The sequence below is a fragment of the Oncorhynchus nerka genome, linkage group LG11 (genome assembly GCF_034236695.1).
Source record: "Oncorhynchus nerka isolate Pitt River linkage group LG11, Oner_Uvic_2.0, whole genome shotgun sequence".
Taxonomy (NCBI): Eukaryota; Metazoa; Chordata; class Actinopteri; order Salmoniformes; family Salmonidae; genus Oncorhynchus; species Oncorhynchus nerka.
In genome coordinates this window covers 24742837-24814925 of record NC_088406.1, presented here as the reverse complement: position 1 = coordinate 24814925, position 72089 = coordinate 24742837, and positions in this window count along the sequence as shown.

The following is a 72089-nucleotide window of genomic DNA, read 5'->3' as shown; positions in this document are numbered from 1 at the left end:
TCCTTCTAACAGCCATTACAAGCCCTCCATACATGCAGGCCTCTGTCCCAGGGGTAAGCTCAGCTTAGCCTTTGTCCCAGGGGTAAGCTCAGCTCAGCCTTTGTCCCAGAGGTAAGCTCAGCTCAGCCTTTGTCCCAGGGGTAAGCCCAGCTCAGCTCAGCCTTTGTCCCAGGGGTAAGCCCAGCCCAGTTCAGCCTTTGTCCCATGGGTAAGCTCAGTTCAGCTCAGCCTTTGTCCCAGGGGTAAGCCCAGCCCAGTTCAGCCTTTGTCCCAGGGGTAAGCTCAGCTTAGCCTTTGTCCCAGGGGTAAGCTCAGCTCAGCCTTTGTCCCAGAGGTAAGCTCAGCTCAGCCTTTGTCCCAGGGGTAAGCCCAGCTTAGCTCAGCCTTTGTCCCAGGGGTAAGCCCAGCCCAGTCAGTTCAGCCTTTGTCCCATGGGTAAGCTCAGCTCAGCTAAGCCTTGGTCCCAGGGGTAAGCTCAGTTCAGCTCAGCCTTTGTCCCAGGGGTAAGCCCAGCCCAGTTCAGCCTTTGTCCCAGGGGTAAGCTCAGCTCAGCCTTTGTAGTTAAGCCTTAAAAGGCCTGGTATTACGACTGACCTCAGGTCTGCAGGGTCAGATAACTCTCTTACAATAAGATAGGCCTTTACATCAGAGCAGAAGATCTGGAGTCCGTTCAGATCACAGTTCACTGCTCTCCTTAGTGTATAGGTCTAGAATCCATTGAACGCAGTGCTGTGTTCCCTGCGGTGGGAACATCCACAGGTCCAGAGTCAGCTGCAATGCATTCTTTGAAGTGGTCATTATGTATTTCTTGACCTCAATGTACAGAGTCTGCTTTGTTGTTTTTTTGTCAGGACGGTGTTCACTGCTTTCCTGTGTCTATAAGTACAACAGGTCAACTAAGAACAGGCCCAGAATCAGTATATAGCCAGTGCTTCTCACAGAGGAGTCTGTATCTCTCTAACACACCAGTAAGTCTGGGACACACACACCAACAGGACACACACACCAACCCCAATTCTTGTAATGAAGCTCTTGGAGAAGATATTCAACAATTCATTCCAATTAGATTTTCAATGTCAAAGTTTGGGCCTTTGAAGTTTGGGCTGAGAGTGCATGACAGGGATAGTTTAATTTCAATTTATTTTCAAAGCATGCCTTGGTTAAAAAAGAAAAGATGTCTGCAGACTCACATAATAAACGCGTATTGATAGAATGAGAAAGAGAGGAACAACTGGACCGAGCCAGAGGGGGAAAGAGTTCACATCCACTGAGCTTCATGAACACAGATGAAAGAGAAGACGATCAAAACGATGGTCAATGTCCTCTAACCCTCTCTAAATGTTAAGTTAAATTATCTCAACCATTTTATAAGGAGCCGCTGAGTGTGGTGAGAATAGACAGGTACTGTATAGCATTACAATACATTCATCAAACGGAGCAGAAACGTTTGTCGAAAGGTTCCTGTGTAAAGCTGATAGCATGGTGTTGTGTGTACAATTGATGACAGGGACATTCTGTACTGCACCAAATGGAACTTCAAAATTGTGAAAATGACAAGAAACACAGTATACACTCAGTCATAAAATATTGGTATGTGTCCCCAGTCTATTGCCTGGTGCACTTTGTAATAGTATCTTTGAATATAGAATTGCCTATGTCCTCCTCTTGCACTTTGTCATCAAGATGTAACAGATGAGAGGCATAAGGAATGGAGAGACTTGTGGGAAGAGAAACAGATAGAGGTAGCAATTAGGAGAGAGAGAGAGACAGAGAGAGAGAGAGAGAGAGAGAAACAACCCCTCCATTCCTCCATCAGTCTTCAGTACATTAATTGAGTTTGGATGGATTGAGATCGATGGCGGGAAGGCCCAGATTGCATTGCAGCAAGAGGGATTAAAATTTGAAATCAATTAGTTTTGTGTCTGCAAACTCCTTACCTATATGGAAAAGAAAATCAATTAAGGAAATGAAAAGTTAAAGCAATGACAAGAAAGTCCTTTTCGACAGGACTTTCTTCTCTTTTATCTGGGTCAGACTTTGGGTGCAGAGGGACATGGAGGCTCAGAATGTCTTTATCTTTCTCTTAGAATTCTCTAGAAGGTCTTAACTATCAAACTTCTCCAGAGATCTCACCTCTGACCTTAGTGTATAGGGATCTGGGATACACCTGGCCCACCAGCATATGGACCCCCCCCCCCCCACACACACACACATACACACGACATCCAAACACATACACGCACAACACACAACACAGACACGCAAACAGACACAAAGTCTGACGCACATTACAATATATTTAAACCCCATAGCTACAATACACACACACACACACACACACACACACACACACACACACACACACATTGTTGTACCATGATTGACACATCCAGCTATAACCTCCAAACACACACAAAGACAAACTCCATAACACCTTAAAACTGTGAGCTACATTATAAAACAAATCCCACATACACTTGGCAGTCAAATTCCATCTGAATCTGGGGGATTGTAATAAATGTTTATTATGAATCCACACATGCATTATAGTAAGTCCAGGGCTCTTTGTAATGGAAAGCACGTAGATAAGGTAAAAAAAAAAGTCAAGTGGAAGGAAGGTCATTTTAAATGGTCACACGGGACTACTGCCCTGTCTATCATCAGACCACACAGCTGGACCAATCAATACCCATGCTCTCTGCAGGCACACATCACACAGGCCACAGGTCAGGCTGATCAAAAAGCTGCAACAGAACAGGCTTTTGGCTTGGGTGAGAAACGCAATGTTTCCTAAACCATACGCACTGAGAAATACAATGACCCATAGAAGAGCTCTCACACATAGACACAGAACATAGACACAGAGAAAGACAGACAAAAACACACACACTCCTTCCCCCACTGCAGGCAGGGAACATAAAGGAGCTCTTATGCCAGAGAGAGACAGAGCTCTCGTCCACTTATTCCCATAAAAGAAGCAAAGAGGCTTTGATATCCCCGCACAAGTTCTCCAAGCCCAGTTGGAAGTAATCTTATATATATATACATATATATATATATATATATATATAAATAAAATAGACATTTTCCACTTCTAGTGTTCTCACAGTGGACTGTCTTTTGGAATGGAGGGTGGGAGGGAAGAGAGGGTGCATGGGTGAGGAGAGAGAAGGTGAGGGGTGGTGTAGAGTGAGGAAAGAGGAGAGGGGGAGAGAATGGAAAGGGGATGGAGGGAGAGAGGGAGAGAGGTTGAAGGCGTGGGGTGAGAGAGAGAGAGAGATAGGCGAGAAGAAAGAGAGAGAAGAAAGAGGAGAGAAGAACGAGAGAAGGCAAGAAGAAAGAGAGAGAGAGAAAGAGAGAAAGAAAGAGAGAGAGAGAAAGAAAGAGAGAGGAGAGAGAGAAAGAGAGGCGAGAAGAGAACAGTGAGGAAAATCATCATATCTGAAAGCATCTGCACCTGAGAGCAATTTGTCCCCAATTTCAGCAGCGGAATCACACATAGAAACACACACACACACACACACACACACACACACACACACACACACACACACACACACACATAGTCTGCGTCTGGAGGGAGTTAGACACGCAGATGATGTCTTCTGGGAAAGCCACATGGGTCTTTGAAGACATACCCAGCTCTGCTCTCAGACAGTGGGGCCAGGCATTTCTGGCCTGGAGGAGAGAGAGGGATTGAGAGAGAGAGTTCCCTAACCCTCCATCATCTCTGAAATACTGGTTTTATTCTCCACAGGTTCCCTTTCATGGTCTGGGCAGTACGTGTCTCCCTCCTCCCCTCCTTCCCCCTTCTTTCCCCCCTTCTCTCCATTCCTGGAGGGGTGAAGTAGCTAGAGTGGGGTTCCATGAGTGGGCAAGGAGGGTAAGGATGAGGTCTGGAGGGGATGGGGGATTTTGGTTCCTGTCATGCCGCTTAACTTGTTGCTTATGTCTCCCCCACCTCCTCCCTCCTCTCCCTCCTCTCCCTCTTATCTGAGCGTCAGAAACAAGGCATTAGCCCCTGGATCTGGGCCAGTGCTTTTTCTATTATTGGGTTATAATAAAAACTGCTCTGAGATCAGATGAGATGGAGGGATGGAGGGAGGGCGGGCGGGATGGAGGGCCTTCTTGCGGTGGTGTGTTTGCTTAAAGCGCTGAGCTATTATTGCAGCGGGCAGCCTAGAAATGCTCTGCCTGCAACTAAGGAGGGAAGTAGAAAGAGAGAGAGAGAGAGAGAGAGAGAGAGAGAGAGAGAGAGAGAGAGAGAGAGAGAGAGAGAGAGAAGACAGCCAAGCCACGGTAAACCAGAACCCGACCACACCAACCACATTATGTCATTCAGCTTTATGATCTGCTAATAACCAAATCACATTTAAGAAAAACACTCTGCATTCAATTAGGTCCATGAGCGCTGCTTTGATTTCAGATAAGTGTTCCATATCTGACACAGGGATGGGGGGTGATGTCTGTAGCATGTGGAAAGAAGCTGAAGCTATGTAGATTACAACCCAGGAACGTATATTACATTCGTCTATACATGACATGATGTGTGCATTTAATTCAAACGAAATTCAAGACACGGTTATGTTCACATAGCTGAGAATTCAAGCGTGCAATCCTTTAACTACTACCAGTTGTATGCATGACATTTTATTGTAAATAGAAGAGAAGGAATATAATATAATATTTAAATAATGCCCAAGTCTGTGTAAACACATTATAGCACTAATGCATGGTATCGTAGAAACACGCAAACCAACCAGGAAAACATTTTAGTAACAGGAGTCACAAGACATGGTGGACAGGATCACCTTGACAGGAACACCTTGACAGGAACACCTTGACAGGAACACCTTGACAGGATCACCTTGACAGGAATACCAAGCTGTTTCACAATGACGAATACACATGACAATGACATGTTTCCCCCTGAAACTCAGGGTTACGGGTACACTGTTGGTGGATCCCCAGTAATATCTCAAATGGAATAGAATAGAACTTTACCATCCATATTGAAATGTACATGTGTCATTCTGTTTCTTTCCTAAACCCTGGGAGACCAGACAGACAGAGCTACTCTACGTAGTATCGTTCAGCCTACGGAGGGAGGGAGGGAGAGGCAGGACTTTTAAAATGGTGGCTTACACAATGAGTGAACCACTTGAATCAAATGGCTCAGAGGCCAGTGGGCAGTTGAGGAGGGTTGAACGGAGAGTTGAGGAGGATTGAGGGGAGGTAGGGGCGGAACCAACTGATCCATCACCCTGTCCAAGGGGTCTCTAATTAACTCTGACCTATCAACAGAGGCCATCCATCAGTCTCTATTTTCAGGAACCAATCACAATGCTCTATCAGTCACCCGTTTAGTGTGTTGGGCCAATGGCATGTCTGGATGATGGAGGGTGTTGAGGGAGGCTGCCAGGCCCAGAGTAGGTAGGCAGAATGTGCAGTGACAGCTTTATTCATCCAGTGCTTAAGCAGCCCCTGAGGAGAAGCAGAAAAATGTCAACGCAGAGAGGACGATTAAGAGTGATATCGATCCTGTCTTTTCCCTGAAAAAACATCCCTGGCAATCCCCCAGCTCTTTTAGACTAGGAGATGGAGGAGTGGAAGACAAGGGGAGGGATGGAGGAAGGACGCTGCTATGTCTCCCTCTTTCTCTCCTTCGCTCACTGTCTTTCTTTTTGTTGGCGGTGCATCTGCTTTATATTAATACAGATAGTGCTTAGCGAAGGCCCTTCCACCTTACCACCACCACCACCACCACCACGGTATAGGAACTAGTAGTAGTTGTAAAACTCAACCCAAGCTAGACCAAAACATAGAGACTTGGAAAGATGGGTGTCGAAAAATTGACAAAAAGCCCCTTCAAACCCAAGAGCCATTTAAAAACTGTGAAGTCATAAAACCCAAGAGCCATTTAAAAACTGTGAAGTCATAAAACCCAAGAGCCATTTAAAAACTGTGAAGTCATAAAACCCAAGAGCCATTTAAAAACTGTGAAGTCATAAAACCCAAGAGCCATTTCAAAACTGTGAAGTCATAAAACCCAAGAGTCATTTAAAAACTGTGAAGTCATAAAACCCAAGAGCCATTTAAAAACAGTGAAGTCATAAAACCCAAGAGCCATTTAAAAACTGTGAAGTCATAAAACCCAAGAGCCATTTAAAAACTGTGAAGTCATAAAACCCAAGAGCCATTTAAAAACTGAAGTCATGAAACCCAAGAGCCATTTAAAAACTGTGAAGTCATAAAACCCAAGAGCCATTTAAAAACTGTGAAGTCATAAAACCCAAGAGCCATTTAAAAACTTTGAAGTCATAAAACCCAAGAGCAATTTAAAAACTGTGAAGTCATACAACCCAAGAGCCATTTAAAAACTGTGAAGTCATAAAACCCAAGAGCCATTTAAAAACTGTGAAGTCATAAAACCCAAGAGCCATTTAAAAACTGTGAAGTCATAAAACCCAAGAGCCATTTAAAAACTGAAGTCATGAAACCCAAGAGCCATTTAAAAACTGTGAAGTCATAAAACCCAAGAGCCATTTAAAAACTTTGAAGTCATAAAACCCAAGAGCCATTTAAAAACTGTGAAGTCATAAAACCCAAGAGCCATTTAAAAACTGTGAAGTCATAAAACCCAAGAGCCATTTAAAAACTGTGAAGTCATAAAACCCAAGAGCCATTTAAAAACTGTGAAGTCATAAAACCCAAGAGCCATTTAAAAACTGTGAAGTCATAAAACCCAAGAGTCATTTAAAAACTGTGAAGTCATAAAACCCAAGAGCCATTTAAAAACAGTGTAGTCATAAAACCCAAGAGCCATTTAAAAACTGTGAAGTCATAAAACCCAAGAGCCATTTAAAAACTGTGAAGTCATAAAACCCAAGAGCCATTTAAAAACTGAAGTCATGAAACCCAAGAGCCATTTAAAAACTGTGAAGTCATAAAACCCAAGAGCCATTTAAAAACTGTGAAGTCATAAAACCCCTAGAGAGCCATTTAAAAACTTTGAAGTCATAAAACCCAAGAGCCATTTAAAAACTGTGAAGTCATAAAACCCAAGAGCCATTTAAAAACTGTGAAGTCATAAAACCCAAGAGCCATTTAAAAACTGTGAAGTCATAAAACCCAAGAGCCATTTAAAAACTGTGAAGTCATAAAACCCAAGAGCCATTTAAAAACTGAAGTCATGAAACCCAAGAGCCATTTAAAAACTGTGAAGTCATAAAACCCAAGAGCCATTTAAAAACTGTGAAGTCATAAAACCCAAGAGCCATTTAAAAACTGTGAAGTCATAAAACCCAAGAGCCATTTAAAAACTGTGAAGTCATAAAACCCAAGAGCCATTTAAAAACTGAAGTCATGAAACCCAAGAGCCATTTAAAAACTGTGAAGTCATAAAACCCAAGAGCCATTTAAAAACTGAAGTCATGAAACCCAAGAGCCATTTAAAAACTGAAGTCATAAAACCCAAGAGCCATTTAAAAACTGTGAAGTCATAAAACCCAAGAGCCATTTAATACTGTGAAGTCATAAAACCCAAGAGCCATTTAAAAACTGTGAAGTCATAAAACCCAAGAGCCATTTAATAACTGTGAAGTCATAAAACCCAAGAGCCATTTAAAAACTGTGAAGTCATGAAACCCAAGAGCCATTTAAAAACTGTGAAGTCATTAAACCCAAGAGCCATTTAAAAACAATGAAGTCATGAAACCCAAGAGCCATTTAATAACTGTGAAGTCATAAAACCCAAGAGCCATTTAATAACTGTGAAGTCATAAAACCCAAGAGCCATTTAATAACTGTGAAGTCAAATGAAGCCATAGACCATTATGATATTTTGTTCTTGGTAATTACTCTCATATTCCCTTTTAAATGATTCGTTCCGACTGTAAAAACCAGACAGGTTTAGGGGAACAAAATGTCGAGGCAGGGTGGGGCCAGTCAAATGACAACCTTGGACACAGTCATACTCAGTAACACACTGAAATGCACTGAACAGTAGAACATTAACACACTGAAATGCACTGAACAGTAGAACATTAACACACTGAAATACACTGAACAGTAGAACATTAACACACTGAAATACACTGAACAGTAGAACATTAACACTGAAATACACTGAACAGTAGAACATTAACACACTGAAATACACTGAACAGTAGAACATTAACACACTGAAATACAATGAACAGTAGAACATTAACACACTGAAATACACTGAACAGTAGAACATTAACACACTGAAATACACTGAACAGTAGAACATTAACACACTGAAATACACTGAACAGTAGAACATTAACACTGAAATACACTGAACAGTAGAACATTAACACACTGAAATACACTGAACAGTAGAACATTAACACACTGAAATACACTGAACAGTAGAACATTAACACACTCACATACACTGAACAGTAGAACATTAACACACTGAAATACACTGAACAGTAGAACATTAACACACTGAAATACACTGAACAGTAGAACATTAACACACTGAAATACACTGAACAGTAGAACATTAACACACTGAAATACACTGAACAGTAGAACATTAACACTGAAATACACTGAACAGTAGAACATTAACACACTGAAATACACTGAACAGTAGAACATTAACACACTGAAATACACTGAACAGTAGAACATTAACGCACTGCAGTGCACTGAGTGTGACATGTGTTCGACACACTAACCACACACACACTACACACTCTTTCTATTTCACACACGCACGCACTCGCACACATGCACACACAAACACACACAATCTGGTCTGGGCAGTGTTCCTGATGTTATTTAACTTGCTAGAGTTCTCCAGAACCAGGCCAACGCATTAATCAGTAGTTGCCAAGCATTTGGACCTCCTTCCAACAAATCCATTCAAACCCAGTCTTTACCGGCCAGGGCCAGCTTGGTCCTCTAATGCAAATCAGACTGCTCATATCGTGATCCCTATTCAGCTCCTCATCAACTCAAATATGTATACTGACAATGTTTGTTCATATGATGAATTGACAATAAATGCATGTAGGTATGTGCTAGCCAATACAGAGCTCGACATGGATTCTCTGATGATGTTGCTTTCCAGAAGTGCAGGTTACAGTGAAAGTCTTTGCTTTTCCATCAAGAAACTCCAGCTTGATTTAATTAGAACTGTCCCCAGTTAATCAGTGGACCAATCCAACCACACCATCCAATAACAACGGCTCACTGAAACCACCACCATCCAATAACGGCTCATGGATTTTCCACTTTGGTTCTGTCACTTTTACAGCCTGTTGACCCCTGACCTACGACTCAATCAAAGTCCCATAAGTCTCCTTCTCCACAGTAATGTACTCTATAGTCTCCTTCTCCACAGTAATGTACTCTATAGTCTCCTTCTCCACAGTAATGTACTCTATAGTCTCCTGCTCCACAGTAATGTACTACATAGTCTCCTTCTCCACAGTAATGTACTCTATAGTCTCCTTCTCCACAGTAATGTACACTCTAGTCTCCTGCTCCTCAGTAATGTACTCTATAGTCTCCTGCTCCACAGTAATGTACTCTATAGTCTCCTTCTCCACAGTAATGTACTCTATAGTCTCCTTCTCCACAGTAACTCATGTCTATATTCTCTGTAGTCACTAGCTGTCTGTGCCAACACGATATCAGAGCATTCAGACAGATAACATGTAATTGAACTCCAGAGAGAGTCCAATGTGGAAAGGGGGGTTTTAAAGGAACACATCTTGAGAAAGTCTGTGTAGTGACCAAACTAGCAAAGGATAACTGTCTATGATAACAACCAGGTTTGGGTTCAATTAACTTATGTATCCCCAAACTGACTGAAATATATTCAAATTGACCTCAACCCTAACAACTATTCAGAGGTTTCCGAGATTCTGATGAGGTCATATCTGATCTGGAGCTCAAGAAGGAATGTAAAGCTAACTCACTATAAAGGAAATGTCTGTTCCCTATGTCGGCCTGATAGCATGTTTATACGAAAACAAAAACATGTGTTTGGGACAACTCTCATAAAATAGAGGTGTTTAATCAACATCTGTCTAGAACTGAGGTAGGGGATAGAGTGAAACAATAAGAGATATTGTGAGTGTGTGTGTGTGTGTGTGTGTGTGTGTGTGTGTGTGTGTGTGTGTGTGTGTGTGGCCACAAAACACTCTCCTGTAGTAAGGTTAGCCCATAGGAATAAGAAGACCAGACTGTAGCAGTTAGCGAAAACTGAACAAAAGAAGAAAAACTGACATTTGAGAATTAACAATGGTCTCAAGTTTACAGCCTCGGAGCAAGAAGCATCCTACTACCGATTCCAGCCCAGGTGTCTCATACCATGGGCAAAGATAATACAGTACACTGACTGTAAGGAAACTAATAAAAAAGAAAAAGGAAGACAGAAAAGAGAAGAAAAATAAAGAGAGACAGAGAAGAGAGACGGAGAAGAGAGACAGAGAAGAGAGACAGAGGAGAGAGACAGAGGAGAGAGACAGAGGAGAGAGACAGAGGAGAGAGACCGAGGAGAGAGACAGGAGAGAGAGACAGAGAAGAGGAAGAGAGACAGAGAAGAGAGACAGAGAAGAGAGACAGAGGAGAGAGACAGAGGAGAGAGACAGAGGAGAGAGACGGAGAAGAGAGACAGAGAAGAGAGACAGAGAAGAGAGACAGTGAAGAGAAGAGAGACAGTGAAGAGAGACGGAGAAGAGAGACGGAGAAGAGAGACGGTGAAGAGAGACGGTGAAGAGAGACAAAGAAGAGAGACAGTGAAGAGAGACGGAGACGAGAGACAGAGAAGAGAGACAGAGAAGAGAGACAGAGGAGAGAGACAGAGGAGAGAGATAGAGGAGAGAGGCAGAGGAGAGAGACAGGAGAGAGAGACAGAGAAGCGGAAGAGAGACAGAGAAGAGAGACAGAAGAGAGCCGGCGAAGAGAGACAGAGGAGAGAGACAGAGGAGAGAGACAGAGAAGAGAGACAGTGAAGAGAAGAGAGACGGTGAAGAGAGACAGAGAAGAGAGACGGAGAAGAGAGACGGAGAAGAGAGACAGAGAAGAGAGACAGAGAAGAGAGACAGAGAAGAGAGAGAGAGAAGAGAAGAGAGACAGAGAAGAGAAGAGAGAGAAGAGAAGAGAGAGAAGAGAGACAGAGAAGAGAGACAGAGAAGAGAGACAGAGAAGAGAGACAGAGAAGAGAGACAGAGAAGAGAGACGGTCAAGAGAGACGGTGAAGAGAGACGGTGAAGAGAGACAGAGAAGAGAGACAGTGAAGAGAGACAGTGACAAGAGACAGAGAAGAGAGAGAGAAGAGAGACGGTGAAGAGAGACAGAGAAGAGAGACAGAAGAGAGACGGTGAAGAGAGACAGAGAAGAGAGACAGAAGAGAGACGGTGAAGAGAGACAGAGAAGAGAGACGGTGAAGAGAGACAGAAGAGAGACGGTGAAGAGAGACAGAGAAGAAAGACGGTGAAGAGAGACAGAGAAGAGAGACGGTGAAGAGAGACGGAGAGAGACGGAGAAGAGAGACAGAGAAGAGAGACGGTGAAGAGAGACAGAAAGAGAGACAGAGAAGAGAGACGGTGAAGAGACACAGAGAAGAGAGACGGTGAAGAGAGACAGAGAAGAGAGACGGTGAAGAGAGACGGTGAAGAGAGACAGAGAAGAGAGACAGTGAAGAGAGACAGAGAAGAGAGACAGACAGAAGAGAGACGAGAAGAGAGACGGTGAAGAGAGACAGAGAAGAGAGACAGAAGAGAGACGAGAGACAGAGAAGAGAGAGAGAAGAGAGAAGAGAGACAGAGAAGAGAGAGAAGAGAGACGGTGAAGAGAGACAGAGAAGAGAGACAGAGAAGAGAGACGGTGAAGAGAGACAGAAGAGAGACGGTGAAGAGACAGAGAAGAAAGAAGAAGAGAGACAGAGAAGAGAGACGGTGAAGAGAGACGGTGAAGAGAGACGGTGAAGAGAGACGGTGAAGAGAGACGGTGAAGAGAGACAGAGAAGAGAGACGGTGAAGAGAGACAGAGAAGAGAGACAGTGAAGAGAGACGGTGAAGAGAGACAGAGAAGAGAGACGGTGAAGAGAGAGAGAAGAGAGACGGTGAAGAGAGACAGAGAAGAGAGACGGTGAAGAGAGACAGAGAAGAGAGACAGAGAAGAGAGACAGAAGAAGAAAGAGACGGTGAAGAGAGACAGAGTAGAGAGACGGTGAAGAGAGACAGAGAAGAGAAGAGAAACAGTGAAGAGAGCCGGTGAAGAGAGACAGAGAAGAGAGACGGTGAAGAGAGACGGTGAAGAGAGATAGAGAAGAGAGACAGAGAAGAGAGACGGTGAAGAGAGACAGAGAAGAGAGACAGTGAAGAGAGACAGAAGAGAGACGGTGAAGAGAGACAGAGAAGAGAGACAGTGAAGAGAACAGAGACAGAGAAGAGAGACAGTGAAGAGAAGAGAGACAGAAGAGTCAGAGACAGAGAAGAGAGACGGTGAAGAGAGACGGTAAAGAGAGACAGAGAAGAGAGACAGAGAAGAGAGACGGTGAAGAGAGACGGTGAAGAGAGACAGAGAAGAGAGACGGTGAAGAGAGACAGAGAAGAGAGACGGTGAAGAGAGACAGAGAAGAGAGACGGTGAAGAGAGACAGAGAAGAGAGACAGAGAAGAGAGACGGTGAAGAGAGACAGAGAAGAGAGACAGAGAAGAGAGACAGAGAAAAGAGACGGTGAAGAGAGACAGAGAAGAGAGACAGAAGAGAGACGGTGAAGAGAGACAGAGAAGAGAGACGGTGAAGAGAGACAGAGAAGAGAGACAGAGAAGAGAGACGGTGAAGAGAGACAGTGAAGAGAGACAGAGAAGAGAGACAGAGAAGAGAGACAGAGAAGAGAGACGGTGAAGAGAGACGGTGAAGAGAGACAGAGAAGAGAGACAGAGAAGAGAGACAGAGAAGAGAGACAGAGAAGAGAGAGACAGAGAAGAGAGACGGTGAAGAGAGACAGAGAAGAGAGACAGAGAAGAGAGACGGTGAAGAGAGACAGAGAAGAAGAGATATGTGAAGAGAGACAGAGAAGAGAGACGGTGAAGAGAGACAGAGAACAGAGACAGAGAAGAGAGACAGAGAAGAGAGACGGTCAAGAGAGACGGTGAAGAGAGACGGTGAAGAGAGACAGAGAAGAGAGACAGTGAAGAGAGACAGTGAAAGAGACAGAGAAGAGAGACAGAGAAGAGAGACGGTGAAGAGAGACAGAGAAGAGAGACAGAAGAGAGACGGTGAAGAGAGACAGAGAAGAGAGACAGAAGAGAGACGGTGAAGAGAGACAGAGAAGAAAGACGGTGAAGAGAGACAGAGAAGAGAGAGACGGTGAAGAGAGACAGTGAAGAGAGACGGTGAAGAGAGACAGAGAAGAGAGACGGTGAAGAGAGACGGTGAAGAGAGACAGAGAAGAGAGACGGTGAAGAGACACAGAGAAGAGAGACAAGAGAGACGGTGAAGAGAGACAGAGAAGAGAGACAGGTGAAGAGAGACAGAGAAGAGAGACGAGTGAAGAGAGACGGTGAAGAGAGACAGAGAAGAGAGACAGTGAAGAGAGACAGAGTGAAGAGAGACAGTGAAGAGAGACAGAGAAGAGAGACAGAGAAGAGAGACAGAGAAGAGAGACAGAGAAGAGAGACAGAGAAGAGAGACAGAGGAGAGAGAAGAGAGACAGAGAAGAGAGACAGAGAAGAGAGACAGTGAAGAGAGACAGAGAGAGAGAGACAGAGAAGAGAGAGAGAAGAGAGACGGTGAAGAGAGACAGAGAAGAGAGACGGAAGAGAGACAGAGAAGAGAGACAGAGAAGAGAGAAAGAGAGACAGAGAAGAGAGACGGTGAAGAGAGACAGAGAAGAGAGACAGAGAAGAGAGAGACGGTGAAGAGAGACGGTGAAGAGAGACAGAGAAGAGAGACAGAGAAGAGAGACGGTGAAGAGAGACAGAGAAGAGAGACGGTGAAGAGAGACAGAAGAGAGACAGAGAAGAGAGGTGAAGAGAGACAGAGAAGAGAGACAGAGAAGAGAGACAGAGAAGAGAGGTGAAGAGAGACAGAGAAGAGAGACAGAGAAGAGAGACAGTGAAGAGAGACAAGAGAGAGAGAGAAAGAGAGACAGACAGTGAAGAGAGACAGAGAAGAGAGACAGTGAAGAGAGACGAAGAGAGACAGAGAAGAGAGACAGTGAAGAGAGACAGAGAAGAGAGACAGTGAAGAGAGACAGAGAAGAGAGACAGAAGAGAGAGACAGAGAAGAGAGACAGAGAAGAGAGACAGAGAAGAGAGACAGAGAAGAGAGACAGAGAAGAGAGACAGAGAAGAGAGACGGTGAAGAGAGACAGAGAAGAGACAGAGAAGAGAGACAGAGAAGAGAGACGGTGAAGAGAGACAGAGAAGAGAGACAGAGAAGAGAGACAGAGACGGTGAAGAGAGACAGAGAAGAGAGACAGTGAAGAGAGACAGAGAAGAGAGACGGTGAAGAGACAGAGAAGAGAGACAGAGAAGAGAGACAGAGAAGAGAGACAGAGAAGAGAGACGGTGAAGAGAGAGAGAGAACAGAGAGAGAGAGAAGAGAGACGGTGAAGAGAGACAGAGAAGAGAGACGGTGAAGAGAGACAGAGAAGAGAGACAGAGAAGAGAGACGGTGAAGAGAGACGGTGAAGAGAGACAGAGAAGAGAGACAGAGAAGAGAGACAGAGAAGAGAGACGGTGAAGAGAGACAGAGAAGAGAGACAGAGAAGAGAGACTGAGAAGAGAGACAGAGAAGAGAGACAGAGAAGAGAGACGGTGAAGAGAGACAGAGAAGAGAGACAGAGAAGAGAGACTGTGAAGAGAGACAGAGAAGAGAGACGGTGAAGAGCGACGGTGAAGAGATATGGTGAAGAGAGACAGAGAAGAGAGACGGTGAAGAGAGACAGAGAACAGAGACAGAGAAGAGAGACAGAGAAGAGAGACGGTGAAGAGAGACAGAGAAGAGAGACAGAGAAGAGAGACGGTGAAGAGAGACGGTGAAGAAAGACGGTGAAGAGATATGGTGAAGAGAGACAGAGAAGAGAGACGGTGAAGAGAGACAGAGAACAGAGACAGAGAAGAGAGACAGAGAAGAGAGACGGTCAAGAGAGACGGTGAAGAGAGACGGTGAAGAGAGACAGAGAAGAGAGACAGTGAAGAGAGACAGTGACAAGAGACAGAGAAGAGAGAGAGAAGAGAGACGGTGAAGAGAGACAGAGAAGAGAGACAGAAGAGAGACGGTGAAGAGAGACAGAGAAGAGAGACAGAAGAGAGACGGTGAAGAGAGACAGAGAAGAAAGACGGTGAAGAGAGACAGAGAAGAGAGACGGTGAAGAGAGACGGTGAAGAGAGACGGTGAAGAGAGACAGAGAAGAGAGACGGTGAAGAGAGACGGTGAAGAGAGACAGAGAAGAGAGACGGTGAAGAGACACAGAGAAGAGAGACGGTGAAGAGAGACGGTGAAGAGAGACAGAGAAGAGAGACGGTGAAGAGAGACAGAGAAGAGAGACGGTGAAGAGAGACGGTGAAGAGAGACAGAGTAGAGAGACAGTGAAGAGAGACAGAGTAGAGAGACAGTGAAGAGAGACAGAGAAGAGAGACAGAGAAGAGAGACAGAGAAGAGAGACGGTGAAGAGAGACAGAGAAGAGAGACGGTGAAGAGAGACGGTGAAGAGAGACAGAGAAGAGAGACAGTGAAGAGAGACAGTGACGAGAGACAGAGAAGAGAGAGAGAAGAGAGACGGTGAAGAGAGACAGAGAAGAGAGACAGAAGAGAGACGGTGAAGAGAGACAGAGAAGAGAGACAGAGAAGAGAGACGGTGAAGAGAGACAGAAGAGAGACGGTGAAGAGAGACAGAGAAGAAAGACGGTGAAGAGAGACAGAGAAGAGAGACGGTGAAGAGAGACGGTGAAGAGAGACGGTGAAGAGAGACGGTGAAGAGAGACGGTGAAGAGAGACAGAGAAGAGAGACGGTGAAGAGACACAGAGAAGAGAGACGGTGAAGAGAGATGGTGAAGAGAGACAGAGAAGAGAGACGGTGAAGAGAGACAGAGAAGAGAGACGGTGAAGAGAGACAGAGAAGAGAGACGGTGAAGAGAGACAGAGAAGAGAGACAGAGAAGAGAGACGGTGAAGAGAGACGGTGAAGAGAGACGGTGAAGAGAGACAGAGTAGAGAGACGGTGAAGAGAGACAGAGAAGAGAAGAGAAACAGTGAAGAGAGCCGGTGAAGAGAGACAGAGAAGAGAGACGGTGAAGAGAGACGGTGAAGAGAGATAGAGAAGAGAGACAGAGAAGAGAGACGGTGAAGAGAGACAGAGAAGAGAGACAGTGAAGAGAGACAGAAGAGAGACGGTGAAGAGAGACAGAGAAGAGAGACAGTGAAGAGAACAGAGACAGAGAAGAGAGACAGTGAAGAGAAGAGAGACAGAAGAGTCAGAGACAGAGAAGAGAGACGGTGAAGAGAGACGGTAAAGAGAGACAGAGAAGAGAGACAGAGAAGAGAGACGGTGAAGAGAGACGGTGAAGAGAGACAGAGAAGAGAGACGGTGAAGAGAGACAGAGAAGAGAGACGGTGAAGAGAGACAGAGAAGAGAGAAGAGAGACAGAGAAGAGAGAGAGAGAAGAGAGACGGTGAAGAGAGACAGAGAAGAGAGACAGAGAAGAGAGACAGAGAAAAGAGACGGTGAAGAGAGACAGAGAAGAGAGACAGAAGAGAGACGGTGAAGAGAGACAGAGAAGAGAGACGGTGAAGAGAGACAGAGAAGAGAGACAGAGAAGAGAGACGAAGAGAGACGGAGAAGAGAGACAGAGAAGAGAGACAGAGAAGAGAGACAGAGAAGAGAGACGGTGAAGAGAGACAGAGAAGAGAGACAGAGAAGAGAGACTGAGAAGAGAGACAGAGAAGAGAGACAGAGAAGAGAGACGGTGAAGAGAGACAGAGAAGAGAGACAGAGAAGAGAGACTGTGAAGAGAGACAGAGAAGAGAGACGGTGAAGAGCGACGGTGAAGAGATATGGTGAAGAGAGACAGAGAAGAGAGACGGTGAAGAGAGACAGAGAACAGAGACAGAGAAGAGAGACAGAGAAGAGAGACGGTGAAGAGAGACAGAGAAGAGAGACAGAGAAGAGAGACGGTGAAGAGAGACGGTGAAGAAAGACGGTGAAGAGAGATGGTGAAGAGAGACAGAGAAGAGAGACGGTGAAGAGAGACAGAGAAGAGAGACAGAGAAGAGAGACAGAGAGGAGAGACAGAGAAGAGAGACAGAGAAGAGAGACAGAGAAGAGAAGAGAAACAGTGAAGAGAGACAGTGAAGAGAGACAGAGGAGAGAGACAGAGGAGAGAGAATATAGACAGTGAAGAGAGACAGAGGAGAGAGAAGAGAGAAAGTGAAGAGAGAGAGGAGAGAGAAGAGAGACAGAGGAGAGAGAAGAGAGACGGTGAAGAGAGACAGAGAAGAGAGAGAGTGAAGAGGAGAGAGACAGAGGAGAGAGAAGAGACAGTGAAGAGAGACAGTGAAGAGAGAGAGGAGAAAGAAGAGAGAGAGGAGAGAGAGGAGAGATGGTGAAGAGAGACAGAGAAGAGAGACAGAGAAGAGAGACGGTGAAGAGAGACAGAGTAGAGAGACAGAGAAGAGAGACAGAGAAGAGAGACAGAGAAGAGAAAAACAGTGAAGAGATACAGTGAAGAGAGACAGAGGAGAGAGACAGAGGAGAAAGAATATAGACAGTGAAGAGAGACAGAGGAGAGAGAAGAGAGAAAGTGAAGAGAGAGAGGAGAGAGAAGAGAGACAGAGGAGAGAGAAGAGAGACGATGAAGAGAGACAGAGAAGAGAGAGAGTGAAGAGGAGAGAGACAGAGGAGAGAGAAGAGACAGTGAAGAGAGACAGTGAAGAGAGAGAGGAGAAAGAAGAGAGACAGAGGAGAGAGAGGAGAGACGGTGAAGAGAGACAGAGAAGAGAGGCAGTGAAGAAAACAGAGACAGAGAAGAGAGACAGTGAAGAGAACAGAGACAGAGAAGAGAGACAGTGAAGAGAAGAGAGACAGAAGAGACAGACAGAGAAGAGAGACAGAGGAGAGAGAGAGAAGAGAGACAGAGAAGAGAGACAAAGAGTTGAGAAGAATGAGAAGTGAAGAAGATGGAGAAGAGGAGACAGAGAAGAGACAGAGAAGGGAAGAGACAGAGAAGAGAAGCGAGACAGAGAAAAGAAGCGAGACAGAAGATTGACAGAGAAGAGAAGCTAGACAGAGAAGAAAGCAAAACAGAGATAAGAAGAGAGAGAGATTAGAGAAGTGAGACAGAGAAGAGATTTATCGCTACATAGAGATGTATCGCTATACAGAGAAGCGAGACAGAGAAGCGAGACAGAGAAGGGAGACAGAGAAAAGGAGACAGAAGAGAAGAGAGACAGTAAAGAGAGACGGTGAAGAGAGACAGAGAAGAGAGACAGAGAAGAGAGACGATGAAGACAGAGGGTGAAGAGAGACAGAGAAGCGAGACAGAGAAGGGAGACAGAAAAAAGGAGACAAAAGAGAAGAGAGACAGTGAAGAGAGACGGTGAAGAGAGACAGAGAAGAGAGACAGTGAAGAGAACAGAGACAGAGAAGAGAGACAGTGAAGAGAAGAGAGACAGAAGAGACAGAGACAGAGAGGAGAGACAGAGGAGAGAGAGAGAGAGAAGAGAGACAGAGAAGAGAGACAGAGAAGAGAGACGGTGAAGAGAGACGTTGAAGAGAGACAGAGAAGAGAGACGGTGAAGAGAGACTGTAAAGAGAGACAGAGAAGAGAGACAGAGTAGAGAGACGGTGAAGGGAGACGGTGAAGAGAGACAGAGAAGAGAGACGGTGAAGAGAGACAGAGAAGAGAGACGGTGAAGAGAGACAGAGAAGAGAGACGGTGAAGAGAGACAGAGAAGAGAGACAGAAGAGAGACGGTGAAGAGAGACAGAGAAGAGAGACAGAGAAAAGAGACGGTGAAGAGAGACAGAGAAGAGAGACAGAAGAGAGACGGTGAAGAGAGACAGAGAAGAGAGACGGTGAAGAGAGACAGAGAAGAGAGACAGAGAAGAGAGACGGTGAAGAGAGACGGTAAAGAGAGACAGAGAAGAGAGACAGAGAAGAGAGACGGTGAAGAGACGGTGAAGAGAGACAGAGAAGAGAGACAGAGAAGAGAGACGGTGAAGAGAGACGGTGAAAGAGAGACAGAGAAGAGAGACGGTGAAGAGAGACAGAGAAGAGAGACAGAAGAGAGACGGTGAAGAGAGACAGAGAAGAGAGACAGAGAAGAGAGACAGAGAAAAGAGACGGAGAAGAGAGACAGAGAAGAGAGACAGAAGAGAGGCAGAGAAGAGAGACAGAGAAGAGAGACGGTGAAGAGAGACAGAGAAGAGAGACAGAGAAGAGAGACTGTGAAGAGAGACAGAGAAGAGAGACAGAGAAGAGAGACGGTGAAGAGCGACGGTGAAGAGAGATGGTGAAGAGAGACAGAGAAGAGAGACGGTGAAGAGAGACAAAGAACAGAGACAGAGAAGAGAGACAGAGAAGAGAGACGGTGAAGAGAGACAGAGAAGAGAGACAGAGAAGAGAGACGGTGAAGAGAGACGGTGAAGAGAGACGGTGAAGAGAGACAGAGAAGAGAGACAGAGAAGAGTGACAGAGAGGATAGACAGAGAAGAGAGACAGAGAAGAGAGACAGAGAAGAGAAGAGAAACAGTGAAGAGATACAGTGAAGAGAGACAGAGGAGAGAGACAGAGGAGAGAGAATATAGACAGTGAAGAGAGACAGAGGAGAGAGAAGAGAGACAGAGGAGAGAGAAGAGAGACGGTGAAGAGAGACAGAGAAGAGAGAGAGTGAAGAGGAGAGAGACAGAGGAGAGAGAAGAGACAGTGAAGAGAGACAGTGAAGAGAGAGAGGAGAAAGAAGAGAGAGAGGAGAGAGACGAGAGATGGTGAAGAGAGACAGAGAAGAGAGAGAGTGAAGAGGAGAGAGACAGAGGAGAGAGAAGATACATGGAAGAGAGATAGTGAAGAGAGAGAGGAGAAAGAAGAGAGACAGGGGAGAGAGAGGAGAGACAGTGAAGAGAGACAGTGAAGAAAACAGAGACAGAGAAGAGAGACAGTGAAGAGAACAGAGACAGAGAAGAGAGACGGTGAAGAGAGACAGAGAAGAGAGACAGAGAAGAGAGACGGTGAAGAGAGACGGTGAAGAGAGACGGTGAAGAGAGATGGTGAAGAGAGACAGAGAAGAGAGACGGTGAAGAGAGACAGAGAGGAGAGACAGAGAAGAGAGACAGAGAAGAGAGACAGAGAAGAGAAGAGAAACAGTGAAGAGATACAGTGAAGAGAGACAGAGGAGAGAGACAGAGGAGAAAGAATATAGACAGTGAAGAGAGACAGAGGAGAGAGAAGAGAGAAAGTGAAGAGAGAGAGGAGAGAGAAGAGAGACCGAGGAGAGAGAAGAGAGACGGTGAAGAGAGACAGAGAAGAGAGAGAGTGAAGAGGAGAGAGACAGAGGAGAGAGAAGAGACAGTGAAGAGAGACAGTGAAGAGAGAGAGGAGAAAGAAGAGAGACAGAGGAGAGAGAGGAGAGACGGTGAAGAGAGACAGAGAAGAGAGACAGTGAAGAAAACAGAGACAGAGAAGAGAGACAGAGACAAGAGAACAGAGAGAGAAGAGAGACAGTGAAGAGAAGAGAGACAGAAGAGACAGACAGAGAAGAGAGACAGAGGAGAGAGAGAGAAGAGAGACAGAGAAGAGAGACAAAGAGTTGAGAAGAATGAGAAGTGAAGAAGATGGAGAAGAGGAGACAGAGAAGAGACAGAGAAGAGAAGCGAGACAGAGAAAAGAAGCGAGACAGAAGATTGACAGAGATTGACAGAGAAGAGAAGCTAGACAGAGAAGAAGAGAAAGCGAACAGAGATAAGAAGAGAGAGAGATTAGAGAAGTGAGACAGAGAAGATAGACAGTAAAGAGAGACAGAGAAGAGAGACGGTGAAGAGAGACAGAGAAGAGAGACGGTGAAGAGAGACAGAGAAGAGAGACAGAAGAGAGACGGTGAAGAGAGACAGAGAAGAGAGACAGAGAAAAGAGACGGTGAAGAGAGACAGAGAAGAGAGACAGAAGAGAGACGGTGAAGAGAGACAGAGAAGAGAGACGGTGAAGAGAGACAGAGAAGAGAGACAGAGAAGAGAGACGGTGAAGAGAGACGGTAAAGAGAGACAGAGAAGAGAGACAGAGAAGAGAGACGGTGAAGAGACGGTGAAGAGAGACAGAGAAGAGAGACAGAGAAGAGAGACGGTGAAGAGAGACGGTGAAAGAGAGACAGAGAAGAGAGACGGTGAAGAGAGACAGAGAAGAGAGACAGAAGAGAGACGGTGAAGAGAGACAGAGAAGAGAGACAGAGAAGAGAAGACAGAGAAAAGAGACGGAGAAGAGAGACAGAGAAGAGAGACAGAAGAGAGAGAGAAGAGAGACAGAGAAGAGAGACGGTGAAGAGAGACAGAGAAGAGAGACAGAGAAGAGAGACTGTGAAGAGAGACAGAGAAGAGAGACAGAGAAGAGAGACGGTGAAGAGCGACGGTGAAGAGAGATGGTGAAGAGAGACAGAGAAGAGAGACGAGAAGAGAGACAAAGAACAGAGACAGAGAAGAGAGACAGAGAAGAGAGACGGTGAAGAGAGACAGAGAAGAGAGACAGAGAAGAGAGACGGTGAAGAGAGACGGTGAAGAGAGACGGTGAAGAGAGACAGAGAAGAGAGACAGAGAAGAGACAGAGAGGAAGAGACAGAGAAGAGAGACAGAGAAGAGAGACAGAGAAGAGAAGAGAAACAGTGAAGAGATACAGTGAAGAGAGACAGAGGAGAGAGACAGAGGAGAGAGAATATAGACAGTGAAGAGAGACAGAGAAGAGAGACAGAGAGAAAGTGAAGAGAGAGAGGAGAGAGAAGAGAGACAGAGGAGAGAGAAGAGAGACAGTGAAGAGAGACAGAGAAGAGAGAGAGTGAAGAGGAGAGAGACAGAGGAGAGAGAAGAGACAGTGAAGAGAGACAGTGAAGAGAGAGAGGAGAAAGAAGAGAGAGAGAGAGAGACAGAGATGGTGAAGAGAGACAGAGAAGAGAGAGAGAAGAGGAGAGAGACAGAGGAGAGAGAAGATACATGGAAGAGAGATAGTGAAGAGAGAGAGGAGAAAGAAGAGAGAGAGGGGAGAGAGAGAGAGAGACAGTGAAGAGAGACAGTGAAGAAAACAGAGACAGAGAAGAGAGACAGTGAAGAGAACAGAGACAGAGAAGAGAGACGGTGAAGAGAGACAGAGAAGAGAGACAGAGAAGAGACGGTGAAGAGAGACGGTGAAGAGAGACGGTGAAGAGAGACGGTGAAGAGAGACAGAGAAGAGAGACGGTGAAGAGAGACAGAGAGGAGAGACAGAGAAGAGAGACAGAGAAGAGAGACAGAGAAGAGAAGAGAAACAGTGAAGAGATACAGTGAAGAGAGACAGAGGAGAGAGACAGAGGAGAAAGAATATAGACAGTGAAGAGAGACAGAGGAGAGAGAAGAGAGAAAGTGAAGAGAGAGAGGAGAGAGAAGAGAGACCGAGGAGAGAGAAGAGAGACGGTGAAGAGAGACAGAGAAGAGAGAGAGTGAAGAGGAGAGAGACAGAGGAGAGAGAAGAGACAGTGAAGAGAGACAGTGAAGAGAGAGAGGAGAAAGAAGAGAGACAGAGGAGAGAGAGGAGAGACGGTGAAGAGAGACAGAGAAGAGAGACAGTGAAGAAAACAGAGACAGAGAAGAGAGACAGTGAAGAGAACAGAGACAGAGAAGAGAGACAGTGAAGAGAAGAGAGACAGAAGAGACAGACAGAGAAGAGAGACAGAGGAGAGAGAGAGAAGAGAGACAGAGAAGAGAGACAAAGAGTTGAGAAGAATGAGAAGTGAAGAAGATGGAGAAGAGGAGACAGAGAAGAGACAGAGAAGAGAAGCGAGACAGAGAAAAGAAGCGAGACAGAAGATTGACAGAGATTGACAGAGAAGAGAAGCTAGACAGAGAAGAAAGCGAAACAGAGATAAGAAGAGAGAGAGATTAGAGAAGTGAGACAGAGAAGATAGACAGTAAAGAGAGACAGATAAGAGATTTATCGCAACATAAGAAGAAAGCGAAACAGAGATAAGAAGAGAGAGAGATTAGAGAAGTGAGACAGAGAAGATAGACAGTAAAGAGAGACAGATAAGAGATTTATCGCTACATAGAGATGTATCGCTATACAGAGAAGCGAGACAGAAGCGAGACAGAAGAGAGACAGAGAAGAGAGACAGAGAAGAGAGACGGTGAAGAGAGACGGTGAAGAGAGACAGAGAAGAGAGACAGAAGAGAGACGGTGAAGAGAGACAGAGAAGAGAGACAGAAGAGAGACGAAGAGAGACAGAGAAGAGAGACAGAAGAGAGACGGTGAAGAGAGACAGAGAAGAGAGACAGAGAAAAGAGACGGTGAAGAGAGACAGAGAAGAGAGACAGAGAAGAGAGACGGTGAAGAGAGACGGTGAAGAGAGACAGAGAAGAGAGACGGTGAAGAGAGACAGAGAAGAGAGACGGTGAAAGAGAGACAGAGAAGAGAGACGGTGAAGAGAGACAGAGAAGAGAGACAGAGAAGAGAGACGGTGAAGAGAGACGGTGAAGAGAGACAGAGAAGAGAGACGGTGAAGAGAGACAGAGAAGAGAGACGGTGAAAGAGAGACAGAGAAGAGAGACGGTGAAGAGAGACGGTGAAGAGAGACAGAGAAGAGAGACAGAAGAGAGACGGTGAAGAGAGACAGAGAAGAGAGACAGAGAAGAGAGACAGAGAAAAGAGACGGTGAAGAGAGACAGAGAAGAGAGACAGAAGAGAGACGGTGAAGAGAGACAGAGAAGAGAGACGGTGAAGAGAGACAGAGAAGAGAGACAGAGAAGAGAGACGGTGAAGAGAGACGGTGAAGAGAGACAGAGAAGAGAGACAGAGAAGAGAGACAGAGAAGAGAGACGGTGAAGAGAGGCAGAGAAGAGAGACAGAGAAGAGAGACGGTGAAGAGAGACAGAGAAGAGAGACGGAGAAGAGAGACTGTGAAGAGAGACAGAGAAGAGAGACAGAGAAGAGAGACGGTGAAGAGAGATGGTGAAGAGAGACAGAGAAGAGAGACGGTGAAGAGAGACAGAGAACAGAGACAGAGAAGAGAGACAGAGAAGAGAGACGGTGAAGAGAGACAGAGAAGAGAGACAGAGAAGAGAGACGGTGAAGAGAGACGGTGAAGAGAGACGGTGAAGAGAGACGGTGAAGAGAGATGGTGAAGAGAGACAGAGAAGAGAGACGGTGAAGAGAGACAGAGAAGAGAGACAGAGAAGAGAGACAGAGAAGTGAAGAGAAACAGTGAAGAGATACAGTGAAGAGAGACAGAGGAGAGAGACAGAGGAGAGAGAATATAGACAGTGAAGAGAGACAGAGGAGAGAGAAGAGAGAAAGTGAAGAGAGAGAGGAGAGAGAAGAGAGACAGAGGAGAGAGAAGAGAGACGGTGAAGAGAGACAGAGAAGAGAGAGAGTGAAGAGGAGAGACAGAGGAGAGAGAAGAGACAGTGAAGAGAGACAGTGAAGAGAGAGAGGAGAAAGAAGAGAGACAGAGGAGAGAGAGGAGAGACGGTGAAGAGAGACAGAGAAGAGAGACAGAGAAGAGAGAAGGTGAAGAGAGACAGAGAAGAGAGACAGAGAAGAGAGACGGTGAAGAGAGACGGTGAAGAGAGACGGTGAAGAGAGACAGAGAAGAGAGACGGTGAAGAGAGACAGAGAGGAGAGACAGAGAAGAGAGACAGAGAAGAGAGACAGAGAAGAGAAGAGAAACAGTGAAGAGATACAGTGAAGAGAGACAGAGGAGAGAGACAGAGGAGAAAGAATATAGACAGTGAAGAGAGACAGAGGAGAGAGAAGAGAGAAAGTGAAGAGAGAGAGGAGAGAGAAGAGAGACAGAGGAGAGAGAAGAGAGACGGTGAAGAGAGACAGAGAAGAGAGAGAGTGAAGAGGAGAGAGACAGAGGAGAGAGAAGAGACATGGAAGAGAGATAGTGAAGAGAGAGAGGAGAAAGAAGAGAGACAGAGGAGAGAGAGGAGAGACAGTGAAGAGAGACAGAGAAGAGAGACAGTGAAGAAAACAGAGACAGAGAAGAGAGACAGTGAAGAGAACAGAGACAGAGAAGAGAGACAGTGAAGAGAAGAGAGACAGAAGAGACAGAGACAGAGAAGAGAGACAGAGGAGAGAGAGAGAAGAGAGACAGAGAAGAGAGACAAAGAGTTGAGAAGCGAGACAGAGAAAAGAAGCGAGACAGAAGATTGACAGAGAAGAGAAGCTAGACAGAGAAGAAAGCGAAACAGAGATAAGAAGAGAGAGAGATTAGAGAAGTGAGACAGAGAAGATAGACAGTAAAGAGAGACAGATAAGAGATTTATCGCTACATAGAGATGTATCGCTATACAGAGAAGCGAGACAGAGAAGCGAGACAGAGAAGGGAGACAGAGAAAAGGAGACAGAAGAGAAGAGAGACAGTAAAGAGAGACGGTGAAGAGAGACAGAGAAGAGAGACAGAGAAGAGAGGCAGAGAAGAGAGACAGAGAAGAGAGACGGTGAAGAGCGACAGAGAAGAGAGACGTTGAAGAGAGACAGAGAAGAGAGACGGTGAAGAGAGGCAGAGAAGAGAGACAGAGAAGAGAGACTGTGAAGAGAGACAGAGAAGAGAGACAGAGAAGAGAGACGGTGAAGAGCGACGGTGAAGAGAGATGGTGAAGAGAGACAGAGAAGAGAGACGGTGAAGAGAGACAGTGAAGAAAACAGAGACAGAGAAGAGAGACAGTGAAGAGAGACAGAGAAGAGAGACAGAGAAGAGAGACGGTGAAGAGAGACGGTGAAGAGAGACGGTGAAGAGAGACGGTGAAGAGAGACAGAGAAGAGAGACGGTGAAGAGAGACAGAGAAGAGAGACAGAGAAGAGTGACAGAGAGGAGAGACAGAGAAGAGAAGAGAAACAGTGAAGAGATACAGTGAAGAGAGACAGAGGAGAGAGACAGAGGAGAGAGAATATAGACAGTGAAGAGAGACAGAGGAGAGAGAAGAGAGAAAGTGAAGAGAGAGAGGAGAGAGAAGAGAGACAGGGGAGAGAGAAGAGAGACGGTGAAGAGAGACAGAGAAGAGAGAGAGTGAAGAGGAGAGAGACAGAGGAGAGAGAAGATACATGGAAGAGAGATAGTGAAGAGAGAGAGGAGAAAGAAGAGAGACAGGGGAGAGAGAGGAGAGACAGTGAAGAGAGACAGTGAAGAAAACAGAGACAGAGAAGAGAGACAGTGAAGAGAACAGAGACAGAGAAGAGAGACAGTGAAGAGAAGAGAGACAGAAGAGACAGAGACAGAGAAGAGAGACAGAGGAGAGAGAGAGAAGAGAGACAGAGAAGAGAGACAAAGAGTTGAGAAGAATGAGAAGTGAAGAAGATGGAGAAGAGGAGACAGAGAAGAGACAGAGAAGGGAAGAGACAGAGAAGAGAAGCGAGACAGAGAAAAGAAGCGAGACAGAAGATTGACAGAGAAGAGAAGCTAGACAGAGAAGAAAGCGAAACAGAGATAAGAAGAGAGAGAGATTAGAGAAGTGAGACAGAGAAGATAGACAGTAAAGAGAGACAGATAAGAGAGACAGAGAAGAGAGGCAGAGAAGAGAGACAGAGAAGAGAGACTGTGAAGAGAGACAGAGAAGAGAGACAGAGAAGACAGAGGGTGAAGAGAGACAGAGAAGAGAGACGTTGAAGAGAGACAGAGAAGAGAGACGGTGAAGAGAGGTAGAGAAGAGAGACAGAGAAGAGAGACTGTGAAGAGAGACAGAGAAGAGAGACAGAGAAGAGAGACGGTGAAGAGCGACGGTGAAGAGAGATGGTGAAGAGAGACAGAGAAGAGAGACGGTGAAGAGAGACAGAGAACAGAGACGGTGAAGAGAGACAGAGAACAGAGACAGAGAAGAGAGACAGAGAAGAGAGACGGTGAAGAGAGACAGAGAAGAGAGACAGAGAAGAGAGACGGTGAAGAGAGACGGTGAAGAGAGACGATGAAGAGAGACGGTGAAGAGAGATGGTGAAGAGAGACAGACAAGAGAGACGGTGAAGAGAGACAGAGAAGAGAGACAGAGAAGAGTGACAGAGAGGAGAGACAGAGAAGAGAGACAGAGAAGAGAAGAGAAACAGTGAAGAGATACAGTGAAGAGAGACAGAGGAGAGAGACAGAGGAGAGAGAAGAGAGAAAGTGAAGAGAGAGAGGAGAGAGAAGAGAGACAGAGGAGAGAGAAGAGAGACGGTGAAGAGAGACAGAGAAGAGAGAGAGTGAAGATTAGAGAGACAGAGGAGAGAGAAGAGACAGTGAAGAGAGACAGTGAAGAGAGAGAGGAGAAAGAAGAGAGACAGAGGAGAGAGAGGAGAGACGGTGAAGAGAGACCGAGAAGAGAGACAGAGAAGAGAGACGGTGAAGAGAGACAGAGAAGAGAGACGGTGAAGAGAGACAGAGAAGAGAGACAGAGAAGAGAGACAGAGAGGAGAGACAGAGAAGAGAGACAGAGAAGATAGACAGAGAAGAGAAGAGAGACAGTGAAGAGATACAGTGAAGAGAGACAGAGGAGAGAGACAGAGGAGAAAGAATATAGACAGTGAAGAGAGACAGAGGAGAGAGAAGAGAGAAAGTGAAGAGAGAGAGGAGAGAGAAGAGAGACAGAGGAGAGAGAAGAGAGACGGTGAAGAGAGACAGAGAAGAGAGAGAGTGAAGAGGAGAGAGACAGAGGAGAGAGAAGAGACATGGAAGAGAGACAGTGAAGAGAGAGAGGAGAAAGAAGAGAGACAGAGGAGAGAGAGGAGAGACAGTGAAGAGAGACAGAGAAGAGAGACAGTGAAGAAAACAGAGACAGAGAAGAGAGACAGTGAAGAGAACAGAGACAGTGAAGAGAAGAGAGACAGAAGAGACAGAGACAGAGAAGAGAGACAGAGGAGAGAGAGAGAAGAGAGACAGAGAAGAGAGACAAAGAGTTGAGAAGAATGAGAAGTGAAGAAGATGGAGAAGAGGAGACAGAGAAGAGACAGAGAAGGGAAGAGACAGAGAAGAGAAGCGAGACAGAGAAGAGAAGAGAGACAGTAAAGAGAGACGGTGAAGAGAGACAGAGAAGAGAGACAGAGAAGAGAGACGATGAAGACAGAGGGTGAAGAGAGACAGAGAAGCGAGACAGAGAAGGGAGACAGAGAAAAGGAGACAAAAGAGAAGAGAGACAAGTGAAGAGAGACGGTGAAGAGAGACAGAGAAGAGAGACGTTGAAGAGAGACAGAGAAGAGAGACGGTGAAGAGAGACAGAGAAGAGAGACAGAGAAGAGAGACAGAGAAGAGAGAAGGTGAAGAGAGACAGAGAAGAGAGACAGAGAAGAGAGACGGTGAAGAGAGACAGAGAAGAGAAGAGAGAGAAGAGAGACAGAGAAGAGAAGAGAGAGAAGAGAGACAGAGAAGAGAGACAGAGAAGAGAAGAGAGACAGGGAAGAGAGACAGAGGAGAGAGAAGAGAGACAGTGAAGAGAGACAGAGGAGAGAGAAGAGAGACAGTGAAGAGAGACAGAGGAGAGAGAAGAGAGACGGTGAAGAAAGACAGAAGAGAAGAGAGAGAATAGAGACAGAGAAGAGAGACAGAGAAGAGAAGAGAGACAGGGAAGAGAGACAGAAGAGAGAGAAGAGAGACAGTGAAGAGAGACAGAGGAGAGAGATGAGATACGGTGAAGAGAGACAGAGAAGAGAGACAGTGAAGAGAACAGAGACAGAGAAGAGAGACAGTGAAGAGAACAGAGAGAGAGAAGAGAGACAGTGAAGAGACAGAGAAGAGACAGAGAAGAGAAGAGACAGAGAAGAGAAGCGAGACAGAGAAGAGAAGCGAGACAGAGAAGAGAAGCGAGACATAAGATTGACAGAGAAGAGAAGCTAGACAGAGAAGAAAAGCGAGACAGAGATAAGAAGAGAGAGAGATTAGAGAAGTGAGACAGAGAAGATAGACAGTAAAGAGAGACAGATAAGAGATTTATCGCTATATAGAGATGTATCGCTATACAGAGAAGCGAGACAGAGAAGCGAGACAGAGAAGGGAGACAGAGAAAAGGAGACAGAAGAGAAGAGAGACAGTGAAGAGAGACAGCAAAGAGAGACAGAGAGGAGAAGAGAGAGAGAGGAGAAGAGAGTGAGAGGAGAAGAGAGACAGAGAGGAGAAGAGAGACAGAGAGGAGAAGAGAGACAGAGGAGAAGAGAGACAGAGAGGAGAAAAGAGACAGAGAGGAGAAGAGAGACAGAGAGGAGAAGAGAGAGAGAGGAGAAGAGAGACAGAGGAGAAGAGAGACAGAGGAGAAGAGAGACAGAGAGGAGAAGAGAGAAGTGAGATGGAGAAGAGGATCTATAAGCCTGAGTGTTGACACGGACATTTACATTACATTTACATTTAAGTCATTTAGCAGACGCTCTTATCCAGAGCGACTTACAAATTGGTGCATTCACCTTATGACATCCAGTGGAACAGTAGTGCATCTAAATCTTTTAAGGGGGAGGGGGGGGTGAGAGGGATTACTTTATCCTATCCTAGGTATTCCTTAAAGAGGTGGGGTTTCAGGTGTCTCCGGAAGGTGGTGATTGACTCCGCTGTCCTGGCGTCGTGAGGGAGTTTGTTCCACCATTGGGGGGCCAGAGCAGCGAACAGTTTTGACTGGGCTGAGCGGGAACTGTACTTCCTCAGTGGTAGAGAGGCGAGCAGGCCAGAGGTGGATGAACGCAGTGCCCTTGTTTGGGTGTAGGGCCCCGATCAGAGCCTGGAGGTACTGAGGTGCCGTTCCCCTCACAGCTCCGTAGGCAAGCACCATGGTCTTGTAGCGGATGCGAGCTTCAACTGGAAGCCAGTGGAGGGAGCGGAGGAGCGGGGTGACGTGAGAGAACTTGGGAAGGTTGAACACCAGTCGGGCTGCGGCGTTCTGGATGAGTTGTAGGGGTTTAATGGCACAGGCAGGGAGCCCAGCCAACAGCGAGTTGCAGTAATCCAGACGGGAGATGACAAGTGCCTGGATTAGGACCTGCGCCGCTTCCTGTGTGAGGCAGGGTCGTACTCTGCGGATGTTGTAGAGCATGAACCTACAGGAACGGGCCATCGCCTTGATGTTAGTTGAGAACGACAGGGTGTTGTCCAGGATCACGCCAAGGTCCTTAGCGCTCTGGGAGGAGGACATAATGGAGTTGTCAACCGTGATGGCGAGATCATGGAACGGGCAGTCCTTCCCCGGGAGGAAGAGCAGCTCCGTCTTGCCGAGGTTCAGCTTGAGGTGGTGATCCGTCATCCACACTGATATGTCTGCCAGACATACAGAGATGCGATTCGCCACCTGGTCATCAGAAGGGGGAAAGGAGAAGATTAATGTGTGTCGTCTGCATAGCAATGATAGGAGAGACCATGTGAGGTTATGACAGAGCCAAGTGACTTGGTGTATAGCGAGAATAGGAGAGGGCCTAGAACAGAGCCCTGGGGGACACCAGTGGTGAGAGCACGTGGTGTGGAGACGGATTCTCGCCACGCCACCTGGTAGGAGCGACCTGTCAGGTAGGACGCAATCCAAGCGTGGGCCGCGCCGGAGATGCCCAACTCGGAGAGGGTGGAGAGGAGGATCTGATGGTTCACAGTATCGAAGGCAGCCGATAGGTCTAGAAGGATGAGAGCAGAGGAGAGAGAGTTAGCTTTAGCAGTGCGGAGCGCCTCCGTGATACAGAGAAGAGCAGTCTCAGTTGAATGACTAGTCTTGAAACCTGACTGATTTGGATCAAGAAGGTCATTCTGAGAGAGATAGCGGGAGAGCTGGCCAAGGACGGCACGTTCAAGAGTTTTGGAGAGAAAAGAAAGAAGGGATACTGGTCTGTAGTTGTTGACATCGGAGGGATCGAGTGTAGGTTTTTTCAGAAGGGGTGCAACTCTCGCTCTCTTGAAGACGGAAGGGACGTAGCCAGCGGTCAGGGATGAGTTGATGAGCGAGGTGAGGTAAGGGAGAAGGTCTCCGGAAATGGTCTGGAGAAGAGAGGAGGGGATAGGGTCAAGCGGGCAGGTTGTTGGGCGGCCGGCCGACACAAGACGCGAGATTTCATCTGGAGAGAGAGGGGAGAAAGAGGTCAGAGCACAGGGTAGGGCAGTGTGAGCAGAACCAGCAGTGTCGTTTGACTTAGCAAACGAGGATCGGATGTCGTCGACCTTCTTTTCAAAATGGTTGACGAAGTCATCTGCAGAGAGGGAGGAGGGGGAGGGGGAGGAGGATTCAGGAGGGAGGAGAAGGTTGCAAAGAGCTTCCTAGGGTTAGAGGCAGATGCTTGGAATTTAGAGTGGTAGAAAGTGGCTTTAGCAGCAGAGAGAGAAGAGGAAAATGTAGAGAGGAGGGAGTGAAAGGATGTCAGGTCCGCAGGGAGGCGAGTTTTCCTCCATTTCCGCTCGGCTGCCCGGAGCCCTGTTCTGTGAGCTCGCAATGAGTCGTCGAGCCACGGAGCGGGAGGGGAGGACCGAGCCGGCCTGGAGGATAGGGGACATAGAGAGTCAAAGAATGCAGAAAGGGAGGAGAGGAGGGTTGAGGAGGCAGAATCAGGAGATAGGTTGGAGAAGGTTTGAGCAGAGGGAAGAGATGATAGGATGGAAGAGGAGAGAGTAGCGGGGAGAGAGAGCGAAGGTTGGGACGGCGCGATACCATCCGAGTAGGGGCAGTGTGGGAAGTGTTGGATGAGAGCGAGAGGGAAAAGGATACAAGGTAGTGGTCGGAGACTTGGAGGGGAGTTGCAACGAGGTTAGTGGAAGAACAGCATCTAGTAAAGATGAGGTCGAGCGTATTTCCTGCCTTGTGAGTAGGGGGGAAGGTGAGAGGGTGAGGTCAAAAGAGGAGAGGAGTGGAAAGAAGGAGGCAGAGAGGAATGAGTCAAAGGTAGACGTGGGGAGGTTAAAGTCGCCCAGAACTGTGAGAGGTGAGCCGTCCTCAGGAAAGGAGCTTATCAAGGCATCAAGCTCATTGATGAACTCTCCGAGGGAACCTGGAGGGCGATAAATGATAAGGATGTTAAGCTTGAAAGGGCTGGTAACTGTGACAGCATGGAATTCAAAGGAGGCGATAGACAGATGGGTAAGGGGAGAAAGAGAGAATGACCACTTGGGAGAGATGAGGATCCCGGTGCCACCACCCCGCTGACCAGAAGCTCTCGGGGTGTGCGAGAACACGTGGGCAGACGAAGAGAGAGCAGTAGGAGTAGCAGTGTTGTCTGTGGTGATCCATGTTTCCGTCAGTGCCAAGAAGTCGAGGGACTGGAGGGAGGCATAGGCTGAGATGAACTCTGCCTTGTTGGCCGCAGATCGGCAGTTCCAGAGGCTACCGGAGACCTGGAACTCCACGTGGGTCGTGCGCGCTGGGACCACCAGATTAGGGTGGCCGCGGCCACGCGGTGTGGAGCGTTTGTATGGTCTGTGCAGAGAGGAGAGAACAGGGATAGACAGACACATAGTTGACAGGCTACACAAGAGGCTACGCTAATGCAAAGGAGATTGGAATGACAAGTGGACTACACGTCTCGAGTGTTCAGAAAGTTAAGCTTACGTAGCAAGAATCTTATTGACTAAAATGATTAAAATGATACAGTACTGCTGAAGTAGGCTAGCTGGCAGAGGCTGCGTTGTTGACTATGTAGGCTAGCTGGCATTGGCTGCGTTGTTGACACTACACTAATCAAGTCGTTCCGTTGAGTGTAATAGTTTCTACTGTGCTGCTATTCGGGGCTAGCTGGCTAGCTAGCAGTGTTGATTACGTTACGTTGCGTTAAAAGAACGACAATAGCTGGCTAGCTAACCTAGGAAATCGCTCTAGACTACACAATTATCTTTGATACAAAGACGGCTACGTAGCTAGCTATGTAGCTAGCTACGATCAAACAAATCAAGCCGTTGTACTGTAATGAAATGAAATGAAAAATGTGATTCTACCTGTGGAGCGAAGCGAAATGCGACCGGATTGTTGAGTGCAGAAGTTCTGTTCGGTAGACGTTGGCTAGCTGTTGGCTAGCTAGCAGAGTCTCCTACGCTAAGGACGACATAAAACTACACACTCTAAACTACACAATTATCTTGGATACGAAGACAGCAAAGACAACTATGTAGCTAGCTAACACTACACTAATCAAGTCGTTCAGTTGAGTGTAATAGTTGTGCTGCTAATCGGTAGACGGTGGACTAGCTAACGGTGGACGTTAGCTAGCTGGCTAGCTGCAGGGCAGTGTAGGACGCACTTCCTATGCTCTCTCTCTCTAACACCGGCTCACGCGTATGTCACCCCTGAATAATGTGAACGAGGGAGAGAGTTCATCCTCCTCCGTTTCTCTTTTTTACCCATCTCCTGTCCTCTCCTCCTCTGTCTCCTCCTGTTCTCACGACCCCCTCAGTCCACCCCCCCATGGCTATTACATTTTGCATCACAAACTTATTTGCATTTCTATCAAAGTAAAATAATCAGATAGGCCTATCATTTAATTGTCCTCAATAGAAACAGGCTGATTCAAGTGAACAATACATTGAACCCATTAAACAGTGATGATGTTGTACCATGTGGCCCAGCGGGTTTGTCTTCCTGTGTACAGTACAGTAGCTCATCTCCAGGAAGTGGAAAGGATAAGAAACATTAAATGTCCACCAGCGATAACTAGCAGATTCCCTGAAGAAATGCCCAGCCAATTCAAATTAAACAAGAACACACTGTTCACACAACCATACACACTGTTCACACAACCATACACACTGTTCACACAACCATACACACACACACAACCACACTTCTCCCACAACCACACACAGTCTCTCTCACATACACACACTCACTTCCTCACCCTCAGGTCTTGTTAAGAGGCCGTTTGCGGGGTGCAGTAAAGCAGGGGTACACGTTGCTGTGGTGAGTCAGGTAACAAATTGGCAAGTGTTTTCCATTGCTGGCGATTGGGGGAGTGTGTGTATTTCACCACGGATGACGAGTCGCCCTGTTGGAGGCATGGTCTTTGCTGGAGCGTGAACGAGAGGAAAATTATAGAAACCATATTCCCATGTTGCTGTTCTCCCTGTTTTTTCTTCTCGCTCACTCACTCATTCACTTTCTCTCCCATTCTCTCTTTTTCTCTCCCCTCCATCTTTCTCTGTTTCTCTCTCTCTCTCTGTTTCTATGTCTGAAGGGCCAAAAAACATTATTCATCTATTATACTCGTAGGTTCTCCTTCTCAACTCATTTGTTTCCTTTAACTGCCTCTCTCTCCGTCGCTGTTTTTAATTTCAAAGTTGGAAGAAAGTTCTAATTCAGTTGAAACAGAGGAAGAAAAAGACAGCAGATAAACAGATGTTCTGAAATACATCAGCAGAAGAAGCGGAGATGGAAATGATTACACACACACACACACACATACACACACACGCACGCACGCACGCACACACACACACACACACAGACACACGCACGCACACACACACACACACACACACACACACACACACAGACACACACACACACACACACACATACACACACACACACACACAGACAACAATCACAGACAAACAAACAAAGCACACAGACAAACAAACAAAACACACATAAGAACAAGCTCATATTGTTACACCTGCTCCCGCTCTCCCTCTCTGGAGCTCAAGGGCACCAGGCGACCCTTCATTATACACACCTGTCACCATCATTACTCGCAGCAGCTCTCATTGGACTCACCTGGACTCCTTCCCTGTGTTGATTGCCTTCCCTACAACTGTCTGCTCCCCCATTTGATCCCTGTGTCTGTATTACAGTTTTTTACAATCCCTTTGGCACTAATTTCAGAACCAAGTGGTCATTTTTCAAAACTCTAGACACAAAACTCAAAACGGTCATCACTTGTAACACAGGCTGTGTTCAAAACATTGCATTGTGCATTCATATCTTTAAAGAAACCTTGCACTTGCAGAATCATTGGTTCAAATAACTAATTTATCATGAAATACCATAGGAACATTAATTTAGATCACACACACACAAGATACCGATAGTTTCACTGTGTAGTTGTTCGTAAAAACATTCAATATTGTAGTACAAAATATGTGATACATGTTTCAATATGCTACTACATGTAAAAAAAATATATATATATATATATCACTGTAAACGGACTAGTCAAGAGAATATTACAGACACTGGAATCATTGAACAAAATCTGACATTTATGGATAAAATACAATAAAATCACAACATAGGTTTCTTTGAATCAAAGCAAAAATAATTAGCTACCAAAAAAGAAAAAAACTACAGTAAAACACCAACTGCAGTGTTCCTCACCTGGCTTACTGTAAAAAGCAAAACAAAAGATTGATTACTGTACTTCTAGATTTCCATCAACCCTGTCTTGTGGATTTGGCAACAGGTTCTCATCCACATCACAATGGATGTTTTCATTAGCCAAACATCTTGGGAAGAATCTTCAGGCGAATCCAGGCCTGACACTGGTCTGCTGTGATGTCATTGCATGCGTCATCCATAGCCTGGAGAAGGGCGGCTTGTTTGTGAGGTCGCCTATCATATACCTTCCACCTCCATGTGGTGAAAAATTCCTCAATCGGGTTAAGGAAAGGAGAGTATGGGGGTAAGTACAGGGTGGTAAATTGTGGATGGGCCTGAAACCATGCTTGCACCATTTGAGCATGGTGGAACCTGACATTATCCCACACAATGACATAGGTCATACCTTCAGCTCTACAGACCTGATTTAGCTCATCAAGGAAGGTTACATTCGAACAGCAAATCATGTGGCTGCCTGCAACTCAATATATAGAGTATATAGAGTAGAGAGCTTTATATGTTGTTCGACCTAACATTAGAACGGGCAAGATGCGTAATCTAAGCAACTGACCGTGGGTATGATTGTTGATGCCACACATGGTGGTTCCAGCATCTCAGAAACAGCTGCCTTCCTGGGATTTTTACGCACCACAGTCTCTAGAGTTTACAGAGAATGGTGCGATAAACAAAACACATTCAGTGAGCGGCAGTTCTGTGGGCAAAACACCTTGTTAATGAGAGAGGTCAGAGGAGAATGTCCAGACTCATTCAAGCTAACAGAAAGGCCACAAATGCTCAAATAACAGCTGTTTAAAACAGAGGTGTGCAGAAGGGCATCTCTTAACGTACAACACCATGAATAATTCAGGCTGTTGTGGAGGCAAAAGGGGTCCTACCCAGTACTAGATAAGTGGCCGGTGAGTGTACAGTAATGTCAAATCTGAAAACATGGTCTGGAAAAGTGGTACATGGGACCATAGAAACAGTGTCTGATAAAGAATGATGATGAAATATTACATCCATAGATAATGTAGTCCAGTTGGTTCATTGGTGTCAATGGATCTCGTTATCCTGAAACTTTCATGATATAAACATGGAATATTGTTTGTCAGTTTCCATAAAACTACGCTTGAAGAGTAATGCAACAGTCACTTATCATTCTGAGCAGTTGTATCAATTGATAGTTAGATTATTGTAATGAAATTGTAATGAAATGAATAGACAGTCATTTCAGATGTAATGTGTGAATTGCATTTTGAAATGGTAATACTTTGATGTTAAGTTGTGTCATTTTGAACAGGTGATTTTAGTTCAATGAACAAATGATCTTAACTTTATGTGTATTGTATCCAAGCAATTGTAAAAAGTGTTGGAGTTTTGAAAAAATTGCATTTTGATCATCGGTTGTGAGTTTTGTGTGTAGAGTTTTGAAAAATGCCATCAAGGTTCCGAAATTAGTGCCAAAGTGATTGTAAAAAACTGTAATGTCGTTTTGTGTTCATGTCCAGATGATGTCCTGTCCTGTTCCATGTCTGTTGCCGTTAATAACTTCTTTGGGCTTGGGGGCAGTATTTTGACATCTGGATGGTAAGCGTGCCCAAAGTAAACTGCCTGTTACTCAGGCCCAGAGCCTAGGATATGCATGTAATTGGTAGTTATGGATAGAAAACACTCTAATGTTCCCAAAACTGTTACAATAATGTCTGTGAGTATAACAGAACTCATATGGCATACGAAAACCTGAGGAAAATCCATCCAGGAAGTAGGATTTTTTTTTGCTGTGGGTGGTTTTCAATTTAATGCCTGTTGAGTATCTAATTGGTTAGGACCCAGATTACAGTTCCTATGGCTTCCACTAGATGTCAACAGTCTTTGGACATTGTTTCAGGCTTGTTTTCTGAAAAATGAAGAAGAATGAGACCTTTCTGTCAGTGGACTGGAGAAGCATGCAGTACTGGTTTGCACGTGTGACCATGTGTGACCAAAGCTCTTCGTTGTTTTCCCTTTCTCTTGAATACGGTACTGTCCGGTTGAAATATTATCGATTATTTAGACAATTGACAACCTGAGGATTAATTATAAACATTGTTTGACATGTTTTGACTAACTTTACCGGTACTATTAGGATGTATTCGTCTGCATGTTGTGACCGCCTTTGAGCCAGTGGATTACTGAACAAAACGCGCCAACAAAACGGTGTTTTTGGGATATAAAGAGGAACTTTATTGAACAAAACAAACATTTATTGTGTAGCTGGGACTCTTGTGACTGCAACCAGATGAAGATCTTCAAAGGTAAGTACACGTTAAGGAAACTTGGCCCCAGTGATGTACTGGACCGTTCGCACTACCCTCTGTAGCGCCTTATGGTCAGATGCCGACCAGTTGCCATACCAGGCAGTGACGCAACCGGTCAGGTTATGTTATCAGCATATGTAGAACCTTTTGAGGATCTGGGGACCCATGCCAAATCTTTTCCGTCGCCTGAGGGGGAAAAGTTTTGTCGTGCCCTTTTCACAACTGTCTTGGTAGGTTTGGACCATGATAGTTCAATGGTGATGTGGACAGCAAAGAACTTGAAACTCTCGACCCGCTCCACTACAGCCCCGTCGATGTTAATGGAGGCCTGTTCGGCCTGCCTTTTTCTGTAGTCCACGATCAGCTCCTTTGCTTGCTCACATTGAAGAAGAGGTTGCTGTCCTGCCACCACACTGACAGTTCTCTGACCTCCTCCCTATAGACTGTCTCATCATTGTCGGTGATCAGGCCTACCACTGACGTGTCGTCAGCAAACTTAATGATGGTGTTGGAGTCGTGTTAGGCCACGCAGTCATGGGTGAACAGGGAATACAGGAGGGGACTAAGTACACACCCCTGAGGGGCCCCCGTGTTAAGGATCAGCATGGCAGACGTGTTGTTGCCTACTCTTTCCACCTGGGGGCAGCCCGCCAGGAAGTCCAGGATCCAGTTGCAGAGGGATGTGTTTAGCCCCACAGTTCTTAGCTTAGGGATGAGTTTTGTGGGCAATATGGTGTTGAACGCTGAGCTGTAGTCGATGAACAGCATTCTCACATAGGTGTTCCTTTTGTCCAGGTGAGAAAGGGAGGTGTGGAGTGCAATTGAGCTTGCCTCATCTGTTGATCTGTTGGGGTGGTGTTGAATGTTGACTTATTTAAAGGTTTTGTTCACATTGGCTACCGAGAGCGTGATCACACAGTCATCCAGAACAAATGGTGCTCTCGTGCATGCTTCAATGTTGCTTGCCTTGAAGCCAGAATAAAAGTAATTTAACTCGTCTGGTAGGCTTACGTCACTGGGCAGCTCGCGTCTGGGTTTTCCTTTGTAGTCCGTAACAGTTTTCAAGCCCCGCCACATCCGACAAGTGTCAGAGCCGGTGTAGTAGGATTCAATCTTAATCCTGTATTGACGCTTTGCTTGTTTTATGGTTCGTCTGAGGGCATAGCGGGATTTCTTACAAGATTCCGGATTAGTCTCCAACTCCTTGAAAGCAGCAGCTCTTGCCTTTAGCTCAATGCGGATGATGCCTGTAATCCATTGCTTCTGATTGGGATATGTACTTACAGTCACTGTGTGGACGACGTCATTGATGCAATTATTGATGAAGCCGGTGACTGAGATGGTGTATTCCTCAATGCCATTGGATGAATCCCGGAACATATTCCAGTCTGTGCTAGCAAAACAGTCCCGTAGTGTACCATCCGTGCCAGCTGACCACTTCTGTATTGAGCGAGTCACTGGTACTTCCTGCTTTAGTTTTAGCTTGTAAGCAGGAATAAGGAGGATAGCATTGTTGTCAGATTTGACAAATGGACGACGGGGGAGAGCTTTGTATGTATCTCTGTGTGTGGAGTAAAGGTGGTCTAGGATGGTGGTCTAGGAAACAGATTTTTCCCTAGTTGCACATGTGACATGCTGGTAAAAATTTGGCAAAACTGATTTAAGATTGCCTACATTTCAGTCCCCGGCCACTAGGAGTGCCACTTCTGGGTGAGCATTTTCTTCTTTGTTTACGGCCTTATAAAGTTGGTTGAGAGCGGTCTTAGTGCCAGCTTCGCTTTGTGGGGGTAAATAGACGGCTACGAATAATACAGATGAGATCTCTCTTGGTAGATAGTGTGGTCTACAGCTTATCATAAGGTACTCTACCTCTGGCGAGCAATACCTCGAGACTTCTTTATTATCAGACATCGCGCACAAGCTGTTATTGACAAAAAGACACACATCCCATTTAATTAAATCTTTCTAGAAAAAAAGAAGCTGTTTATGGTCTATAAAATGCATTTAATGTGTGTCCCACAATAAAAGCCTTCAAATAACAATGACTTTAACGTGGGCATAAAAAAAAAATGGGAAGAAAAGTGTAGAAGACAGAAAGGTCTAGTCTGAAATCTGAAGCCTGCTGTACCAGCTCTCTGTTTCCTGATGGGCAATCAGAAGCTGTTTTTACAGGCCCCTCTCTTAGTGCTATGAGTGTATGTGTGTGTGTTCTGGAGATTGGAAGTGATTATGTCCTGGCTCTCTGGCTGTCCTGAGCTGGGGTTCAGTAATCACTGCATGCCCAGACAGGACAGACTGTACCGACTGAGAGACAGGGCTGGGGAGAGGCTGAGAGAGATAGGTGGCAAGGACAGACAAGGCCACATACTTCCCTCCTCTTCACCATAGGAGAGAGCAATCAGAGAGAAGAGAGAGACAGACCTCTGTAATAGATTCCTTTTATACTTAGAGATGGAGAGAGTGACTGCATACTCTTCTTTGGAAGGTATTTTTATTCATATATTATTCTATGATAATATATTTATTTAACCTTTATTTAACTATGCAAATCAGTTAAGAATAAATTCTTATTTACAATGACAGCCAAGGAACAGTGGGTTAACTGCCTTGTTCACGGTCAGAACGACAGATTTTTACCTTGTCAGCAACCTTTCGGGTACTGGCCCAATGCTCTAACCACTAGGCTACCTGCCGCCCCAATATGATAGGATAGGATAGAATATGATAGGATAGGATATGATATGATAGGATATGATCGGATAGGATATGATAGAATATGTTAGGATAGGATAGGATATGATAGGATTTGATGTGATAGGATATAATATGATAGGATATGATAGGATAGGATATGATATGATATGATAGGATAGGATATGATAGAATATGATAGGATATGATTGGATTTGATGTGATGTGATACACTTCTAGTGACAATGTCAGTATGCAATTCTTTAGTGAAAAATAGAAGTAACATGAAAAAACAAACACAGTTTTGCGCAGAAAACGTGTTAATTAATTACAATGACCATAATCCATTGTGTGCCTACTTGTCCAGTCTGTGTGGTGCAGACACCGAGTGGGAGAGAAGAGGCAGAAGAATGCACGATCGCGAGGGATAGAGAGCAGTTGCTTCACAACGCTTCTTTACCATAAAATACATAATCTAAGTGACTGATAGCTAGTATTCAGCTGTCATAAAAGTATTCCTTATTAACTTTGAAGACAGCAGCTCTATAGAGACCAGGTGGTGAGGGTAGGCAACAACATCTCCTCCCCGCTGATCCTCAACACGGGGGCCCCACAAGGGTGCGTTCTGAGCCCTCTCCTGTACTCCCTGTTCACCCACGACTGCGTGGCCACGCACGCCTCCAACTCAATCATCAAGTTTGCGGACGACACAACAGTGGTAGGCTTGATTACCAACAACGACGAGACGGCCTACAGGGAGGAGGTGAGGGCCCTCGGAGTGTGGTGTCAGGAAAATAACCTCACACTCAACGTCAACAAAACTAAGGAGATGATTGTGGACTTCAGGAAACAGCAGAGGGAACACCCCCCTATCCACATCGATGGAACAGTAGTGGAGAGGGTAGCAAGTTTTAAGTTCCTCGGCATACACATCACAGACAAACTGAATTGGTCCACTCACACTGACAGCGTCGTGAAGAAGGCGCAGCAGCGCCTCTTCAACCTCAGGAGGCTGAAGAAATTCGGCTTGTCACCAAAAGCACTCACAAACTTCTACAGATGCACAATCGAGAGCATCCTGGCGGGCTGTATCACCGCCTGGTACGGCAACTGCTCCGCCCTCAACCGTAAGGCTCTCCAGAGGGTAGTGAGGTCTGCACAACGCATCACCGGGGCAAACTACCTGCCCTCCAGGACACCTACACCACCCGATGTTACAGGAAGGCCATAAAGATCATCAAGGACATCAACCACCCGAACCACTGCCTGTTCACCCCGCTATCATCCAGAAGGCGAGGTCAGTACAGGTGCATCAAAGCTGGGACTGAGAGACTGAAAAACAGCTTCTATCTCAAGGCTATCAGACTGTTAAACAGCCACCATTGAGTGCCTGCTGCCAACACACTGTCATTGACACTGACCCAACTCCAGCCACTTTAATAATGGGAATTGACGGGAAATGATGTAAATATATCACTAGCCACTTTAAACAATGCTACCTTATATAATGTTACTTACCCTACATTATTCATCTCATATGCATACGTATATACTGTACTCTACATCATCGACTGCATCCTTATGTAATACATGTATCACTAGCCACTTTAACTATGCCACTTTGTTTACTTTGTCTACATACTCATCTCATATGTATATACTGTACTCGATACCATCTACTGTTTGCTGCTCTGTACCATCACTCACTCATATATCCTTATGTACATATTCTTTATCTTCTTACACTGTGTATAAGACAGTAGTTTTAGAATTGTTAGTTAGATTACTTGTTGGTTATCACTGCATTGTCGGAACTAGAAGCACAAGCATTTCGCTACACTCGCATTAACATCTGCTAACCATGTGTATGTGACAAATAAAATTTGATTTGATTTGATGATGACTTGGAATGAAATAATAAAGTCATCAAATAAAACAAATACATATACACAACAACTCAAATATTTGATTACAGTTTTTTACAATCACTTTGGCACTAATTTCGGAACCTTGATGTCATTTTCCACAACTCTAGACACAAAACTCACAACCGATGATCAAAATGCACACTTTATCCAATTGCTTGGATACAATACACAATACTAAGATAATTTGTTCATTGAACTAAAATCACCTGTTCAAAATGACACAACTTAACATCAAAGTATTACCATTTCAAAATGCAATTCACACATTACATCTGAGATCACTGTCTATTCATTTCACTTTTGTTTTTTTATTTTTTTATTTCACCTTTATTTAACCAGGTAGGCAAGTTGAGAACAAGTTCTCATTTACAATTGCGACCTGGCCAAGATAAAGCAAAGCAGTGCGACACATACAACAACACAGAGTTACACATAGAATGAACAAAACATACAGTCAGTAATACAGTAGAAAAAAAGAAAACAAAGTCTATATACAGTGAGTGCAAATAAGGTCAAATAAGGGAGTTAAGGCAATAAATAGGCCATGGTGGCGAAGTAATTACAATATGGCAATTAAACACTGGAATGGTACATGTGCAAAAGATGGATGTGCAAGTAGAGATACTATGGTGCAAAAGGAGCAAAATAAATAAATATACAGATGGGCTATGAACAGGTGCAGTGATCTGTGAGCTGCTCTGACAGCTGGTTCTTAAAGCTAGTGAGGGAGATGGGAATCTCCAGCTTCAGTGATTTTTGCAGTTTGTTCCAGTCAGTGGCAGCAGAGAACTGGAAGGAAAGGCGACCAAATGAGGAATTGGCTTTGGGGGTGACCAGTGAGATATACCTGCTGGAGCGTGCTGCTATGGTGACCAGCGAGCTGAGATAGGGCGGGGCTTTACCTAGCAGAGACTTGTAGATAACCTGTAGCCAGTGGGTTTGGCGATGAGTATGAAGAGAGGGCCAGCCAACAAGAGCGTACAGGTCGCAGTGGTGGGTAGTATATGGGGCTTTGGTGACAAAACGGATGGCACTGTGATAGACTACATCCGGTTTGCTGAGTAGAGTCAAGGATCGGTAGGATGGTCAGTTTTACGAGGGTATGTTTGGCAGCATGAGTGAAGGAAGCTTTGTTGCGAAATAGGAAGCCAATTCTAGATTTAATTTTTGATTGGAGATGCTTAATGTGAGTCTGGAAGGAGAGTTTACTGTCCAGAGTAGTGATGCTGGATGGGCGGGCAGGTGCGGGCAATGATCAGTTGAATAGCATGCATTTAGTTTTATTTGCGTTTAAGAGGAGTTGGAGGCCACGGAAGGAGAGTTGTAATGGCATTGTAGCTCGTCGGGAGGTTAGTTAACACAGTGTCCAAAGAAGGGCCAGAAGTATACAGAATGGTGTCATCTGCGTAGAGGTGGATTAGAGAATCACCAGCAGCAAGAGCGACATCATTGATGAGAGTCGGCCCGAGACTTGAACCCTGTGGCACCCCCATAGAGACTGCCAGAGGTCCGGACAACAGGCCCTCCGATTTGACACACTGAACTCTATCAGAGAAGTAGTTGGTGAACCAGGCGAGGCAATCATTTGAGAAACCAAGGCTGTTGAGTCTGCCAATAAGAATATGGTGATTGACAGAGTGGAAAGCCTTGGCCAGGTCGATGAATACAGCTGCACAGTAATGTCTCTTATCGATGGCGGTTATGATATTGTTTAGGACCCAGAGCGTGGCTGAGGTGCACCCATGTCCAGCTCGGAAACCAGATTGCATAGCGGAGAATGTACGATGTGATTCAAAATGGTCAGTAATCTGTTTGTTAACTTGGCTTTCGAAGACCTTAGAGATGCAGGGTAGGATAGATATAGGTCTGTAGCAGTTTGGGTCTTGAGTGTCTCCCCCTTTGAAGAGGGGGATGACCGCGGCAGCTTTCCAATCTTTGGGAATCTCAGACGATACGAAAGAGAGGTTGAACAGGCTAGTAATAGGGGTTGCAACAATTTCGGCAGATCATTTAAGAAAGAGAGCGTCCAGATTGTCTAGCCCGGCTGATTTGTAGGGGTCCAGATTTTGCAGCTCTTTCAGAACATCAGCTATCTGGATATGGGTGAAGGAGAAATGGTGGGGGCTTGGGAGGGTTGGGTCATTACAGTGATCTAACTATCAATTGATACAACTGCTCAAAATGATAAGTAACTGTTGCATTACTCTTAATGCATAGTTTTATGGAAACAGACAAAAAATATTCCGTTTAGATCATGAAAGTTTCAGGATAACGAGATCCATTGACACCAATTACCGTGGAACATGAACCAATTAAACTACATTATCTATGGATGTAATATTTCATCATCATTCTTTATCAGACACTGTTTCAATGGTCTAATGTACCACTTTTCCAGACCATGTTTTCAGATTTGACATTACTGTACACTCACCGGCCACTTTATTAGGTACACCTATCTAGTACTGGGTAGGACCCCCTTTTGCCTCCACAACAGCCTGAATTATTCACGGTGTTGCCCACCACTGTTTTAAACAGCTGTTATTTGAGTATTTGTGGCCTTTCTGTTAGCTTGAATGAGTCTGGACATTCTCCTCTGACCTCTCTCATTAACAAGGTGTTTTGTCCACAGAACTGCCGCTCACTGAATGTGTTTTGTTTATCGCACCATTCTCTGTAAACTCTAGAGATTGTAGTGCATATAAATCCCAGGAAGGCAGCTGTTTCTGAGACCCTGGAATCACCATGTGTGGCATCAATAATCATACCCACGGTCAGTTGCTTAGATTACGCATCTTGCCCGTTCTAATGCTTGGTCAAACAACATATAAAGCTCTCTACTCTATATACTCTATATATTGAGTTGCAGGCAGCCACATGATTCACTGTTCGACTGTAACCTTCCTTGATGAGCTAAATCAGGTCTGTAGAGCTGAAGGTATGACCTATGTCATTGTGTGGGATAATGTCAGGTTCCACCATGCTCAAATGGTGCAAGCAAGGTTTCAGGCCCATCCACAATTTACCACCCTGTACTTACCCCCATACTCTCCTTTCCTAAAAACCCGATTGAGGAATTTTTCTCCACATGGAGGTGGAAGGTATATGATAGGCGACATGAACAACCCGCCCTTCTCCAGGCCATGGATGACCCATGTAATGACATCACGGCAGACCAGTGTCAGGCCTGGATTCACCTGAAGATTCTTCCCAAGATGTTTGGCTAATGAAAACATCCATTGTGATGTGGATGAGAACCTGTGGCCAAATCCACAAGACAGGGTCTCCACTAGTCCTTTTACAGTGATGTATTTACGTGTACTACCATAATGAAACATGTATCACATATTTTGTACTACAATATTTAATGATTGAACGAACTACACAGTGAAACTATGGTATTTCATGATAAATTAGTTATTTGAACCAATGATTCTCCAAGTGCAAGGTTTCTTTAAAGATATGAATGCACAATGAAATGTTTTTAACATTGGACAGCCTGTGTTACAAGTGATGACCGTTTTGAGTTTTGTGTCTAGAGTATTGAAAAATGATCACAAGGTTCTGAAATTAGTGCCAAAGGGATTGTAAAAAATCCCTGCTAGTAGCATCAATAATAAGACAAATATTAATAACATCTACTGTGCTGCACCCCTCCCTCCCTCCTCTCCTGTTCCCTCCTCTCCCCCTCCCTTCCCTCCACTCCACTTCCTCCCTCCCTCCATCCTCTCCTCTCCCCCTCCCAACCTCCCTCCCTCCCTCCCTCCCTCCCTCCTCTCCCCTCCCCTCCCTTCCCTCCGCTCCACTCCCTCCCTCCTCTCCTCTCCCCCTCCCTTCCCTCCGCACCCCTCCCTCCCCTTCCCTCCTCTCCTCTCCTCTCCTCTCCTCTCCTCTCCTCTCCCTCCCTCCCTCCCTCCCTCCCTCCCTCCCTCCCTCCCTCCCTCCCTCCCTCTCCGCTCCACTCTCTTCTCTCCTCTCCTCTCCTCTCCTCTCCTCTCTTCTCCTCTCCCCTCCCCCTCTCTTCCATCCACTCCGCTCCACTCCCTCCCTCCCTCTCCTCTCCACCCTCTTCATGACATCCTGTCCAGTACAGAGGACCATAACTCTGTGTGTTCTGACCCTGACAGGCTACAACATAAAACACTCCATTTCAAAGACATAAAGAGGCCTTTACTGGATTACATGTCAGACAACGCTCCCCCTGATAGGACCAGCCGTTCTCCATTTACATCAGTGTGTGTGTGTGTGTGTGTGTGTGTGTGTGTGTGTGTGTGTGTGTGTGTGTGTGTGTGTGTGTGTGTGTGTGTGTGTGTGTGTGTGTGTGTGTGTGTGTGTGTGTGTGTGTGTGTGTGTGTGTCTGGGCAGACGCTCAACACGGGAATCTAATTAGGACTGGGGACAGATACTGCCAAGGCATCAATGGACGAGGCAGAAAGAGGAGAGATGTTCAATAGAAAATAGTCATCTGACACATCCTGTTCTTTTGAGGGGTAATCCTTCTACAAGAAACATGGACCATCTCTTGGAGGAATAATTGACTTGCTGAATAGTACTCATCTAGAGTATGTTGTAGGAAGTGTCTGTTGATGCTTTCTAGAGGAAATAAGTGTTTGTGCATTTTTGTGTAAGGCCTCCCGTCTGGACTATTTATCTACCTCTGTCAATGGTGTGTGAGTGTATGAATGTGTGTGAAAGAGAGAGAGATACAAGACAGTCATGATTTTGAAGGGTTGCTTTACATCTCTGTGAATTGAGGAGCTTGGCAGTGCAGACAGCTGGCTGCTTCCTCAGTGTCACTGCCACACAAACACTCTACCATTCATACTCTACTTGGAAAACGGAACACAGTTTTTTCTCCCTCCATCATTCTGCTATAAATTGTTATTAGTTAGTGTGTCAGGATACAGTGTAGTGATGGTGGTGGTGGTGGTGGTGGATATTGTGTTTGCTTGATTATCCTTCCTCTGTGCAATCAAGGTCACCTAATTTAGCTAGTGGTATACTTCCTGGTCCCCTCACCATTACATAAGCACACTCCCACCTCGTACACTTTCTCCTCCCTCAACTGATCCACAATCAGCTCCTCATACCTGTAACCATGAGACCCTAGCTTCATGTCATCATCTCAGCTCAACTCTAACCCTAGTCATAACCCCAACCCTAGCTTCATGTCATCAGCCCAGCTCAACTCTAACCCTAGTCATAACCCCAACCCTAGCTTCATGTCATCACCCCAGCTCAACTCTAACCCTAGTCATAACCCTAACCCTAACTTCATGTCATCACCCCAGCTCAACTCTAACCCTAGTCATAATCCTAACCCTAACTTCATGTCATCACCCCAGCTAAACTCTAACCCTAGCCATAACCCTAACCCTAACTTCATGTCATCACCCCAGCTCAACTCTAACCCTAGCCATAACCCTAACCCTAACTTCATGTCATCACCCCAGCTCAACTCTAACTAACCCTAGCCATAACCCTAACCCTAACTTCATGTCATCACCCCAGCTCAACTCTAACCCTAGCCATAACCCTAACCCTAACTTCATGTCATCACCCCAGCTCAACTCTAACCCTAGCCATAACCCTAACCCTAACTTCATGTCATCACCCCAGCTCAACTCTAACCCTAGCCATAACCCTAACCCTAACTTCATGTCATCACCCCAGCTCAACTCTAACCCTAGTCATAATCCTAACCCTAACTTCATGTCATCACCCCAGCTCAACTCTAACCCTAGTCATAACACTAACCCTAACTTCATGTCATCACCCCAGCTCAACTCTAACCCTAGCCATAACCCTAACCCTAACTTCATGTCATCACCCCAGCTCAACTCTAACCCTAGCCATAACCCTAACCCTAACTTCATGCCATCACCCCAGCTCAACTCTAACCCTAGTCATAACCCTAACCCTAGCCTCATGTCATCACCCCAGCTCAACTCTAACCCTAGCCATAACCCTAACCCTAACTTCATGTCATCACCCCAGCTCAACTCTAATCCTAGCCATAACCCTAACCCTAACTTCATGTCATCACCCCAGCTCAACTCTAACCCTAGCCATAACCCTAACCCTAACTTCATGTCATCACCCCAGCTCAACTCTAACCCTAGCCATAACCCTAACCCTAACTTCATGTCATCACCCCAGCTCAACTCTAACCCTAGCCATAACCCTAACCCTAACTTCATGTCATCAGCCCAGCTCAACTCTAACCCTAACTTCATGTCATCACCCCAGCTCAACTCTAACCCTAGCCATAACCCTAACCCTAACTTCATGTCATCACCCCAGCTCAACTCTAACCCCAGTCATAATCCTAACCCTAACTTCATGTCATCACCCCAGCTCAACTCTAACCCTAGCCTTAACCCTAACCCTAACTTCATGTCATCACCCCAGCTCACCTCTAACCCTAGCCATAACCCTAACCCTAACTTCATGTCATCACCCCAGCTCACCTCTAACCCTAGCCATAACCCTAACCCTAACTTCATGTCATCACCCCAGCTCAACTCTAACCCTAGCCATAACCCTAACCCTAACTTCATGTCATCACCCCAGCTCAACTCTAACCCTAGCCATAACCCTAACCCTAGCTTCATGTCATCACCCCAGCTCAACTCTAACCCTAGTCATAACCCTAAACCTAACTTCATGTCATCACCCCAGCTCAACTCTAACCCTAGCCATAACCCTAACCCTAACTTCATGTCATCACCCCAGCTCAACTCTAACCCTAGCCATAACCCTAACCCTAACTTCATGTCATCACCCCAGCTCAACTTTAACCCTAGCCATAACCCTAACCCTAACTTCATGTCATCACCCCAGCTCAACTCTAACCCTAGCCATAACCCTAACCCTAGCTTCATGTCATCACCCCAGCTCAACTGTAACCCTAGCCATAACCCTAACCCTAGCTTCATGTCATCACCCCAGCTCAACTCTAACCCTAGCCATAACCCTAACCCTAACTTCATGTCATCACCCCAGCTCAACTCTAACCCTAGCCATAACCCTAACCCTAGCTTCATGTCATCACCCCAGCTCAACTCTAACCCTAGTCATAACCCTAACCCTAGCTTCATGTCATCACCCCAGCTCAACTCTAACCCTAGCCATAACCCTAACCCTAGCTTCATGTCATCACCCCAGCTCAACTCTAACCCTAGCCATAACCCTAACCCTAACTTCATGTCATCACCCCAGCTCAACTCTAACCCTAGCCATAACCCTAACCCTAACTTCATGACATCACCCCAGCTCAACTCTAACCCTAGCCATAACCCTAACCCTAACTTCATGTCATCACCCCAGCTCAACTCTAACCCTAGCCATAACCCTAACCCTAACTTCATGTCATCACCCCAGCTCAACTCTAACCCTAGTCATAACCCTAACCCTAGCTTCATTTCATCACCCCCAGCTCAACTCTAACCCTAGCCATAACCCTAACCCTAGCTTCATGTCATCACCCCAGCTCAACTCTAACCCTAGCCATAACCATAACCCTAGCTTCATTTCATCACCCCCAGCTCAACTCTAACCCTAGCCATAACCATAACCCTAGCTTCATTTCATCACCCCCAGCTCAACTCTAACCCTAGCCATAACCATAACCCTAGCTTCATTTCATCACCCCCAGCTCAACTCTAACCCTAGCCATAACCATAACCCTAGCTTCATGTCATCACCCCAGCTCAACTCTAACCCTAGCCATAACCCTAACCCTAGCTTCATTTCATCACCCCCAGCTCAACTCTAACCCTAGCCATAACCCTAACCCTAACTTCATGTCATCACCCCAGCTCAACTCTAACCCTAGCCATAACCCTAACCCTAACTTCATGTCATCACCCCAGCTCAACTCTAACCCTAGCCATAACCCTAACCCTAACTTCATGTCATCACCCCAGCTCAACTCTAACCCTAGCCATAACCCTAACCCTAACTTCATGTCATCACCCCAGCTCAACTCTAACCCTAGTCATAACCCTAACCCTAGCTTCATGTCATCACCCCCAGCTCAACTCTAACCCTAGCCATAACCCTAACCCTAGCTTCATGTCATCACCCCCAGCTCAACTCTAACCCTAGTCATAACCCTAACCCTAGCTTCATGTCATCACCCCCAGCTCAACTCTAACCCTAGCCATAACCCTAACCCTAGCTTCATGTCATCACCCCCAGCTCAACTCTAACCCTAGCCATAACCCTAACCCTAGCTTCATGTCATCACCCCCAGCTCAACTCTAACCCTAGCCATAACCCTAACCCTAGCTTCATGTCATCACCCCAGCTCAACTCTAACCCTAGCCATAACCCTAACCCTAGCTTCATGTCATCACCCCAGCTCAACTCTAACCCTAGCCATAACCCTAACCCTAGCTTCATGTCATCACCCCAGCTCAACTGTAACCCTAGCCATAACCCTAACCCTAGCTTCATGTCATCACCCCCAGCTCACCTCTAAGTTGTACGATGGCACCTGAGCAGAAGGCAGACGTTTTACGTGCCCCCAAAGAATTGTGTTTTATTTTTATCAGTGTTGTTTGTAACTTGTGTTTTTACTCATTTTGTACATAATTTTGCTGCTACCGTCTCTTATGACCGAAAATAAGTTCTAGACATCAGGACTGTGATTACTCACCACGGACTAGCAGAATACTTTTTCATCTTTCACGACTCTGACAAGCCCAAGGCGGAGGATATTTGGCTCCCTCGGGAACAGGCCCCGACACCAGTGATCTGCGTGAAGAAGAGGTGGAGAAAGAGAGGCCGGAGAGCGGGCTGCCTTCTTAGAAGTCGGAGGCGATCGAATAAACGCCCACTTCCCTCAATTCTGCTAGCAAACATGCAATCTTTGGACAATAAAATTTATGACTTACGGGGAAGATTAAACTACCAACAGGACATTAAAAACTGTAACATCTTATGCTTCACGGAGTCGTGGCTGAACGACGACAATATCAACAACAGCTGGTGCGGAATATCTAAGGACGTCTACCTGACGTTTACCTGAGGTAGAGTTTCTCATGATAAGCTTTAGATAACACTACCTACCGAGAAAGTTTTAATCTGTATTCTTTGTAGCTGTTTACCTACCACCATAGTCAGAGTCTGGCACTAAGACAGCATTGAATGAGCTGTATTCCGCCATAAGCAAACAAGAAAACGCTCAACCAGAGGCGGCACTCTAAGTAGTCAGGGAATTTAATGCAGGGAAACGTTTTACCAAATTTCTATCAGCATGTTAAATGTGCAACCAGAGGGAAAAGCACTCTGGACCACCTATAGTCCACACACAGAGATGCATACAAAGCTCTCCCTCGCCCTCCATTTGGCAAATCTGACCATAATTCCATCCTCCTGATTCCTGCTTACAAGCAAAAAGTAAAGCAGGAAGCACCAATGACTAGATAAAAAAGTGGTCAGATGAAGCAGATGCTAAACTACAGGACTCTTTTGCTAGAACAGACAGGAATATGTTCTGGGATTCCTCCAATGGCATTGAGGAGTACACCACATCTGTCATTGGCTTCATCAATAAGTGCATCGATGACATCGTCCCCACAGTGACCGTAAGTACATACCCCAACCAGAAGCCATGGATTACAGGCAGCATCCGCACTGAGCTAAAGGCTAGAGCTGCCGCTTTCAAGGAGGGTACTCTAACCCGGAAGCTTAGAAGAAATACCGCTATGCCCTCAGACCAACCATCGTCACAGGCAAAGTGCCAATACTGGACTAAGATCGAGTCGTACTACACTAGCTCTGACGCTCGTCGGATGTGGCAGGGCCTGCAAACCATTACAGACTACAAAGGGAAGCACAGCCAAGAGTTGCCCAGTGACACGAGCCAACCGGACGAGATAAACTTCTATGTACGCTTCGAGGCAAATAACACTGAAACATAAATGAGAGCACCATATGTATCGGAAGACTGTGTGATCACACTCTCCACAGCCGATGTGAGTAAGACCTTTAGACAGGTCAACATTCACAAGGGCCAGGGCCAGATGGATTACCAGGACTTGTACTGCGAGCATGCCCTAACCAACTAGCAAGTGTCTTCACTCACATGTTCAACCTCTCCCTGTCCGTATCTGTAATACCAATATGTTTTAAGCAGACCACCATAGTGCCTGTGCCCAAGAACACTAAGGTAACCTGCCTAAATTACTACCAACCTGTAGCACTCACGTCTGTAGCCATGAAGTACTTTGAATGGCTGGTAATGGCTCACATCAACACCATCATCCCAGAAACCCTAGACCCACTCCAATTTGCATACCGCTCCAACAGATCCACAGATAATGCAGTCTCTATTGCGATCCACACTGCCCTTCCCACCTGGACAAAAGGAACACCTATGTGAGAATGCTATTCATTGACTACAGCTCAGCGTTCAACACCATGGAACCTTCAAAGCTCATCAATAAGCTAAGAACCCTGGGACCAAACACCTCCCTCTGCAACTGGATCCTGGACTTCCTGGCGGGCCAACCCCAGGTGGTAAGGGTAGGTAACAACACATCCGCCACGCTGATCCTCAACACAGGTGCCCCTCAGGGGTGTGTGCTCATCCCCCTCCTGTACTCCCTGTTCACTCATGACTGAATGGTCGGGCACAACACCAACACCATCATTAAATTTGCCGATGACATAACAGTGGTAGAACCTGATCACCCACAACAACGAGACAGCCTAGGACAACAACCTATCCCTCAGCGTGATCAAGACAAATGAGATGATCGTGGACTACAGGAAAAAGAGGACCAAGCACGCCTCCATTCTCATCAACGGGAGCAGGTTGAGAGCTTCAAGTTCCTTGGTGTCCACATTACCAACAAACTAACATGGTCCAAGCACACCATGACAGTCGTGAAGCAGGCACAACAAAACCTATTCCCCCTCAGGAGACTGAAAAGATTTGGCATGGGTCCTCAGATCCTCAAAAGGTTCTACAGCTGCACCATCGAGAGCATCACTGCCTGGTATGGCAACTGCTCGGCCTCTGACCTCAAGGCCCTACAAAGGGTAGTGCAAACGGCCCAGTACATCACTGGGGCCAAGCTTCCTGCCATCCAGGACCTCTATACCAGGCGGTGTCAGAGAAAGGCCCCAAAAATTGTCAAAGACTCCAGCCACCCTAGTCATAGACTGTTCTCTTTACTACCGTACGGCAAGTGGTAACGGAGCGCCAAGTCTAGGTCCAACCCTAACCATAACCATAACCCTAGCCATAACCCTAACCCTAACCCCAATTCTAGTCATAACATCAAGCCTAGCCCTAACCCCAAGCCTAGCCATAATCCCAAACCTAGCCATAACCCTAACCCTAGCCATAACCCTAACCCTAACCCTAGCCATAACGCTAACCCTAACCCTAACCCTAGCCAGAACCCTAACCCTAGTCATAACCCTAACCCTAGCCATAACCATAACCCTAGCCATAATCCCAAACCTAGCCATAACCCTAATCCTAGCCATAACCCTAACCATAGCCCTAACCCCAAGCCTAGCCATAACATCAAGCCTAGCCCTAACCCCAAGCCTAGCCATAATCCCAAACCTAGCCATAACCCTAACCCTAGCCATAACCCTAACCCTAACCCTAACCCTAGCCATAACGCTAACCCTAACCCTAACCCTAGCCAGAACCCTAACCCTAGTCATAACCCTAACCCTAGCCATAACCATAACCCTAGCCATAATCCCAAACCTAGCCATAACCCTAATCCTAGCCATAACCCTAACCATAGCCCTAACCCCAAGCCTAGCCATAACATCAAGCCTAGCCCTAACCCCAAGCCTAGCCATAATCCCAAACCTAGCCATAACCCTAACCCTAGCCATAACCCTAACCCTAACCCTAACCCTAGCCATAACGCTAACCCTAACCCTAACCCTAGCCAGAACCCTAACCCTAACCCTAACCCTAGCCATAACCATAACCCTAGCCATAATCCCAAACCTAGCCATAACCCTAATCCTAGCCATAACCCTAACCATAGCCCTAACCCCAAGCCTAGCCATAACATCAAGCCTAGCCATAGCCCCAAGCCTAGCCATAATCCCAAACCTAGCCATAACCCTAACCCTAGCCATAACCCTAACCCTAGCCCTAGCCCCAAGCCTAGCCATAATCCCAAACCTAGCCATAACCCTAACCCTAGCCATAACCCTAACCCTAGCCATAACCCTAACCCTAACCCTAGCCATAACCATAACCCTAACCCTAGCCAGAAACCTAACACTAGCCATAAACCTAACCCTAGCCATAACCATAACCCTAACCCTGGCAATAACCCTAAAGCTAGCCATAATCCTAAACCCTGGCCCAAACCCCAAGCCTAGCCATAACCTCAAGCCTAGCTATAACCCTAACCCTAGCCATGACCCTGTGTATGAAGGACTGAAAAGAAGCCAACATTGTGTGTGACTATGCGTGCATATGTGTGTCTGTGGCTGCGGATGGGGACTGGTGGGGATGACAGGAGGACCTGGCTTCTTTCAGCAGCAAGATGGAGAGAGGTCAAAGTTCAACTCGGAAGTGAGAGAAAGATGCTCTCGGTGAGAGGGAAAGGAAAAACAGAGATCTGAGAGAGAGAAAAAGAGAGAGATGAAATGAGGATAGAGGGATGAATAGAGGAGAGAGATGCTGAACATGGAGTGAGATAGACGCTGATAGAAAACAACAAATGCAGGAAGGTGGAAAATGCTTCAGCTCTCACAGTCTCACGTCAGAATTCATCCATATTTGTTCCAAACGTAAGGTTAGGGTTTTAAGGTTAGTGTTAGGTTTAGGTATTAACTCTGAATTCTTAAGGTTAGGCATTAACTCTCAATGGTTAAGGTTAGGCATTAACTCTCAATGGTTAAGGTTAGGCATTAACTCTCAATGGTTAAGGTTAGGCATTAACTCTCAATGGTTAGGGTTAGGCATTAACTCTCAATGGTGAAGGTTAGGCATTAACTCTCAATGGTTAAGGTTAGGCATTAACTCTCAATGGTTAAGGTTAGGCATTAACTCTCAATGGTTAAGGTTAGGGTAAGGTTTGGGAAAGACTTTGTATAACAAATAATCAAAACAACTTTCTATCGCTGGATTTGAATATGCAGCCTTTGGAAGCTAATTTGGATGCAGATATTCACGTACATCCGACATCCCCGTCCACGACACCCTAGCAAAACTCAAACCTACTTGAAGGTAGCAGTGCTCAGTGTTGCCCCTAGTGGCCGGTTTCAACGTCATCTCCTGACCTCCTCAGACGTGGATGGACATCCAATACTGACTTGTATCACAGGTGACCTGGCTGGAAAAAATTGGGGTGAGAAGGAGAATGAAAGCAAGGCAAGGGAGAGAAATGGGAGGAGTAAATAAAGTGTTTATAGAATCAAAAGAACAGTCTTGTTCTTACATCTTAGTAAATACAGCTGATAGGATGAACTGAGAAAGACTCCCACTATGACATTATATCTCACACGAACAGGCCCCAGGTCAGGACAAATATCTTGCCTTAATCAATCATGTCACAGCTCCATGAGGAAGTGGTGTGAAACAGCAGAGATCAACCAGCTGTCTACCACTCACACACTTGCGCAAAAACAGACAGACAGACACACACACACACACACGCACGGACATACTCGCTCGCACGCACACACACGCACGCACACTTCATTAAGCATAAAATCAACACCTCTAATCGCCAATGACGTGGTATTTCCTGTCCTTCTGACACATGTGCCACCCAGTCCCCCTTCAACAATTGTCTCAAATGGTCTTGAATATACCTGTACAATAGGCGTACAGGAAAGGCTTGTTGATGTACTAGTGGGAAAATAGTGATACTAATACAGACATTCATAGGGGGCATGCGTACACACACACACACACACACACACACGCACACACACACACACACACACACACACACACACACACACACACACACACACACACACACACACACACACACACACACACACACACACACACAAACAAAACACACACACACACACACACACAGATATAATCTCAATGCCTGATGTTGATATAGTTCTCAAACCGCAATGAATCATGGGACGGAACATAAAGTAAACAATGCCAAAATGAAAGGACTCCCCGAAGACATCAAAGTCATGCTTATCGAATGACAAGCTTCCCACCCAGATCACATGTCAGGGGAGTGTGAGGCTAAATAGAGACAGTAGGAATAGACGCAGCAAGCTAACAGAAACCCTACCAGTCCTAACATGCATAAGCCTACATGGTCCCCCTGCATCAGATAAACATTTAGTCACCTCTCAGTCACTTCTTACTAGAGCCTGTCCATCCTCCAGTTGCCAAGGCTTCATGGTTGTGGAATGGAATGGAGGCACAAATGCACACACATTCCGTATACATGCATACACACGTACAAGCTTACTGTTACACACATAGACACAGACACAAGTACAGTGCACGCATGAAGACACATATGTGCACTGGCAAAGACACACTACCTCAGTGATTTCCCTACAGACTACCTGTACGCTGCAGAAAAACACAGGTCATTTGTGTGCTGCCTCTCCTCTGCTGACAGAGGGGCATTTGGAACCAGTCATCTCCTGATCACATCCCTTCTCTGCTCCACCACGCTATGCCAAGATTCTGGCCCAGGTGCCCTGGCCATCCCAAGATGCCAATCAGGCACACAGACCTTGTGCCCAGGCCACTGAAGAGTTTCAGTGACAAATGTCTCCCCAAAGCCTTGTTAACCCTGTTAACCCTGCACATGTCACCATGGGTGCATGTCAGAAAGAGAGAAAGGGAAAGAGACAGTGACAGAGAGAGAGGAAAAGAAAGAGAGAGAGAGAGATAGATTGTGTGTCCCTTTGCAAGTGCACATAACTGTGTGAGTCCCTATGTGTGTGTGTGTGTGTGTGTGTGTGTGTGTGTGTGTGTGTGTGTGTGTGTGTGTGTGTGTGTGTGTGTGTGTGTGTGTGTGTGTGTTTCTGTGTGTGTGTTTCTGTGTGTGTGAGTGTATGTGTGTGTGTGCGTGTGTCCCTATGTGCATGTGTGTGTGTGTGTGTGTGCATGTGTGTGTGTGTGTGTGTGTGTGTGTGTGTGTGTGTGTGTGTGTGTGTGTGTGTGTGTGTGTGTGTGTGTGTGTGTGTCTGTACATCTGGTGTGGGCCAGGGCTGTATGCATGGCTGATCCAGCTCTAGGTCACTGGGGGTCTGTGTGAGGTCATGCACAATCTCTCTCCCATATGGAGCGAAGGCAGAAGGGAGGACAGGACAGGCTACTACTCAATGCCAGGGTAATGGAGGGGGAAGTACGGGCCACTAAACCATGGCAGAGGACAGGGGGGGGGGGTATTGTCCACTAAACCAGGGCGAGGGGGGGGGGACAGGCCACTAAACCAGGACAGGAGACAGGAGTGGGGGGAGGGGGGCAGAATGGGCTTAATATAGCCACTCCCCTGAGAGGGGTAATAAATAGTCACTCTTCATATCACTGATATCCCCCTGAGAGGGGTAATTAATAGTCACTCTTCATATCACTTATACCCTGAGAGGGGTAATTAATAGTCACTCTTCATATCACTGATACCCCCTGAGAGGGGTAATTAATAGTCACTCTTCATATCACTGATACCCCCCTGAGAGGGGTAATTAATAGTCACTCTTCATATCACTGATACCCCCTGAGAGGGGTAATTAATAGTCACTCTTCATATCACTTATAGCCACTCTTCATATCACTGATACCCCCTGAGAGGGGTAATTAATAGTCCCTCTTCATATCACTGATACCCCCTGAGAGGGGTAATTAATAGTCACTCTTCATATCACTAATACCCCCCTGAGAGGGGTAATTAATATTCACTCTTCATATCATAGATACCCTCTGAGAGGGGTAATTAATAGTCACTCTTCATATCACGAATACCCCCCTGAGAGGGGTAATTAATATTCACTCTTCATATCATAGATACCCCCTGAGAGGGGTAATTAATATTCACTCTTCATATCATAGATACCCCCTGAGAGGGGTAATTAATATTCACTCTTCATATCATAGATACCCCCTGAGAGGGGTAATTAATATTCACTCTTCATATCATAGATACCCCCTGAGAGGGGTAATTAATATTCACTCTTCATATCATAGATACCCCCTGAGAACTGGCAACTGGGGATGCCTTGACACACACCTATCATGGCAGGTGTGTGTGATGTGTGTCCGTGTGTGTGGATGACAAAGACACTTAAACACACATATGTATCAATTGCAATCGAAGCTTCCCATGTATTTGTTCATTAATGTACACCAATTAAATGTTAACCAGTCCATGGATTTGTATAATTTAACACAGTCAAGTTTCACATGCAACTACAGTTCTGGAAACTGTAGTTGCATACTGTAGTGTGTCTCATAGTAGACTAAACCACAGTACTATAAATCATATATCCCCTCTTGGACAGATCCATCCCCTTCCCCTATCCTGTGCTTGTGGTTTGGGCCAGCAGCTGCTGAGCAGATAGAGCAGGAAGTGGAGGGGGACAGAGAGAGGGAACCGGGGGAAGAAGAGAAGCTGAAAATGAGATTGGACAGATTAGATTGCCTGATTGAGCAATTAGCTATCGTCTCCATCATTTGACCCCGGCCTCGTGGCATCTGCCACTGACAGACACACACTGACAGACAAACACTGACAGACACATGCTGACAGACACACACTGACAGACACACACTGACAGACACACTGACAGACACACACTGACAGACACACACTGACAGACACATGCTGACAGACACACACTGACAGACACACACTGACAGACACACTGACAGACACACACTGACAGACACACACTGACAGACACATGCTGACAGACACACACTGACAGACACACTGACAGACACACACTGACAGACACACTGACAGACACACACTGACAGACACAGTGACAGACACACACTGACAGACACACTGACAGACATACTGACAGGCACACTGACAGACACACTGACAGACACACTGACAGACACACACTGACAGACACACTGACAGACACACACTGACAGACACACTGACAGACACACTGACAGACACACTGACAGACACACACTGACAGACACACTGACAGACACACACTGACAGACACACTGACAGACACACACTGACAGACACACACTGACAGACACACCGACAGACATACTGACAGACACACTGACAGACACACACTGACAGACACACTGACAGACACACTGACAGACACACACTGACAGACACACACTGACAGACACACACTGACAGACACACTGACAGACACACACTGACACACACACTGACAGACACACTGACAGACAGACTGACAGACACACTGACAGACACTGACAGACACACTGACACACACTGACACACTGACAGACACACTGACAGACACACTGACAGACACACTGACAGACACAATGACACACACTGACAGACACACTGACAGACACACTGACAGACACACACTGACAGACACACTGACACACACTGACAGACACACTGACAGACACACTGACAGACACACACTGACAGACACACTGACAGACACACTGACAGACACACTGACACACACTGAAAGACACACTGACAGACACACTGACAGACACACTGACACACACTGAAAGACACACTGACAGACACACACTGACAGACACACCGACAGACACACACTGACAGACACACCGACAGACACACACTGACAGACACACCGACAGACACACACTGACAGACACACTGACAGACATACTGACAGACACACTGACAGACACACACTGACAGACACACTGACAGACACACACTGACAGACACACACTGACAGACACACACTGACAGACACACACTGACAGACATACTGACACACACTGACAGACACACACTGACAGACACACACTGACAGACACACACTGACAGACACACTGACAGACACACACTGACAGACACACTGACAGACAGACACACACTGACAGACACACACTGACAGACACACTGACAGACACACTGACAGACACACACTGACAGACACACACTGACAGACACACTGACAGACACACACTGACAGACACACTGTGACAGACACACTGACAGACACACACTGACAGACACACACTGACAGACACACACTGACAGACACACTGACAGACACACTGACTGACAGACACACACTGACAGACACACACAGACACACTGACAGACACACTGACAGACACACACTGACAGACACACTGACAGACACACTGACAGACTGACACACACTGACAGACACACACTGACAGACACACTGACAGACACACTGACAGACACACACTGACAGACACACTGACAGACACACTGACAGACACACTGACAGACACACTGACACACACTGACAGACACACTGACAGACAGACACACACTGACAGACACACAGACTGACAGACACACTGACAGACACACTGACAGACACACACTGACAGACACACTGACAGACACACTGACAGACAGACTGACAGACACACTGACAGACACACTGACAGACACACACTGACAGACACACACTGACAGACACACTGACAGACACACACTGACAGACACACACTGACAGACACACTGACAGACACACTGACAGACACACACACACTGACAGACACACACTGACAGACACACTGACAGACACACTGACAGACACACTGACAGACACACACTGACAGACACACTGACACACACTGACAGACACACTGACAGACACACACTGACAGACACACTGACAGACACACACTGACAGACACACTGACAGACAGACACACACTGACAGACACACTGACAGACACACACTGACAGACACACTGACAGACACACACTGACAGACACACTGACAGACACACTGACAGACACACTGACACACACACTGACAGACACACACTGACAGACACACACTGACAGACACACTGACACACTGACAGACACACTGACACACTGACACAGACACACACTGACAGACACACTGACAGACACACTGACAGACACACACTGACAGACACACTGACACACAGACACACACTGACCAGACACACTGACAGACACACACACACTGACACACACTGACAGACACACTGACAGACACACACTGACAGACACACTGACAGACACACTGACAGACACACTGACAGACAGACACACTGACAGACACACACTGACAGACACACTGACAGACACACTGACAGACACACTGACAGACACACTGACAGACACACTGACAGACACACTGACAGACACACTGACAGACACACACTGACAGACACACTGACAGACACACTGACAGACACACTGACACACACTGACACACACTGACAGACACACTGACAGACACACTGACACACACTGACAGACACACTGACAGACACACACTGACAGACACACACTGACAGACACACTGAAAGACACACTGACAGACACACTGACACACACTGAAAGACACACTGACAGACACACACTGACAGACACACACTGACAGACAGACACACACTGACAGACACACTGACAGACACACTGACAGACACACTGACAGACACACTGACAGACACACTGAAAGACACACTGACAGACACACTGACAGACACACTGACAGACACACTGACAGACACACTGACACACACTGAAAGACACACTGACAGACACACACTGACTGTATCTCTGCATCGCCGCTCACACACAGAGAGGGGAAATATGTTGCTTGCTTCAGGGTACGTATGTGAGTGAGAGCATGTGAGTTACAGAGTTAGTTAAAATAGCTTTCATGAATAAGAGCTTGTCATCCCCGCTATCCTGCTTGTACAGTAATATTTGAATTTCTCTAATGTACTTGTATGTACAAGGCATTCAGGAAATATAACTGCCATAACTCCACCATGTTGTCCTCCAACCCTAACCATTACCTTTAGGTGTAACTCTCCACAATAATCCACCATGTTGTCCTCCAACCCTAACCATTACCTTTAGGTGTAACTCTCCACAATAATCCACCATGTTGTCCTCCAACCCTAACCATTACCTTTAGGTCTAACTCTCCACAATAATCCACCATGTTGTCCTCCAACCCTAACCATTACCTTTAGGTGTAACTCTCCACAATAATCCACCATGTTGTCCTCCAACCCTAACCATTACCTTTAGGTCTAACTCTCCACAATAATCCACCATGTTGTCCTCCAACCCTAACCATTACCTTTAGGTGTAACTCTCCACAATAATCCACCATGTTGTCCTCCAACCCTAACCATTACCTTTAGGTCTAACTCTCCACAATAATCCACCATGTTGTCCTCCAACCCTAACCATTACCTTTAGGTCTAACTCTCCACAATAATCCACCATGTTGTCCTCCAACCCTAACCATTACCTTTAGGTGTAACTCTCCACAATAATCCACCATGTTGTCCTCCAACCCTAACCATTACCTTTAGGTCTAACTCTCCACAATAATCCACCATGTTGTCCTCCAACCCTAACCATTACCTTTAGGTCTAACTCTCCAATGAGAACCACTACAGTGTACAGTATATGATGAATTGGTGGCCTTGCTTGGAGATCTCTTTCTCACATAATGGTACTTAGTATAGTTTAGGGAGTACAGAGGGACAGGGCAGAGGGACAGGGCAGAGGGACAGAGCAGAGGGACAGGGCAGAGGGACAGGGCAGAGGGACAGAGCAGAGGGACAGAGCAGAGGGGCAGTGCAGAGGGACAGAGCAGAGGGACAGTGCAGAGGGACAGAGCAGAGGGACAGAGCAGAGGGACAGGGCAGAGGGACAGAGCAGAGGGACAGGGCAGAGGGACAGAGCAGAGGGACAGGGCAGAGGGACAGAGCAGAGGGGCAGAGGGACAGAGCAGAGGGACAGGGCAGAGGGACAGAGCAGAGGGACAGGGCTGAGGGACAGAGCAGAGGGGCAGAGGGACAGAGCAGAGGGACAGGGCAGAGGGACAGGGCAGAGGGACACGGCAGAGGGACAGAGCAGAGGGACAGAGCAGAGGGACAGAGCAGAGGGACAGGGCAGAGGGACAGAGCAGAGGGACAGGGCAGAGGGACAGGGCTGAGGGACAGAGCAGAGGGACAGGGCTGAGGGACAGAGCAGAGGGGCAGAGGGACAGAGCAGAGGGACAGGGCAGAGGGACAGGGCAGAGGGACAGAGCAGAGGGACAGAGTAGAGGGACAGTGCAGAGGGACAGTGCAGAGGGACAGGGCAGAGGGACAGGGCAGAGGGACAGGGCAGAGGGACAGAGCAGAGGGACAGGGCAGAGGGACAGGGCAGAGGGACAGGGGACAGAGGGACAGGGCAGAGGGACAGAGCAGAGGGCAGAGGGACAGAGCAGAGGGACAGAGCAGAGGGACAGGGCAGAGGGACAGAGCAGAGCAGAGGGACAGAGCAGAGGGACAGGCAGAGGGACAGGGCAGAGGGACAGAGCAGAGGGACAGGGCAGAGGGACAGGGCAGAGGGACAGTGCAGAGGGACAGAGCAGAGGGATGGAGCAGAGGGACAGAGCAGAGGGACAGGGCAGAGGGACAGAGCAGAGGGACAGGGCAGAGGGACAGAGCAGAGGGACAGGGCAGAGGGACAGAGCAGAGGGACAGAGCAGAGGGACAGGGCAGAGGGACAGGGCAGAGGGACAGAGCAGAGGGACAGGGCAGAGGGACAGGGCTGAGGGACAGAGCAGAGGGACAGAGCAGAGGGACAGTGCAGAGGGACAGGGCAGAGGGACAGGGCAGAGGGACAGAGCAGAGGGACAGGGCAGAGGGACAGGGCTGAGGGACAGAGCAGAGGGACAGAGCAGAGGGACAGTGCAGAGGGACAGAGCAGAGGGATGGAGCAGAGGGACAGAGCAGAGGCCAGTTCTATAGTATGTGTACGAAGAATAAAAAGTCCCCTGAAAGTGGAGGATTGAGTCCTCCACCAGTGTGTGTGTTTACATGGATGTGTGTGTGTGTGGGTGTGTACATGCATGTGTACATGGTGTGTGTGTGTAGTCATGGCTGAGGGGTGGGCAGTGAGCAGTAAGAATGAGTGATGGTTGCTGTGTGGACGTTCAGACTGTGGAGAGTTCACCTGTCAGCGTGGGTTACCTGAAGACTGATGGCAATCTGGAAGCCATTGGGGCCACAGCTGTGGAGGGAAAGAGTGGACCCAGCCTCACCTCAACAGTGTACTTTACACACTTAAAACACACCACACACACACACTGTATAGAGGAGTTTTATAAACACTCATATAGCCTCTCTCTGCCACACACACACACACACACACACACACACACACACACACACACACAGTATATAAGAGTTTTATAAACACTCATATACCCTCTCTCTTTCACACACAAATGCATACACACACACACACACACACACATACACATAGCACTCACACACTCACAGTATATAAGAGTTTTATAAACACTCATATACCCTCTCTCTTTCACACACAAATGCATACAGACACCTCACAGATCAGCACAGAGAGAGAGCACTCACACAACTCACATCTGAGCCAGAGAGAGAGAGAGTCTGGACAGGGCCTCATATGATCTGAGCCAGAGAGAGAGAGAGCCTGGACAGGGTCTCATATAGATCTGAGCCAGAGAGAGAGAGAGAGGCTGGACAGAACCTCATATAGATCTGAGCCAGAGAGAGAGAGAGCCTGGACAGGGCCTCATATAGATCTGAGCCAGTGATAGAGAGAGAGAGAGGCTGGACAGGGCCTCATATAGATCTGAGCCAGAGAGAGAGAGAGACCTGACAGGGCCTCATATAGATCTGAGCCAGTGAGAGAGAGAGACCTGACAGGGCCTCATATAGATCTGAGCCAGAGAGAGAGAGAGCCTGGACAGGGCCTCATATAGATCTGAGCCAGTGATAGAGAGAGAGAGAGAGAGGGTCTGGACAGGGCCTCATATATACAGTATCTGAGCCAGTGAGAGAGAGAGACCTGACAGGGCCTCATATAGATCTGAGCCAGTGAGAGAGAGAGACCTGACAGGGCCTCATATAGATCTGAGCCAGAGAGAGAGAGGCTGGACAGGGCCTCATATAGATCTGAGCCAGAGAGAGAGAGAGACCTGACAGGGCCTCATATAGATCTGAGCAAGTGAGAGAGAGAGGCTGGACAGGGCCTCATATAGATCAGGAGCCTCAGAGAGAGACCTGACAGGGCCTCATATAGATCTGAGCAAGTGAGAGAGAGAGGCTGGACAGGGCCTCATATAGATCTGAGCCAGAGAGAGAGAGAGACCTGACAGGGCCTCATATAGATCTGAGCAAGTGAGAGAGAGAGGCTGGACAGGGACTCATATAGATCTGAGCCAGAGAGAGAGAGAGAGAGAGAGGCTGGAGAGAAAACAACACTGGAATGTGAATTAAAACAAAGACAGACAACATTATAATCAGCAGTGAGCTCAGTTAGAACATAATGACTTTGACAAATGGTGCTAACTTCCTGAAAAAATGGCTGGATTGAGTTGTAAAGATATTAAAAATAGATTTAGAGTGGTCAGTAGTTCTACACCCCTCATAGGCCTGTCCCAATTGGTGGCTAGGGTCCATGTGCACATTCTCAGCCACAACACACCCATGTCTCTCTCCATCAGCCAACTACAACCACCAATGGTGAAGCAAGCCACTACACTACTTGCACACAGACTCCTGCACAGACACTGTATTCCCCAGAGGACACAGACTCCTGCACACACACTGTATTCCCCAGAGGACACAGACTCCTGCACACACACTGTATTCCCCAGAGGACACAGACTCCTGCACACACACTGTATTCCCCAGAGGACACAGACTCCTGCACACACACTGTATTCCCCAGAGGACACAGACTCCTGCACACACACTGTATTCCCCAGAGGACACAGAGGACACAGACTCCTGACACTGTATTCCCCACACAGACACTCCTGCACACAGACACAGACACTGTATTCCCCAGAGGACACAGACTCCTGCACAGACACTGTATTCCCCAGAGGACACAGACTCCTGCAGAGGACACAGACACTCTATTCCCCAGAGGACACAGACACTGTATTCCCCAGAGGACACAGACACTGTATTCCCCATTCCCCAGACACTGTATTCCCCAGAGACACAGACACTGTATTCCTGCACACACACACTGTATTCCCCAGAGGACACAGACTCCTGAGGACACACACTGTATTCCCCAGAGGACACAGACTCCAGACACTGCTCACATATTTTAAACACAGACACTGTATTCCCCAGAGGACACAGACACTGTATTCCCCATGTATTCCCCAGAGGACACAGACACTGTATTCCCCAGAGGACACAGACACTGTATTCCCCAGAGGACACAGACACTGTATTCCCCAGTGTATTCCCAGGACACAGACACTGTATTCCCCAGAGGACACAGACACTGTATTCCCCAGAGGACACAGACACTGTATTCCCCAGAGGACACAGACACTGTATTCCCCAGAGGACACAGACACTGTATTCCCCAGAGGACACAGACACTGTATTCCCCAGAGGACACAGACACTGTATTCCCCAGAGGACACAGACAGTTCCCCCATACACAGACACAGACACTGTATTCCCCAGAGGACACAGACACTGTATTCCCCATAGGACACAGACACTGTATTCCCCAGAGGACACATACACTGTATTCCCCATAGGACACAGACACTCTATTCCCCAGAGGACACAGACACTGTATTCCCCAGAGGACACAGACACTGTATTCCCCAGATGACACACACCCTGTATTCCCCAGAGGACACAGACACTCTATTCCCCAGAGGACACAGACACTGTATTCCCCAGAGGACACACACCCTGTATTCCCCAGAGGACACAGACACTGTATTCCCCAGAGGACACACACCCTGTATTCCCCAGAGGACACACACACTGTATTCCCCAGAGGACACAGACTCCTACACACACACTGTATTCCCCAGAGGACACAGACTCCCCCGCTCAATATTTTAAACTCTTAATATTCTTCAGCTCAAATTGATTCCAGATTTCTAGCTCATCGTCCCCCTCCCCAAACCTAACCCATCTCCCTCCCAGTGGGCGGACACAGACATCCTCTTATAGCATAATCAGTCAACATTGAGCTGACACAAACACACAGACACACCTGTCCCCTTCCAGCGCCAGGCAGACACAAACACACAGACACACCTTCCCAAACACACATACACACCTTCCGTCCCCTCTCCCTCCAGCGCCAGGCAGACACAAACACACAGACACACCTTCCTCCCCTCTCCCTCCAGCGCCAGGCAGACACAAACACACAGACACACCTCCCGTCCCCTCTCTCCCCAGGCAGACACAAACACAGACACACCTCCATCCAGCCCAGGCAGACACAAACACACAGACACACCTTCCTCCCCTCCCTCCAGCGCCAGGCAGACACAAACACACAGACACACCTAAAGACACAACACTCCCGTCCCTCCCCCTCAGCGCCAGGCAGACACAAACACACAGACACACCTTCCTTCCCCTCCAGCGCCAGGCAGACACAAACACACATATAAATAAACACCCAGGCCACACACACCCCTCCAGCGCCAGGCAGACACAAACACACATACACCCCTCTCCCTCCAGCGCCAGGCAGACACAAACACACATACACCCCCCCCAGGGGATACAATAGAGTTATTCTCATGTCTTTCTCAGCTGCGGGAGAGAAAGAGAAACTCTATGCAAATAAACTCAGCAAAAAAACAAACGTCCTGTTACTGTCAACTATGTTTATTTTCAGCAAACTTAACATGTGTAAATATTTGTATGAACATAACAAGATTCAACAACTGAGACATAAACTGAACAAGTTCCACAGAGATGTGACTAACAGAAATTGAATAATGTGTCCCTGAACAAATGGGTGGTCAAAATCAAAAGTAACAGTCAGTATCTGGTTGGCCACCAACCCCATTAAGTACTGCATCTCCTCCTCATGGACTGCACCAGATTTGCCAGTGCTTGCTGTGAGATGTTACCCCACTCTTCCACCAAGGAACCTGCACGTTCCCCATTTCTGGGGGAACGGCCCTAGCCTCACCCTCCTATCAAACAGGTGCTGTATTGCTCAATGGGATTGAGATCCGGGCTCTTCGCTGGCCATGACAGAATACTGACAGTCCTGTCTTGCAGGAAATCACGCACAGAACGAGCAGTACGGCTGGTGGCATTGTCATGCTGGAGGGTCATGTCAGGATGAGCCTGCAGGAAGGGTACCACATGAGGGAGGAGGATGTCTTCACTGTAACTCTAGCGTTGAGATTGCCTGCAATGACAACAAGCTCAGACCGATGATACTGTGACACACCGCCCCAGACCATGACGGACCCTCCACCGCCAAATCGATCCCGCTCGAGTACAGGCCTCGGTGTAACGCTCATTCCTTCGACGATAAACGGAATTCCGACCATCATCACTGGTGAGACAAAACCTCTAATCGTCAGTGAGGAGCACTTTTTGCCAGTCCTGTCTGTTCCAGGAACGGTGGGTTTGTGCCCATAGGCGATGTCGTTGCCAGTGATGTCTGGTGAGGACCTGCCTTACAACAGGCCTACAAACCATCAGTCCAGCCTCTCTCTCAGTCTAGCCTATTGCAGACAATCTGAGCACTGATGGAGGTATTGTGCGTTCCTGGTGTAACTCGGGCAGTTGTTGTTGCCATCCTGTATTTGTTTTGAGTAATGAATTTATCATGAACACCTTACCACGCTCTCCCCAAGAGTCAGGTTCATTGAACAAGCCTGGGAAACAGTGTTAACACCCTTTATAATGAAGATATGTGAAGTTATTTGGATTTTTACCAATTATCTTTGAAAGACAGGTTCCGTGTTTACTGTGTACATGCACAAGGAAGGTTAATAAAGAGATGTTATTAAGTAGTTACCCACAAAAATGTTTCTTGCCCTCTCTCACCATCCCTTTCACACAGGATTCTTCATCACCTTTACCTCTCCAAGTGATGAAACCATTACTAGAGACCTATGAGCCAGTCCACCTCCTAGGCCTTGATCGCATAGGGCTGTGAGGAGCTGTAATGCTGTTGATCTCTCTCCCTTCTTTTCCTCCTGTTCTTTCTCTGCCAACTTTTATTTAAGAGACATGTTTCTCTGCATGTGTAGAACTCATGGCTGTAGTGGGCTAAGCTGCTCAGAATGAAGAGATGTGTGTGAGGGTGTGTAAGTAAGAGTGTTTGTGTCATTAAAAGGGATGTGCAGACATGCATCTGTGACATAGTTCATCTTTCTCCCTCAGCTTTATTTGCCCAAAACTCCATGAGGTAATATTCTCCTTCATCTCCATCCTTCTGTACCTTCCTCTCTTCCACTGCTGCCTCACCTCATCCTCCTGTTCATCCCTCTGTTCTTAATAATCATTTCAATAGCATCCATCCTCCTGTTCATCCCTCTGTTCTTAATAATCATTTCAATAGCATCCATCCTCCTGTTCATCCCTCTGTTCTTAATAATCATTTCAATAGCATCCATCCTCCTGTTCATCCCTCTGTTCTTAATAATCATTTCAATAGCATCCATCCTCCTGTTCATCCCTCTGTTCTTAATAATCATTTCAATACCATCCATCCTCCTGTTCATCCCTCTGTTCTTAATAATCATTTCAATAGCATCCATCCTCCTGTACAGTCTTCCAATCCCTCTCCGTTTCCCCCTCTCTTCCCCCTCTCTTTTCACCCTCTCTATCCCCCTCTCTATCCCTCTCTTTTCCCTCCCCTCTCTTTTCCTCCAGCCCCTCTCTTTTCCCTCTCTTTTCCCTCTCTCCCCTCTCCCCCCTCTCTTTCCAAACACTCTTTCCCCTTTTTCCCCCTCTCTTTTCCCTCTCTTTTCCCCTCCTTTCCCCTCTCTTTTCCCCTCTCTTTCCCACTCTATTTCCCCTCTTTTTCCCCTCTCTTTTCCCCCAGGCAGACTATTTTCCCTCTATTTCCCTCTCTCTTTCCCCCCTTTTCCCTCTATTTTCCCCCAGACACTTTTCCCTCTCTCTTTTCCCTCTCTCTTTTCCCTCTATTTTCCAGGCTATTTCCCTCTCTCTTTCCCTCTCTTTTCCCACCTTTTCCCCTTTCTTTTCCCTCTCTCTTTTCCCTCTCTCTTTTCCCTATCTTTTCCCCTCTATTTTCCCCTCTTTTCCCTCTCTTTCCCCAGACACTCTTTTCCCTCTCTCTTTTCCCTCCCTTTCCCCGCCTCAGACTTTTCACACCTCTAAACCTCCCTCCCTCTCTTTCCCCTCTTTTCCCTCTCTCTTTCCCCTCTCTTTTCCCTCTCTTTCCCCAGGCTATTTCCCTCTCTTTTTCCCCCTCTCTTTTCCCTCTCGCCCCTCTATTTCCCCTCCCTTTTCCCTCTCTTTTCCCCTCTATTTTCCCTCTCTCTTTCCCCCCTCTTTCCCTCTATTTCCCTCTATTTCCCCTCTCTTTTCCCTTTCTTTTCCCCTCTATTTCCCTCTCTCTTTCCCCTCCTTTTCCTCTCAAACATTTCCCTCTCTCTTTTCCCCTCTCTTTCCCCTCTATTTTCCCTCTCTCTTTCCCCTCTATTTTCCCTCTCTCTTTTCCCTATTTTCCCTCTCTCTTTTCCCTCTCTCTTTTCCCCTATTTCCCCCTCTCTTCCCCTTGTCCATAAGTATCTCCTCACCTAATGTATTTTCAGAGCTGTGAGTGTGATGCTACTTGTATGACCTCAGACAAACCCCTTCAAACCACCATTGGCACCTCTCCTGAGGAGTGACAGAGGAAAACGAGACAGACAGAGACAGAGCATGGAAACTGTTCAACTGCTTGAGTGACAGTGAGTTATAAAGCAAGGGAGTCTATCTCTCCCCTCTCTAGGCTTGCTGTGAGATGTTATCTCTTACACACACACACACACACGCACGCACGCACGCACGCACGCACGCACGCACGCACGCACGCACGCACGCACACACACACACACACACACACACACACACACACACACACACACACACACACAAGCTTATCCTCAAAGCTCTGCTCTTTCTCCCATGGGCCCAGTGAAACTCTATCAGACTCAGCCACTTAAGGCACTCAATAGACAGCTTGGGTCCTCTGAGAGCTAGGAGATGGACACTCACTCTTCTGTCTCTCCCCTTTCTCTCCCCTACATCTCCCGAGACCAGTAACTAAATATGACAGTGGCACCAGACCCCAGCACAGTGTCAATCATCTCCCAAATTAAAAATGTTCAGACCTTCAAAAGACTGACAACTTCACTGCACAATATAAGGGCAGTTGTCAGTGATATTCGCAACAATGCACCAATTCCATCCGTTGGCCATTTTTTTTAAACCTTTATTTAACTAGGCAAGTCAGTTAAGAACAAATTCTTATTTTCAATGATGGCCTAGGAACAGTGGGTTAACTGCTGTTCAGGGGTAGAACGACAGATTTGTACCTTGTCAGCTCGGGATATGAACTTTCAACCTTTCAGTGTTGAAAGGTCCAATGCTCTAACCACTAGGCTACACCTGCCGCCCCATGTTGGATAGACAAAATTAGCAATAGGATATGTGTATCACATACAGAAGTTAGGACCTTTTCCATTATATAAATAATACTTCTACATTAACACTACAGGGTAAATAACCAATCT